The 72,089-nt window shown below is 41.7% G+C and overlaps 2 protein-coding genes across 4 annotated transcripts; both read right to left on the reverse strand.

The window, feature by feature from the left end:
• Positions 1-25,411: 25,411 nt before the first annotated feature.
• Positions 25,412-38,276, reverse strand: LOC111981437 (protein-lysine N-trimethyltransferase SMYD5). Of its 2 annotated transcripts, none has more exons than XM_024012705.2 (13): positions 38,144-38,276; positions 37,259-37,367; positions 36,896-37,035; positions 32,740-32,861; positions 32,376-32,445; positions 32,004-32,108; positions 31,643-31,705; positions 29,908-29,978; positions 29,692-29,798; positions 29,340-29,396; positions 29,102-29,196; positions 28,540-28,610; positions 25,412-26,446 (listed from the first exon to the last, which is right to left on the reverse strand). In XM_024012705.2, exons 1-13 carry the CDS (start codon positions 38,234-38,236, stop codon positions 26,428-26,430), a joined length of 1,122 nt encoding a protein of 373 aa, XP_023868473.1. In that variant the 5' UTR covers positions 38,237-38,276; the 3' UTR covers positions 25,412-26,427. The 2 variants fall into 2 exon arrangements, with proteins under 2 accessions (XP_023868473.1, XP_023868472.1); XM_024012704.2 differs by having other exon boundaries at positions 25,412-26,492.
• An 891-nt stretch (positions 38,277-39,167) lies between these two features.
• LOC111981706 (sideroflexin-5) lies at positions 39,168-59,199 on the reverse strand. Of its 2 annotated transcripts, XM_024013106.3 has the most exons (14): positions 59,017-59,199; positions 49,723-49,791; positions 49,261-49,338; positions 49,037-49,063; positions 47,318-47,372; positions 47,193-47,218; positions 46,912-46,965; positions 46,704-46,760; positions 46,082-46,147; positions 45,681-45,771; positions 44,688-44,803; positions 42,160-42,245; positions 41,740-41,857; positions 39,168-41,537 (listed from the first exon to the last, which is right to left on the reverse strand). In XM_024013106.3, the coding sequence occupies exons 1-14, from the start codon at positions 59,071-59,073 to the stop codon at positions 41,460-41,462; spliced, it is 978 nt and encodes a 325-aa protein (XP_023868874.1). In that variant the 5' UTR covers positions 59,074-59,199; the 3' UTR covers positions 39,168-41,459. The 2 variants fall into 2 exon arrangements, with proteins under 2 accessions (XP_023868874.1, XP_023868875.1); XM_024013107.3 differs by lacking the exon at positions 49,261-49,338 and having other exon boundaries at positions 59,017-59,179.
• Between the last annotated feature and the right edge of the window lie 12,890 nt (positions 59,200-72,089).

Here is a 72,089-nt window from a genome sequence, read left to right on the forward strand (position 1 = left end):
CTTACTTATGATTCAGTACAACACAAATTGGTTTAATTATTTATTTACAAGCTAGTTAAATGGGAACACAGGATAAACATACACACTTTGCACCGGTTATTGACTGGGGACTTAATACTCTGAAAACAGGTCCCTACCGGAATGACAACAACATGGCTGATTGTTAAAGAAGAGATGGAGAGGGAGAGAGAGAGAGAAACAGAGACACTTAACATTGGTTCATTCAGAAACTACTCTCACCTACAGTACCCATATACTTTGCACACGAAAAGCCACCCGCTTTGAGTAAGAAATCATTAATGTATTTACGTGAAATGCCTGAGTTCACTGGGGATCTCTCGGTGAACAGAGCAGCCTTGGAAAGGGAGTTGGGCCTTTTTGTGGCACACTTGTAAGGCTCTGATTGTCTGAAATGGTTCCGACAAGTCTTCTACTGTTGTCCTCCTCTGTAGTTGTCCGGTATCCGGTGACTTGTCATGTAGTCCTGAACAAAACTACAGAGTTGACTTTCCTTCCATTCACTCTTGAAGAGGCTTATTTGAAGATAGGCTAGCAGGCCATATCAATGGTCTGAGCAGAGTAACAGGATGGTCCTACTTAAATTCACTTTCGAAGATACTTTACTTAGGACAGCTAATCCGCCGTACCAGTGAGTGTCCGGGAGGGGAGTTTATCGTCTCCACCTCGTGTTGAGATTCAAAGTTCAAACCACTTTAAAACGTGCAGCTGCAGCTTCACGTCTTTCTGGTCTCCTGTGTTTTTTTCTTAACCCATCATTTATACAGTTTGCTCAACAGGGGCGGTTCCAGCAGGCTGGCACGCTCCCTGATCTCACTCCATGTGGTAACTACTCACTGTGCAAAGTTTATGGAAAACAATTATCTCTTATAGCTTCTCAAATCACATCCCTCTCTTCACAAAAATACTTTCATAATTGTTCATATTACATGCACAACGCATAGTATGGAAACTTCATATATGTAGTGGGTATACTTTCCAAGTTACAATGTTTCCTTTATAACATTTTTTATGACATCACAAAATAACAAACAAAATGACATTAGTGTTCTATAGATCGCCTCTGACCATTACTCACATTCTATGTTAGATATTGTGTTTCAGTATTCGCTTTTGAACGTGTTAGAGTTTCAGCGGGGAAAAGTCTGTTGAAACAAAGTACTTTCCTTTAGTGAATCTTGAGAGCGCAAGCCTGGATCTTCTCCCTTGATTTACCACAGGACGTGAGTTGTTAACCCCCACTAGTCATTCATTGCAAACCTGATCTGACCTATTTGGATTCTCGTGGACAGTCATGACACTATTGTACAGTTTAAACTACAGTTGAACTGTGCCAGCATAACATCAACATTAGGGTAGGCTAGTTGAACATGCATATATGTGCACAGGCATTGAGATTACATTTAGAATAATATCAAGCGTAATTTTGTGTCCCCCACCCCATCAAAGTTGCCAATCAAATCAAACTGTATTTGTCACATGCGCCGAATACAACAACTGTAGACCTTACCGTGAAATGTTTACTTACAAGCTCTTAACCAACAGTGCAGGTCAAGAAGAGTTAAGAAAATATTTACCAAAACAACTAAAGTAAAAAAGAATAAAAAGTAACACAATAACATAACAATAACGAGGCTATATACAGGGGGTACCGGTACCGAGTCAGTGTGCGGGGGTACAGGTTAGAGGTTATTTGTACATGTAGGTAGGGGTGAAGTGACTATGCATAGATAATAAACAGTGAGTAGCAGCAGTGTACAAAACAAATGGAGGGGGGAGGGGGCGGGGGTTCAATTTAATAGCCCGGTGGCCATTCTATTAATTGTTCAGCAGTCTTATGGCTTGGGGGTGGAAGCTGTTAATGAGCCTTTTGGTCCTATACTTGGTGCTCCAGTACCGCTTGCAGTGCGGAGGCAGAGAAAACAGTCTATGACTTGGGTGACTGGAGTCTCTGACAGTTTTATGGTCTTTCCCCTGACACCGCCTATTATATAGGTCCTGGATTGCAAGAAGCTTGGCCCCAGTGATGTACTGGGCCGTACGCACTACCCTCTAGCACCTTACGGTCAAATGCCGAGCAGTTGCCATACCAGGCGGTGATGCAACCGGTCAGGATGCTCTCAATGGTGCAGCTGTAGAACCTTTTGAGGATCTGGGGACCCATGCCAAATCTTTTCAGTCTCCTGAGGGGGAAAAGGTTTTGTCGTGTCCTCTTCATGTCTGTCTTGGTATGTTTGGACCATGATAGTTTGTTTTTGATGTGAACACCAAGGAACTTGAAACTCTCGACCCGCTCCACTACAGCCCCGTTGATGTGAATGGGGGCCTGTTCCTGTAGTCCACGATCAGCTCCTTTGTCTTAATCACATTGAGGGAGAGGTTGTTGTCCTGGCACCACACTGCCAGTTTTCTGACCTCATTCATATAGGCTGTCTCATCGTTGTCGGTGATCAGGCCTTCCACTGTTGTGTCGTCAGCAAACTTAATGACGGTGTTGGAGTCGTGTTTGGCCATGCAATCGTGGGTGAACAGGGAGTACAGGAGGGGACTAAGCACGCACCCCTGAGGGGCCCCAGTGTTGAGGATCAGCGTGGCAGACTTGTTGTTGCCTACTCTTACTACCTGGGGGCGGCTCATCATAAAGTCCAGGATCCAGTTGCAGAGGGAGGTGTTTAGTCCCAGGGTCCTTAGCCTAGTGATGAGCTTCGTGGGCACTATGGTGTTGAACGCTGAGCTGTAGTCAATGAACAGCATTCTCACATAGGTGTTCCTTTTTTCCAGGTGGGAAAGGGCAGTGTGGAGTGCGATTGAGATTGCGTCATCTGTGGATCTGTTGGGGCGGTATGCGAATTGGAGTGGGTCTAGGGTATCATGGAGGATGCTGTTGATATGAGCCATGACCAGCTTTTCAAAGCACTTCATGGCTACCGACTTGAGTGCTACGGGGCGGTAATCATTTAGGCAGGTTGCCTTCGCTGCCTTGGGCACAGGGACTATGTGGTCTGCTTGAAACATGTATGTATTACAGACTCAGTCAGGGAGAGGTTGAAAATGTCAGTGAACACACTTGCCAGTTGGTCCGCGCATGCTTTGAGTACACGTCCTGGTAATCTGTCCCGCCCCGCGGCTTTGTGAATGTTGACCTGTTTAAAGGTCTTGCTCACATCATCTACCGAGAGCGTTATCACACAGTCATCCAGAACAGCTGGTGCTCTTGTGCATGCTTCAGTGTTGCTTGCCTCGAAGCGAGCATAAAAGGCATTTACTTCGTCTGGTAGGCTTGCGTCACTGGGCAGCTCGCGTCTGGGTTATATAAAGGACATCCTCCTACCGAATAATCCAGATATCTCATGTCTATTTACTGTATGTACAGTATCACTCCTTTTTTTCTGCATAGTAATTATAAAGGAAATCAACTGAACCCACTGACCACTCCTAATGACTTCAGTTTATGCTGTATCAACTGCTTGTTTGTTTGTTGAAATCATCATGTTGCTTAGTACAGTCATTTCCTGAGTAAATTGTGACAATTCTATGAACTAAACTTCAGTTACTAAAAAGGACGTGCAGCTGAACGACATAACTGTATCAACAGATTATGCTCATCTTAATCAAACTGTGAATGTTTGCGGACCCACATTTTCCAAAAGGCCATGCGCCCTATGTGGTCCTGGATCAATGCAAAATGTGGGACCCACAAATAACTGCTCAAAGCACTGGTATTTCTAATGGTATGACACAGGCTTTTTCATTTGGGACAGGGAATTAATATTTACAGAAGGGATCGGTTTCTTTTGGATCCAAAAAACGGACGCCATACATCACGATAGGGTCAGTTCACAGTGGCACTGAAGCCTTTTTTAGCGCATTTCCATGAGAGATTGACAGTAACAAGAGGTTCCCATGAGTGGGAAAAGTGAGTGGGGGTACACACAACGAACAGAAGTTGAATTTACACCCCTACTATTAGAATCAACTCACGGCTATCGATCAGGGCCTTGCAGCATCTCAGAGTAGAAGTGCTGATTTAGGATCATGAATATAATAATATTCAGTACGATCTAAAACTGATCCTAGTTCAGCACCCCTAATCTGAGATGCGGGCCCAGATTTCAGAATATTCACATATAAAAAAAAAAAAAAGAATAAACCATATTCAACACAAGCGACATCGTACATGGTGTTTGAAGTGTAAAACACCAACTGCATACTGTATTTAATTTAACCAGTAAAGTCGGTTAAGAACAAATTCTTATTTACAATGACAGCCTACCCCAGCCAAACCCAGACGACGCTGGGCTAATTGTGCACTTCCCTATGGGACTCCTGATCGCAGCCAGATGTGATGCAGTGACATCTCTTGCGCTGAGATGCAGCATCTTAGACCCCTGCGCCACTCAGGAGCAGTGGTAGATAGAAACCTCCTCAATAGAAACCCCTTGAAATCAATAAGACTCCCAAACAGATAGTCAATTTCATGGCAAAAAGCTTGTGGCTTTCAGTGCCATGGAAACCTTTTTTTAAGAAATCTCTCAACCACTTTCATTAATGTTGCTCATCACCACCACCTCTCCACTTTAGCTCTTTGCTCTGAACTAATTTCACAGAACACAAAGCTATGCTAATTAAGCTGAAAGTTAGAACATTCAGTCAGTGTCATGTCTTTAGATCACTGAAGTGCAATTAAATCAGTGGCAAATCCAGAGAAAATGCAATGGAATCAAGTCTACTTTACTATAATGTTTGAAAGTGAGGCTTAAATTGAGTGGCTATTATTTTTCAGCCAGTCTTTCTCTAATGAGCTCATAAACGGGTATTGAAATTATACTTAGGCCCACATTGTTTGGGCCCAAGTATTCTGGTCCAGTGAGACCAGCTAATGAACATGTTTGATTTTCAAATTCACTTTCTTTATATTTCAGCCTCTCCTCTTGGTTTCAGTTCCAAGCCTCTGTGGTGAGGTTGTGACCCTAGGGGAGAGATGCACAGATCTTATCAAAAGCTACAAGATAAGATTTGGTTTTAAACTGGTTCTGGTTGTAGAGACTTCAGACTTTTTTAATGATGTCAAAAAGACGTAATGGAAAGGTTTCATATCTTAGTTGTTATCTTTCAGTAAACCAGCTAAAGCCATACTTTTCTGGTTGCAAAAAAGATGTGCTTTTACAACTTATCATGTTTCCCACAAAATAAATGAATTTCCCCGCGGGGAATTAAGTATCAATAAACTTTCAGACTATAAAAACATATTTTCAATCACCAACATTCCCAAATGTGTAACTGGCTCATCCTCTCTAATACCGTACTGTAATTTAAGGCAATCATATATCTCAATGGATACAATGGTGTTCATTTCAATCATAGATGATGACTCGGGTCTAGAAACCATGTGCTATTAAAATAACAGGATTGTCTTATAGAGCTGTCCAAGTCCCAAAAAATACTTCTGTTAGCCGCTGGATGTGAGGGTAGCTCTTGATATTGAAAAATGCATTATCTAGCAGAGCCATCTCGCTAGCCTGCTAAATATTCTGACTACTAGCATTAGCGTGACGTAATTGGCTTCATCCAGAAAGGATGTGTAGAATGTCCCACAGAAAAGGATCTGAAATCGAGAGTAGATTAACCTGAATAGCCAGAGTGTTTCAAAAGTCTATTTGAGTGTCAGACCACATTTTGGACTCCAGGCTTCGCTTCTTTCACATTTTGGACATTCAGGCTTCGCTTCTTTCACAAAAAAGTTGGACGGTTTTATTTTGATTGTCTACAACAAAAAATTGAAAAGGTTGGAGAAATTCTGAAAATGTAAAAAAGTTCAAAAGTTCCCAAAATAATGAGAACTTCAACTACCCGTGTTTATCACGTTTTAGGGAAGACCCAGATGCAGAGAGTGTCGAAGTAACAAAAGTTTATTACTAGAACAGAGGGCAGGCAAAACGACAAGTCAAGGGCAGGCAGAGGTCAGTAATCCAGATCAGAGTCCAAAAGGTACAGAACGGTAGGCAGTCTCAGGGTCAGGGCAGGCAGAGGTCAATAATCCAGTGTGGAGTAATAAAGTACAGAATGGCAGGCAGGCTCAGGGCAGGCAGAATGGTKAAAACCGGGAAAACAGGAACTAGAAAAAACTAGAAAACAGGAACTACAAACAGACAAGAGTGAGGGGAAAATGCTGGTAGGATTGATGAACAAAACGAACTGGCAACAGACAAACGGAGAACACAGATATAAATACACTAGGGATAATGGGGAAGATGGGCGACACCTGGAGGCAGTGTCGGATTTAGGCATAGGCGACATTGGCAGCCACCCAGGGCGGCATTTTGCCGGGGGTGGCATGGTGCGCCCAAAAAAAAATAAAATAAATAATAATACAAAATAAAGAAAAACTATTCCGAATGGTGACATTTGAGCGATTTTGCACCTCAATGATATCATATCATGTCACCGTGCGGGACTGTGGGTCAATTAACATTGTCGGAGTGGGCGCCCTGATTCTAGTTTGTGGTCTGTTTGTCTTGTCCCGTCCTGTCCCATGTATATATCTTTTTCTTCGTATATATTTCATATATTTTTTTTATATATATATTTTATCTCAATTTCCATCTACGGACTGAACATGGAACCCGCCTCACCCAATGTGGTACGGATCTGCTATTTTTTTAACTTTTGAACCGGAACCCTCATCAGCAGCTAGCCAACTAATTAGCTTCTAGCTAGTAGTCAATTAGCCACTGCTAGCGCTCATCGCCGTTAGCTCGGACATCAGCCAGCCTCAGCCCGCTCAATTCCAGTCTGCACAGCGCAATATCAACACAGAGCATATCGGACTGCTTTTTCTCTACCACATCTCCGGATTCCTACCGCAAGCTACCAACCTTTACACCAGATCATCGCAGCTAGCTAGTTGCTATCCGAGTGGCTACTCCTGGCTAACGTCTCTGTCACGAAGCAAGCACCAGTTAGCCTGGAGCTAGCCTCGAGCTAGGCCCATCTCCCGGCTAGCTGGGAGGTCCATCAGCCAATTCTTGGGCTACAATACATATTTAGCCAATTGTCCCGCCCATCCATCACGAATGGTCTGCCGACATAACCGTCCGAGGGGGTTTCAACAGGCTCTTCCGTTGCAATGTCCCCCGGAGGCCCTCTGCTAGCCTGCTATCCCCAGCCCGCTAGCTGTCTGAATCGCCGTGTCTCCAGCTCACCTAGCTACTCACTGGACCCTATGATCACTCGGCTACACATGCCTCTCCCTAATGTCAATATGCCTTGTCTTTTGCTGTTTTGGTTAGTGATTATTGTCTTATTTCACTGTAGAGCCTCCAGCCCTGCTCAATATGCCTTAGCTAGCCCTTTTGTTCCACCCCCCACACATGCGGTGACCTCACCTGGCTTAAATGGTGCCTCTAGAGACAAAACCTCTCTCATCGTCACTCAATGCCTAGGTTTACCTCCACTGTACATCCTACCATACCCTTGTCTGTACATTATGCCTTGATTCTATTTTTCCACGCACAGAAATCTGCTCCTTTTACTCTCTGTTCCGAACGCACTAGACGACCAGTTCTTATAGCCTTTAGCCGTACCCTTATCCTACTCCTCCTCTGTTCCTCTGGTGATGTAGAGGTTAACCTGTTGAGGATAGAAGGCGCTATTTTCACTTTGGGGAAAAATCGTGCCCAATTTAAACGGCCTCGTACTCTATTCTTGCTCGTACAATATGCATATTATTATTACTATTGGATAGAAAACACTCTCAAGTTTCTAAAACCGTTTGAATTATATCTGTGAGTAAAACAGAACTCATTTTGCAGCAAACTTCCTGTCAGAAAGTGAAAAATCTGAAATCGAGGCTCTGTTCCAGAGCCTCCCTATCAATTTGCTTGGAATTTATGACTATACATGCAGTTCATACGCCTTCCACTAGATGTCAATAGGCTGTGAGAGGTGAAATGGAGTGTATAGCTATATCTATGGTGAAAAGAGAGGTCTTGGAATGACAGGACCCCAATTTCCTTTGTTCAGGAAGGCGCAGGAAGTACATCAGCATTTGCTTCTGAAAAGCTTTTGTTATAGACGGCTAATATCTCCGGCTTTGATTTTATTTGATAAATGTGACAATATCATCGTAAAGTATGTTTTTTCAATATAGTATTATCAGATTATTGACATTTTTTTGGGAGTTTTGGCGTGTTCCGTTCTCTGCGTTTGTTCACGATGGACAGCTTCGCGCCACTTGGCTAGTTTTGATTGCTAATTCGAGAGGGAAAAAGGACATTCTAAAACCAAACAACGATTGTTCTGGAGAAAGGACCCCTTGTGCAAGATTCTGTTGGAAGCTCAACAAAAGTAGGACCCATTTATGATGTTATTTCATATTTCTGTCGAAAATGTTTACTATTAGTTTCCGCCCAGATTTTGGGCGCTCTCTCGCTATAACGTAAGCTGCATGTCGTACTAAAGTTATTTTTTAGAATTCTAACACGGCGATTGCATTAAGAACTAGTGTATCTATCATTTGCTGTACAACAAGTATTTTTTAGTAACGTTTATGATTAGTTATTTGGTCAGAATAGGTGAGTGTCAGAAATATATCCGGAGATTCTGGAAAATAGTTGCTAGGTTTTCACAATGTATAACCACGGATTTCAGCTCTTAATATGCACATTTTCGAATAAACCATATATGTATTGTGTAATATGATGTTATAGGACTGTCATCTGATGAAGTTTATGAAGGTTAGTGAAATAATTTATATCTTTTGCTGGTTTTGTCGCTATCGCTACTGTTGCCTTGAATCAATGCTGTTGTGTGGTTTGCTATTGTAGTAAGCTAATATAATGCTATATTGTGTTTTCGCTGTAAAACACTTAAAAAATCTGAAATATTGGCTGGATTCACCAGATGTTTGTCTTTCATTTGCTGTACACCATGTATTTTTCATAAATGTTTTATGATGAGTATTTAGGTATTTCACGTTGGTCTCTATAATTACTCTGGCTGCTTCAGTGCTATTTGGGATGGTAGCTGTGATGGTAGCTGCAATGTAAAACTATGATTTATACCTCAAATATGCACATTTTTCGAACAAAACATAGATTTATTGTATAACATGTTATAAGACTGTCATCTGATGAAGTTGTTTCTTGGTTAGTTTGGTTGGTTTTGTGCAAGCTACCTGTGCTGTGAAAGAAATGTCTGTGCTTTTTTGTATTTGTTGGTGAGCTAACATAAATATACGTGGTGTTTTCGATGTAAAACATTTTAAAAATCGGACATGTTGACTGGATTCACAAGATGTTTATCTTTCATTTGCTGTATTGGACTTGTTAATGTGTGAAAGTTAAATATTTCTCAAAAATATTTTTTGAATTTCGCGCTCTGCCTTTTCAGTGGAATGTGGGAGGAGTTCCGCTAGCGGAACCCCGGGGCTAGACAGGTTAACCCAGGCCCTGTAGCTCCCAATACACACCTATTCCCCAGGTGCTATAATTTGTTGACTTCTGTAACTGTAAAAGCCTTGGTTTCATGCATGTTAACATTAGAAGCCTCCTCCCTAAGTGTTCTTTTATTCACTGCTTTAGCAGACTCCGCCAACCCTGATGTCCTAGCCGGTTCTGAATCCTGGCTTAGGAAGGCCACCAAAAATTCTGAAATTTCCATCCCCAACTACAACATTTTCCGCCAAGATAGAACTGCCAAAGGGGTCGGAGTTGCAATCTACTGCAGAGATAGTCTGCAGAGTTCTGTCATGCTATCCAGTTCTGTGCCCAAACAGTTCAAGCTTCTACTTTTAAAAATCCACCTTTCCAGACATAAGTCTCTCACCGTTGTCGCATGTTATAGACCCCCCTCAACCCCCAGCTGTGTCCTGGACACCATATGTGAATTGATTGCCCTCCACTTATTTTTAGAGTTCGTACTGTTAGGTGATCTAAACTGGGACATGCTTAACACCCCGGCCGTCCTACAATCTAAGCTAGATGCCCTCAATCTCAAATTATCAAGGAACCTACTAGGTACAAACCTAAATCCGTAACCATGGGCACCCTCTTCGATATCAGCCTGACCAACTTGCCCTCTAAATACATCTCTGCTGTCTTCAACCAGGATCTTAGCGATCATTGCCTCATTGCCTGCGTGCGTAATGGGTCCATGGTAAAACGACCACCCCTCATCACTGTCAAACGCTCCCTAAAACACTTCAGCGAGCAGGCCTTTCTAATCGACCTGGCTCGGGTATCGTGGAAGGATATTGACCTCATCCCGTCAGTAGAGGACACCTGGTTGCTCTTTAAAAGGGCTTCCCTCACCATCTTAAATAAGCATGCCCCATTCCAAAAATGCAGAACTAAGAACAGATATAGGCCTTGGTTCACTCCAGACTTGACTGCCCTTGACCAGCACAAAAACATCCTGTGGCATTCTGCATTAGCATCGAATAGCGCCCGCGATATGCAACTTTTTAGGGAAGTCAGGAACCAATATACTCAGTCAGTTAGGAAAGCTAAGGCTAGCTTTTTCAAACAGAAATTTGCAACCTGTAGCACTAATTCCAAAAAGTTTTGGGACACTGTAAAGTCCCAAAAGAAGAAGAGCACCTCCTCCCAGCTGCCCACTGCACTGAGAAAAGGAAACATTGTCACCACCAATAAATCTACGATAATCGAGAATTTCAATAAGCATTTTTCTACGGCTGGCCATGCTTTCCACCTGGCTACCCCTACCCCGGCTAACATCTCAGCACCCTGCAGCAACTTGCCCAAGCCCCCCCCGCTTCTCCTTCACCTAAATCCAGACAGCTGATGTTCTGAAAGAGTTACAACATCTGGATCCCTACAAATCAGCTGGGCTAGACAATCTGGACCCTCTCTTTCTAAAATGAACCTCCGAAATTGTTGCAAACCCTATTACTAGCCTATTCAACCTCTCTTTCGTATGATCTGAGATCGCCAAAGGTTGGAAAGCTGCCTCGGTCATCCCCCTCTTCAAAGGGGGAGACACTCTCGACCCAAACTGTATCCATCCTGCCCTGCCATCCTGCCCTGCCTTTCTAAAATCTTCGAAAGCTAAGTTAACAAACAGATCACCGAACATTTCGAATCCCACCGTACCTTCTCCACTATGCAATCTGGTTTCAGAGCTGGTCATGGGTGCTCCTCAGCCACGCTCAGGGTCCTAAACGATATCATAACCGCCATCGATAAAAGACAGTACTGTGCAGCCGTCTTCATCGACCTGGCCAAAGCTTTCGACTCTGTCAACCACAGCATTCTTATCGGCAGATTCAATAGGTGTGGTTATTTCGACGTCTGGATGAGAAGCGTGCCCAAAGTAAACTGCCTGTTACTCAGGCCCAGAAGCTAGGATATGCATATAATAGGTTGATTTGGATAGGAAACACTCTAACGTTTCCAAAACCGTTAAAATAATGTCTGTGAGTATAACAAAACTCATATGGCAGGCGAAAACCTGAGGACAATCCATCCAGGAAGTGGGATTTTTTTGATGTGGGTATTTTTCAATTGAATGCCTATCGAGTATCTAATGGGTTAGGACCCAGATTGCAGTTCCTATGGCTTCCACTAGATGTCAACAGTCTTTAGACATTGTTTCAGGCTTGTTTTCTGAAAAATGAAGAAGAATGAGACCTTTCTGTCAGTGGACTGAGGAAGAATGCAGAGCTGGTTTGCACGCGTGACCGAGTGCGCGCCCTTTGTTGTTTTTCCTTTCTAATGAATACACTATTGTCCGGTTGAAATATTAACAATTATTTCGACAATTGACAACCTGATGATAAATTATAAACATCGTTTGACATGTTTTGACGAACTTTACAGGCACTATTAGGATGTATTCGTCTGCATGTTTTGACCGCCTTTGAGCCAGAGGAACTTTATCGAACAAAACAAACATTTATTGTGTAGCTGGGACTCTTGTGACTGCAAACCATATGAAGATCTTCAAAGATAAGTGATTAATTTTATTGCTATTTCTGACTTTTGTAATTCCTTTACTTGGTTGTAAAATGTTTGTATGCTTTTGTAAGCGGGGCGCTGTCCTCAGATAATCGCATGGTATGCTTTCGCCGTAAAGCCTTTTTGAAATCTGACAAAGCGGCTGGATTAACCTCTCGCACAGATCCCTTTAGCGGGATCATTTCCCTAAACAACCTCTGAATTGCAGGGCGCCAAATTCAAAAATATTACAAAAAATATTTATAATCATCCAATCACAAGTAAAATATACCAAAACACAGTTTAGCTTGTTGTTAATCCACCTATCGTGTCATATTTTGAAAATATGCTTTACAGAGAAAGATTTCCAAGCTTTTGTGAGTGTATCAATCAAGCTAGCCCCAAATTAGCATGGTCACGAAAGTCAGAAAAGCAATAAAATTAATCGCTTACCTTTGATAATCTTCGGATGTTTGCACTCACGAGACTCCCAGTTACACAATAAATGTTATTTTTGTTCGATAAATATTACTTTTATAACAAAAAAACGCCATTTGGGTTGCGCGTTATGTTCAGAAAACTACAGCCTCGTTCCGGTGCTGAAAGGCAGAAGAAAATTCCCAAACGTATCAGATACAAAAATATTACTAAAAATATTTATAATCATGCAATCACAAGTGAAATATACCAAAACACAGCTTAGCTTGTTGTTAATCCACCTATCGTGTCAGATTTAGAAAATATGCTTTGCAACGAAAGCAATCTAACCTTTTGTGAGTGTATCAATCAATGCTAGAACAGTTAGCCTTATATTAGCATGGTTAGCTTGGTCACGGAAGTCAGAAAAGCAATAAAATTAATCGCTTACCTTTGATAATCTTCGGATGTTTGCACTCACGAGACTCCCAGTTACACAACAAATGTTATTTTTGTTCGATAATATTACTTTTATAACAAAAAAACGCCATTTGGGTTGCGCGTTATGTTCAGAGAACTACACCCTCGTTCCGTTCGACAAAAATTCCCAAAAGTATCCGTAATGGTCGTAGAAACATGTCAAATGTTTTTTATAATCAATCCTCAGGTTGTTTTTAACAAGCATAATCGATAATATTTCAACCGGACCGTAACCTATTCAATAAGAGAGAAAAGGAACATGGAGAGCTCCCCTCTCGCGCGCAGGAACAATTCAGAGGACACCTGACTACTTTGGAAAAAATCTCTCCTTCCAGACTCACATTAAGCATCTCCAATCCAAAATTAAATCTAGAATCGGCTTCCTATTTCGCAACAAAGTCTCCTTCACTCATGCTGCCAAACATACCCTCGTAAAACTGACTATCCTAAATCAAATCACATTTTATTTGTCACATACACATGGTTAGCAGATGTTAATGCAAGTGTAGCGAAAGGCTTGTGCTTCTAGTTCCGACCATGCAGTAATATCTAATAAGTAATCTAACCTAACAATTTCATAACAACTACCTTATACACACAAGTGTAAAGGAATGAATAAGAATATGTACATAAACATATATGAATGAGCGATGGCCGAACGGCATAGGCAAGATGCAGTAGATGGTATAGAGTACAGTATGTACATATCAGATGAGTAATGGAGGGTATGTAAACATTATATAAAGTGGCATTGTTTAAAGTGACTAGTGATACATTTATTACATCCATTTTTCATTATTAAAGTGGCTAGAGATGAGTCAGTATGTTGGCAGCAGCCACTCAATGTTAGTGATGGCTGTTTAACAGCCTGATGGCCTTGAGATAGAAGCTGTTTTTCAGTCTCTCGGTCATCGCATTGATGCACCTGTACTGACCTCGCCTTCTGGATGATAGCGGGGTGAACAGGCAGTGGCTCGGGTGGTTGTTGTCCTTGATGATTTTTTTGGCCTTCCTGTGACATCGGGTGCTGTAGGTGTCCTGGAGGGCAGGTAGTTTGCCAACGGGGATGCGTTGTGCAGACCTCACTACCCTCTGGAGAGCCTACGGTTGTGGGCGGAGCAGTTGCCGTACCAGGCGGTGATACAGCCCGACAGGATGCTCTCGATTGTGCATCTGTAAAAGTTTGTGAGTGTTTTTGGTGACAAGCCAAATTTCTTCATCCTCCTGAGGTTGAAGAGGCGCTGCTGCGCCTTCTTCACCACGCTGTCTGTGTGGGTGGACCATTTCAGTTTGTCTGTGATGTGTACACCGAGGAACTTAAAACTTGCCACCTTCTCCACTACTGTACCGTCGATGTGGATAGGGGGCTGCTCCCTCTACTGTTTCCTGAAGTCCACGATCATCTCCTTTGTTTTGTTGACATGGACTGTGGTGTCAAGAAAATAACCTCACACTCAGAGGTCCCTCACCTACTTTCTGTGGGCCGTCTCCTCCCTGTCGGTGATCAAGCCTACCACTGTAGTGTCGTCTGCAAACTTGATGATTGAGTTGGAGGCGTGCATGGCCACGCAGTCATGGGTGAACAGGGAGTACAGGAGAGGGCTGAGAACGCACCCTTGTGGGGCCCCAGTGTTGAGGATCAGCGGGGTGGAGATGTTGTTACCTACCCTCACACGCTGTCTGTGTGGGTGGACCATTGCCTGGGGGCGGCCCGTCAGGAAGTCCAGGACCCAGTTGCAAAGAGCGGGGTCGAGACCCAGGGTCTCGAGCTTAATGACGAGTTTGGAGGGTACTATGGTGTTAAATGCTGAGCTGTAGTCGATGAACAGCATTCTTACATAGGTATTTCTCTTGTACAGATGGGTTAGGGCAGTGTGCAGTGTGATTGGGGCGGTAAGCAAATTGGAGTGGGTCTAGGGTGTCAGGTAGGGTGGTGATATGGTCCTTGACTAGTCTCTCAAAGCACTTCATGATGAAGGAAGTGAGTGCTGCAGGGCGATATCGATCCTTGACTTCGGCGATGTCATTTATTAAATAGCCTCCAACACTCTACTCAGCAAACTGGATGTAGTCTATCACAGTGCCATCCGTTTTGTCACCAAAGCCCCATATACTACCCACCACTGCGACCTGTATGCTCTCGTTGTCTCGTCCTCACTACATATTCGTCGCCAAACCCACTGGCTCCAGGTCATGTATAAGTCTTTGCTAGGTAAAGCCCCGCCTTATCTCAGCTCACTGGTCACCATAGCAACACCCACCCGTAGCGCGCGCTCCAGCGGCTATATTTCACTAGTCACCCCCAAAGCCAACACTTCCTTTGGCCACCTTTCCTTCCAGTTCTCTGCTGCCAATGACTGGAACGAATTGCAAAAATCACTGAAGCTGGAGTCTTATATCTCCCTCTCTAACTTTAAGCATCAGCTGTCAGAGCAGCTTACCGATCACTGTACCTGTACACAGCCTATCTGTAAATAGCACACCCGACTACCTCATCCCCATATTTTTACTTATCCTCTTGCTCTTTTGCACCCCAGTATCTCTACTTGCACATCTATTATTAAATTGTAATTGTTTCGCCTCCATGGCCTATTTATTGCCTTTACTTCCCTACTCTTCTACATTTGCACACTCAGTACATAGATTTTTCTATTGTGTTATTGACTGTACGTTTGTTTATGTGTAACTCTGTGTTGTTGTTTTTGTCGCACTGCTTTGCTTTATCTTGGCCAGGTGGCAGTTGTAAATGAGAACTTGTCCTCAACTGGCCTACCTGGTTAAATAAAGGTGAAGTAAAAATAAAATAAAAATGCCTGGGAAGGTCTCCCACTCAGAAGTACGAGATGGGGAGGTGGCGGGTGTAGGTTGACCTCAGGTCTCCCACTGGAAGCCCGAGGTAGGGGGAGCGGGGGAATCTATCAAATAGCGCACCTCTAACTTTGTACAGTACTAATGCAATTAGTAATGCAATTAGTTGTACAATTTAGTTTGTGTTTCTTGTTTGAAGTGCAATAGTGTAATAATCAGGTTCTCTTCTTTATAAGTGTGTTATTCAATATGTGTATTTGTGTGATATAGGATTTGTGCAATTTATTTGGGTGGAGACAAGCAAGACAGGTGAAACAGAATTAAAAACACTCAGCATCAAACCAGTTCCTAATACAAATAAACACCCGTCATTCATCAGCAACATCTAAGGCCTAATATTATTTCAGGTTAAAGTATGGCTTGTTTGTTGACAAACAAATGTTTGTTTTCCAGTTCTGCAGCCTGTACTCCATCTTCTGTAGAATCAACGATTAATACAGTAAATGGTCCTACTTGAATGGTCCTGTTCTCTTGTTCTGGGCTAGACCTGTACCTGACTTCTGATTAGCTGGTTTCCACCATGCTCAACACAGAATTGCCGCATGTGTGCACTCCCTCAAATCTTTTGGAGAAAATGTCCTTTCTATTTTATTCAGCTTTGTTCAATTGTATTCTTCATAACATAAAATAATGCCACAGAATTAACTCTTAGAAAATCTTGTCTGCTAAATGAACTAGTGTAGCCCACAGCCATTTGGCATAGCCAGATCAGGACCTAACATAAGGACAACTCAGAGTATGCGATTCTGTTCTTCTGAAATAGACTACATTTTCTTCATATCATGTTTCTTCAGACCTGTCTAAAATAAATAATGGATTTATTGTCAAGGTGTAGGCTATATTACATGGATTTATTAGACTTTTTAAAATCTAGATGTTCCAAAGGTCTGCATCAGTGGATGCCAGGATGTGTTAATGTTAATTAACGATCAATTACTGTGAGACCGACAGCTATTTGCTAGACAATCACCGGCTGATGAAATTCCGTGACCAACACAGCCCTAGCCACAGTCTTTCATTAATGTATTTTTTGTAAAAAAAAATCTAGGTTACTCATTTCAAACAGGTTTCAAAGCATACACAATAGTTTCAAAGTAACGCCACCACGTGATCAATGACGTCCGAAGCTTCGTTTGATCATATGGTTTTTCAAACAGTGTGTGGCAAAATGCGAGATCCCCACTGATTCAGCTGTGGTGCCGGTGCTTTCTTTAATGGGAAGAAGGCTTCTGAGGGGAGGACGGCTCATAATAATGGCTGGAACGACGCAAACGGAATTGCATCAAAGACATGGAAACCATGTGATTGATGTATTTGATAGCATTCCCCTGATTCCGCTCCAGCCATTATCACGAGCCCGTCCTACCCAATTAAGATGCCACCAACCTCCTGTGGTATCACTCTCTATTGACATGATTGGTTGACGGTAGGTGGGGATGGGAGATCCTGTATAAACACAGACTCACTTCCTTGACAGCGTACTACACAACAGCTCTGTGAAGCGCAAGAGGTATGAACGCTCTGACTTCAGCTGAGGCCAAATCACAGTAAAATGCTGAACGGCAACTGCAGACTCAGATTGACTATGCAGAGCCTTTTATGCTTGATCTGGCATTGCTGTCCTGGAGGCTCAGTATGGAGGGTGTGACTCAATTGTGGTGCTTCTGGAAGCTTGTGGAGGCCAAATCGAGATCCGCACCACATCGCCATGTGCCTCCCAAAGGGCTCTGTATAGCTCCGCATTGACATGATTAGTTGATGGTCGGTGGGGGTGGGAGGTCCTGTATAAACACAAACTCACTTCCTTGACAACTTACTTCACAACAGCTCTGATAAATTGCTCTGCGAAGCGTAAGAAGTATGAATGCCTTGACTTCTACAGAGGCCGTATCACTGTAAATGCTGTACGGCCAATGCAGATGACGGATTGACCTTTAACGCTCACACCTATCCGTTGCGCCATGATGTTTTGTTGGACACAATGCGAAAACTAGTCTATATCAGAACATCAAAGGTGCTAATATTTATTCCTGACCAGCAGGTGTCACTAATTTGCACTGTTAAAAGCTCTGAGGAATGAACAGTTTTTCAGCACAATTTGGTAAAAGCCCAGAAGGGGTTCAGAAAAGCCTCGGTTTCCCATCAAAACATGGAATAAACAGAAAATAAAGGACACTATTTCAGTGGCATAACTTCAAACTTTTGCATTTTTTCAAATGTTAATAAAAAAAAACACTGATGCAGATGAACACATATACCTTTTAAAGCCTTGTTTACACTGTGGGCATTAATGGTCAAATCAGCTTTGTTTTTTAAATCTGTTTTGGACTACTGACTGTCCAAACAGCAAGTTACAAATGACCAAATCGGATGTGTGTGTGTTCAGACAGCCGGCATTTGCTGACAAGGCTATGCTAGTTGTCATAGTAAGGACAGGTGTGTGGTGTAGCATAGGAGGCTGCTGAGGAGAGAACGGCTCATAATAATTTACGGAACGGAGCAGGTGGAATGGCATCAAACACCTGGAAACCATGTGTGTGATACCATTCCGCTCCAGTCATTAGCACAAGCCTGTTCTCCTCAATTAAGGTGCCACCAACCACCTGTGTGGTGAAGGCTGTTTGGTGGTGGTGCTTGTGCTTCCTATCACTCAGAAGTTATGTATCAAGCTAAGGTGACAATGCCTGCCATGGAAATTTCCAAGTTGCTTTGAATGATCAAAATAATAGAGTAAGAACACTTTTAAAGCCTCAAAGGATAACATGATCCAACTTTCAAAACTAGTCCTTTTTGGCTAGCACATTCACCAATTTTTTTTGCAAACAATTTACGAGCTAGTTATCTACCACATGTTCTTGTCAAATTGTCAGCAGAGTAGCTAGCAAGCAACAGGATACACTGAGTAAGTCTAAAAACCACTTAAGGGCAAATAAATCAGATTTGACAAGTCGCATGGCCAAGAATCAGATTTGATTCTACGAAGGTGGTTTGATATGTGGTTTGAAATATCTGATTCCATGTGCTTTTTGGCTGTTCAGACTGCAGGAAAAATAACAGATTCAAATCAGATACAGCATCAGTCAAAAGTTTGGACACACCTACTCATTCAAGGGTTTTTCTTTATTTGGACTATTTTCTACATTGTAGAATAACAGTGAAGACATCACAACTCTGAAATAACACATATGGAATCATGTAGTAACCAAAAAAGTGTTAAACAAATCAAAATGTTATAATTCAGGTTCTTCAAAGTAGCCACCCTTTGCATTGATGACAGCTTTGCACACTCTTGGCATTCTCTCAACCAGCTTCATGAGGAATGCTTTTCCAACAGTCTTGAAGGAGTTCACATATATGCTGGGCACTTGTTGGCTGCTTTTCCATCACTCTGCGGTTCAACTCATCCCAAACCATCACAATTGGGTTGAGGTTGGGTGATTGTGTAGGCCAGGTCATCTGATGCAGCACTCTCCTTCTTGGTCAAATAGCCCTTACAAAGCCTGGAGGTGTGTTTTAGGTCATTGTCCTGTTAAAAAACAAATGATAGTCCCACTAAACCATGCTGGTTAAGTGTGCCTTGAATTCTAAATGAATCAATGACAGTGCCACCAGCAAAGCACCCACACACCATCACACCTCCTCCTCCATGCTTCACGGTGGGAACCGCCCATGCAGAGATCATCCGTTCACCTACTCTGCGTCTCACAAAGACACGGTGGTTGGAACCAAAAATCTCAAATTTGGACTCATCAGACCAAAGGACAGATTTCCACCGGTCTAATTGCTCGTGTTTCTTGGCCCAAGCAAGTCTATTTTTCTTATTGGTGTCGTTTAGTGGTCGTTTCTTTGCAGCAATTCGACCATAAAGGCCTGATTCACGCAGTCTCCTCTGAACAGTTGATGTTGAGATGTGTCTGTTACTTGAACTCTGTGAAGCAATTATTTGGGCTGCAATCTGAGGTGCAGTTAACTCTAATGAACTTATCCTCTGCAGCAGAGGTAACTCTGGGTCTTCCTTTCCTATGGCGGTCCTCATGAGAGCCAGTTCCATCATAGCGCTTGATGGTTTTTGCGACTGCACTTGAAGAAACTTTCAAAATTCTTAAAATCTTCCGGATTGACTGACCTTCATGTCTTAAAGTAATGACGTTTCTCTTTGCTTATTTGAGCTGTTCGTGCCATAATATGAACTTGGTCTTTTACCAAATAGGGCTATCTTCTGTATACCCCCTACCTTGTCACAACACAACTGATTGGCTCAAACGCATTAAGAAGGTAAGAAATTCCACAAATTAACAGGCACACCTGTTAATTGAAATGCATTCCAGGTGACTACCTCATGAAGCTGGTTGAGAGAATGCCAAGAGTGTGCAAAGCTGTCATTAAGGCAAAGGTTGGCTACTTTGAAGAATCTCAAATATAAAGTATATTTTGATTTATTTAACACTTTTTTGGTTGCTACATGATTCCATATGTGTTATTTCATAGTGTTGATGTCTTCACTATTATTCGACATTGTAGAAAATAGTAAAAATAAAGAAAAACCCTTGAATGAGTAGGTGTGTCCAAACTTTGACTGGTACTGTATGCAAATAAATTGTATTTGAGTCACTTCAAACTGCCAATGTAAACAAGGCTTTAGAACACTCAATCACACCCCAAACATTTATTCAAAAAAGCATTGTTCCAAAATGTATGCTCTCACAGAAATAAACTTAGACAGCACATACTACACATGACTTTCAGGGACAAAATCTCTCACATGGACAAGTCTACTGGGTGGTTATATGTTATTTTAAACGTTCCCCAATATTTAGGGTCCCACAGGAAACATTAACCCTGTCACAATACTGAAGTAAAAATGTTTTTCTCAACTTCCAGCCCTTTGAAAACCATGTACCCATTGTGGCATATAAGCTATACTAGTGTAACATTTTCCATTTTCAAGCATCAATTTGAATGAATCACAACAATCCTTCCTATCCTCTTTCATTGGCTCAGAGTGCACAATAAGATTTCTATGATGCCATTGCAGTCCCAAATGTTTTCTCCAATGATAAATGAGAGGCCATTGAGCAGCCCACAATGTTTCCACAAGACAGTTATTCTGAATGACTTTACAGTCCTATATCGACATAACCTGAAAGGCCGCTCAGCAAGAAAGAAGCCACTGCTCCAAAACCGCCATAAAAAAGCCAGACTACGGTTTGCAACTGCACATGGAGACAAAGATCGTACTTTTTTGAGAAATGTCCTCTGGTCTGATTAAACAAAAATAGAACTGTTTGGCCATAATAACCATCGTTATGTTTGGAGGAAAAAGGGGGAAGCTTACAAGCCGAAGCAGCATCATGTTGTGGGGGTGCTTTGCTGCAGGAGGGACTGGTGCACTTCACAAAATAGATGGCATCATGAGGTAGGACAATTATGTGGATATACTGAAGCAACATCTCAAGACATCAGTCAGGAAGTTAAAGCTTGGTTGCAAATGGGTCTTCTAAATGGACAATGACCCCAAGCATACTTCCAAAGTTGTGGCAAAATGGCTTAAGGACAACAAAATCAAGGTATTGGAGTGGCCATCACAAAGCCCTGACCTCAATCCAATATAAAATTTGTGGGCAGAACTGAAAAAGCGTGTGCGAGCAAGGAGGCATACAAACCTGACTGTTACACCAGCTCTGTCAGGAGGAATGGGCCAAAATTCACCCAACTTATTGTGGGAAGCTTGTGGAAGGCTACCCGAAACGTTTGACCCAAGTTAAACAATTTAAAGGCAATGCTACCAAAAACTAATTGAGTGTATGTAAACTTCTGACTCACTGGGAATGTGATGAAATAAATAAAAGCTGAAGAATATCATTCTCTCTACTATTATTCTGAAATTTCACATTCTTAAAATAAAGTGGTGATCCTAACTGACCTAAAACAGGGAATATTTACTAGGATTTAATGTCAGGAATTGTGAAAAACTGAGTTTAAATGTATTTGCCTAAGGTGTATGTAAACTTCCGACTTCAACTGTATCCAAGGCATTAAATCTAAACCCTAAAAGTGTTATTTTACTACGGTACTGACAGTGATCATGATATTGCTCTCCATCATGTTTGTACTCATACATGGTGAGCTACGGTGCAACCGCCCTCCCTCAGGTTGGCTGGTCCCAGCTCGACTGGTCATCTATCACTCACCCTTGGAGTAGCCTTCCAAGGCAGTCATGGTATCCATTTCGGAAACCAATTTTTGGATGGGCCTAATGTGTATATATATTGTAGATTGTTTCCATACGGTACCCATTTCAAGCCCAGTGACTCGTTCTGGTCTCAAAACAGCTTCCATTTCAGCACTGACCCATCAATCATGGTGTGCCCACTTCAAACAAGTTTTGGTAGAAATGTATAGTATTGGCAATTATTAATAATATCACTGTCCACCTCGAGGAAAGGGACTGACAAAAGAGAAAATGTTGTCCAAAAATATAAGAAAAAGTAATCTGATGCCTAATCCAATGTGAACATAATCCAATATCTTCCAAGTAGGTGCAAATTCAGTCAAAAAAGACTGGGAGTCATAAAACCTACATCTAAGTGATGAATTTGAACGTTTGTGATTACTAGTGTGTGGGACTCCTGGTAATTGAAAATGTTAGTTATTTATATGTACCATTGATCTCCAAAGAGAAAACTAATTTCACTGTGACAATCAGCATAACGCCATGCTTTTCATATAAGTGATGCGTATTATGGAATTTGGCTACATGTTTCATAGTTACCTGTGAAAAGATGAGCCTCTAATGTATGAATATTTAATCAGATACTGAAGGGTTTATATTATTCATTATAATTTAAATGTCAAGCCTGCACATGTAAGTCTGACAAATTTATCTGATTTAACCATGTTTTAAATCATGAGATGTTAATTTTATAATTTCTCTCCATCTGCATGATTATGTGCCCACTTCTCTTCCTTTCCAATCTCTTTATTGAAATGTAGATTATTAGTGTTTTGGCCTTGGTTAGATAGAATAAAGGCCTCTTTCTCTGTGTACATAAAATTGGCTTTTATTTAGACACCACCACCCCCCTCAACCCACTTCCTGTCCCCTTCTATCTTCAAATGAAGATCTGGGTCAGCCCCTTTCTCCTGGGGCGTGCCCATTGAACCTCACACTTTCTCCATTTGTAGGGACAATGCTGTGTGTTGTGTATGTGTGTGGCTGCCTGCATTCAACCCCTACTGTGGACCAAATTGGACCGCCCCGTCAAAAGCCCACATTCCAAAATTGAAATGTGTGGCACTGCCTGCACTCAAACCCTACAGAGGTCCAAACAAAGTGACAGTGCTGTTGTGCATGTGTGTGGCTGCCACACCGATCACGAAAAACCTTATCCGGAGGGTTTTCAGTGGTTAGCTTTGCCCACGGTTGTCTGCATGTGAACAATCCCGATGCTGTGTTTTAACGTTTAGAAATGTAAATAATTATTGCTTGCAAAACGGTTTTTGAAACATATGCTGATATGTCCCTTATTTTTCATATCAGCGAGAAAGATACTTACTGGAGCAGTTTTGCACAGATCCATACGCTGTGTGTGCTTTCAGTTGATGAACTACACTTCCTCCCCAGTTATGCTTACACCACAGGATGCTGCTGAAGGGTGGACAGCTCATAATAATGGCTGGAAAGAAGTATATGGAATGGCATCAAACACATGGAAACCACTTGTTTGATACTATTCCATTTATTCCGTTCCAGCCATTACTATGAGCCCGTCCTCCCCAATTAATGTGCCGCCTGTTGTCTGTGGCTTACACACAGGTGTTCGGTGCCCTAATCTATGGACTTCACATGAATGGGCAGTTGTGCAGCATGAGTTTTTCCCCACAAAAGGACTTTATTACAGACAGAAAGAGCCCTCCCAGACGATCCCGCAGGTGAAGAAGCCTGATGTGGAGGTCCTGGGCTCGCGTGGTTACACGTGGTCTGCAGTTGTGAGGCCGGTCAGATGTACTGCCAAATTCGCTACAACAATGTTAGAGGTGGCTTATGGTAAAGAACTGAACATCCAATTTTCTGGCAACAGCTCTGTTGGACATTCCGCAGTCAGCATGCCAATTGCACGCTCCCTCAAAACGTAAGACATCTGTGGAGTTGTGTTGTGTGACAATTGCACATTTTAGAGTAGCCTTTTATTGTCTCCAGCACAAGGTGCATCTGTGTAATGATCATGCTATTTAATCAGCTTCTTGATATGCCAAACCTGTCAGGCAGATGGATTATCTTGGCAAAGAAGAAATGCTCAACATTTGAGAAAAATTAAACATGTGATCAACACTTTACATGTTGCGTTTATATTTTTGTTCAACATAATTAACAAAGGTGGCTGCCTATTGATTCCATCTAACTTCCTTAAACAAGCACTATAACATGGAGATATGGCCGTACGGGAACACTAACCCTATAAAGGTGTGAAGTAATTTAACCTTTTGTTTATTGAAAAGTATTTGTCGCTGATATGAAAACCTTACCGCAAACGATGAGTTTAACGTTCAGAACTAGCGTCGGGGCTCATAACAAACCTCCCCTGACCAGAATATACTATTATCAATAGGCGCTAAAGGTAGTAAGGGTCTATGAATAGGTTATTAACATGACCTCTATACAGTGGAACAAACTAAGCAATAGTGCTGTGTGTTGTGCATGTGTGTGACTGCCTGCCCTCGACCCCTTCAATGAACAGCTCTGCCAAAAGCCCGGCCACATTCCAGAGCTGAAGAGGTCCAGTGGGGATACTGGCATGAGCTCTGAGGATGACGACCAACGGGTGTTGGACTTGTTCAGAGGTCCAGCCTCCCACCATGCTTGGCTCCAGCTATGTGCATCCTCTCATGGAAGAAAAACATGCGTTCTCTTCCAATGGAAATTTGCATTTGACTCATCTAAACCATTCCCATAGGGAAGATAGGCTGACACTGATGAACATTTGTGTTTCTGAAAAATGGGAGCTTGAGTGAAATCACATGATAGGTCACTCAGAAAATGTGGCTATCAGCCACATTAATCTAGTATCAATAATTTGCCCGGCTACCCAAAAGCCTTGCTCCGGCCAAACACTACACCCACGGACGTTAGTTTCTTCTCCGAGTCTGGATCGGGTACCTCCCTGAAGATTTTTTATAATGGAAATCCATTATAATAGAAACGATGATGGGTTGGGCCAGAGCAAGAACACATGAAAATTAGTCATGGGCTCTGATACTCTGACTGGTTAAAGATGATCCACTTGCTGATTTCTTTGTTTTGTACAACACCCTTCATTTTGAGGTGACCACAAACAACTTCAATGATGGCAGTCTGACTAATGTATCAAACGATAGAGCAGCAGAATAATTCAGTTTATCGAGTCATCAGGCAAATAGATAGCCTATATAATAACAGGCACACATGAAACAGTCGTTAAAAGACCCACTAATGAAGTAGAAAATAACTAGAAAGGAATAGTTGTCAAATCGTCATGCTCTCAAAGATGTTGGCGGGATAGTTATCCACGGGATATCGGTGCTGCTTCAAACAGTGTTGACTTGTGGTTCATATTTGATGAAGACTGAGAAATTACCAGTTGGCTTAACTTCTGCATAAAACCAAATTGTACTAAGGAGAACACAAATAAAGCAAATAAGAGACGAGACATTTTAATCTCAATGGTTTATGCCAGAGCAGTAAAAATTACAATTTCAAGGATTCTCATACAATATTTACTGCTGCTCTTATATTGCAGCATTTCATTGTGTGACATCAAAAGCAATTTGTTCTCATGCACCACTGCTCTGAAATGCCAACTGAGATAATTGAAGTTAGTCATTCGATGTTAGCCATATTTGTTCGGTAACATTGAAAATGTTGGCACTGAAGATTACAGTCATTGCGGTTGTATTGATTCATGTGTGGGCAGTAGCAGCAATTTCATTGCAGTGAAAATCTGCTCTACTCAATAAAGGGCAAATAGTTAACTGACAAAAGCTTTCTACAGCTCAAGGTCTCAGAGTAATATCCTGGCTGATGGTTACCTCATAGCTTGCAATGACCGTTTCTAATCTCATATGAAAATATATGTACTTAATTAGGGTCAGTTACTTCTTCTACACTGTCCATACTGTAATGTTATCCCTACTAGGTTCGCCAAGTGAATTATCCTTCACAGAACAAGCACCATATATTCTGTCTGAATTAATCTACACCTAATGCACTCAACACGAGGAATAAATGACATCTTGCCAATTTAATGGTACTAAAAACTGTGATAAATGAAAAACATTAGTGAACTGGATGTCTTCCATGTAAACTTTTCCAATAAGCAGAAGATACACGAGAGGTGACAGCTAAAACATCTGCTACTGTACAGTAATGTGAGAAAACGCTTTTCAAGGGGGAGATCCAAAGCGTAGGGCCAGTGAGTGACTTATTTTCATTGACAAAAAGATTTAGTTACACAATGAATTTGATGTTTGGTGATATGCAAGGTCTTCTTTAAGGTTGGTTTTCACTGTGCAGTTAGCTAGCATGGCTGAGTGAGTGGATTAGGGAGGGGGTGAGTGGGAGCAGAGCGGGTCTTTTTACCCCCTCAGACGTCCGTCATCTCGTCCTCCATGTCATCTCCCTCCTCCTCCTCCTCCTCCTCCTCGTCGTCCGACGTCAGATCCAACTCATCCATCTGAGACACACATTTTGGACACGAGCAGATGAACAGGTAGTTATCCCTGGGAAGAGAACAACAAAGTTACATAAGTCACATGGCTGCCTGTCTCGTTCTGGACAAAGATTGTCTTAGCGAGAGAGCAAAAGGAAGAATAAGGAATATAATGCAGACTGATAAAATACATTTGCGTCAATCTGTGAGCTCCTCAAAAATAAATGCCATGATTCAACACTGTAAACATACTGCACAACACAATGTGGGTGTGAATACTCGCTGTTCTTTTCTGGTTCAATGAAAGTCAATGAACTAAGTAGAACAGACTCAGCTGCTATTGCATTGGTGTCCATGGGGGAGACAACCAGTTAAAGGTCTAATGCAGACATTTTAAACTCAATAGCAAATCATTTCTGGGTAACAACTAAGTACGTTACTGTGATTGTTATAAATTAAAACCGTTGAAAAGAAGCAAAAGAGCAATTTCTTAAGCAAGAATTTAGCTAGGACTGTCCGGGAGGGTCTGAGTTGGGAGGGGGAAACTGAAAACTAGCTCTTATTGGCAGAGGTTTAGAACTATTTGTTATTGGTCTACTAACTAACCAATGTCACCAGGCAGGCCAAAACGCCATCCCACAAAAACAGGCAGAAATTTCCAAACGGCTCTTATACCAAAGGGGCATTATCATAATTTTAACATTTCACAGTATTATTCCAACTTCAGTGTGGGAATATACACTGCTCAAAAAAATAAAGGGAACACTTAAACAACACAATGTAACTCCAAGTCAATCACACTTCTGTGAAATCAAACTGTCCACTTAGGAAGCAACACTGATTGACAATAAATTTCACATGCTGTTGTGCAAATGGAGGAGCAGGTGGAGCACTGCCAGAGCCCTGCAAAATGACCTCCAGCAGGCCACAAATGTGCATGTGTCTGCTCAAACGGTCAGAAACAGACTCCATGAGGGTGGTATGAGGGCCCGACGTCCACAGGTGGGGGTTGTGCTTACAGCCCAACACCGTGCAGTACGTTTGGCATTTGCCAGAGAACACCAAGATTGGCAAATTCGCCACTGGCGCCCTGTGCTCTTCACAGATGAAAGCAGGTTCACACTGAGCACATGAGCACGTGACAGACGTGACAGGACGCACGCCGTGGAGAACGTTCTGCTGCCTGCAACATCCTCCAGCATGACCGGTTTGGCGGTGGGTCAGTCATGGTGTGGGGTGGCATTTCTCCAGAGGCAGCTTGGAACTCAGTAGTGAGTGTTGCAACCGAGGACAGACGATTTTTACACGCAAAGCGCTTCAGCACTCGGTGGTCTCGTTCTGTGAGCTTGTGTGGCCTACCACTTTGCGGCTGTGCCGTTGTTGCTCCTCTACATTTCCACTTCAAAATAATAGCACTTACAGTTGACCGGGGCAGCTCTAGCAGTGCAGAAATTTGACGGACTGACTTGTTGGAAAGGTGGCATCCTATGACGGTACCACGTTGAAAGTCACTGAGCTCTTCAGTAAGGCCATTCTACTGCCAATGTTTGTCTATGGATATTGCATGGCTGTGTGCTCGGTTTTATACACCTGTCAAAATTGACGAATCCACTCATTTGAAGGGGTGTATACATACTTTTGTATCTGAAGTGTATATAAAGCACAGGAAATGTTTGACTGCACTGGGCCTTTAAGTAGACTGGAATGGACTTTTTTTTTCTTCTTCAACGGTAAACCGCCTGAGTGAACCATCTTAAATTATCCACCATCTTTGGTTCTCATTTTCTGAGAAAAGAGACAGAGACCAGTCTTTGTTCATGCTTCACTACCTTCAGTTTGTGGGAGTTGCAGATTTTCAAGGTGAAGTGCCTTTCAACAGGATACAGTGAATATGAATCCAAAATGGGTTCCCGCAGAGCAAACCAGCCCTGGTTTTAAGGGGGTAAAAATCAGTACCGGAGCGTAGGTAGGCACCGGAATAACCGCCAGACCCCCTTGGCTGTGCTGGCCCAGGACTGCCCCTTATTGCCTGGGAGGGTGGCCATTGATCTTGACTGAACTAGGAACAGTTTGAGTCTGTCAAAAGGATTGGTACACAGGGAATTTCAGTTGTTTACCTCAGGATTTTGTGTCTGCTATGACGGCTCCTGTCACGCTGACAGCAGTCCAAGTAACTGATACCGATCTCCTGGAGATGTGAGGAAACAGAGTTTAACATGTTAGCAGATGAGGACATTCACATCAAAAGACCTCCCATTACAGTTACTATATAGGGATTAATTTAATTTACACAACAATGAATGACAGTTAGCCACTTCAAACTCCTGGAGTTATCGTTCAAGTTTTGTTACTTTATCTGGTTGTTTCATGTTTATTCAGCAGCAGGCGCCAAATCTCGTCACTATCCTGCCATGGTCATAAGAACGAAACTAAAGCGCACACATTTTTTGCCAGAATTTAATTGGCTGGCAAAACATTTCTCTGGCCCCTTCTGACGCTTCTGTAACGGGCAGATGCAAGCCTTCTCAATCTCTCTGACAGCCTGACACAACCGCTCTAATCCTTAAAGTCTCAGACCCCTAATACCGGCTGACAACAGAGCAAGCCAGGATGTTCTGTCCCATCTATCCACGGCCAGAATTTATCGCCAGCCCCCCCTCCCCAGCATCCTCTTCTGACCTCTCCAGGGCTGATGTCACTTAGGGCACTGAGATGAAGCAAGAAGTTGTTGCTCGGGAAAGATGCCGCCGCATTCGGTATGCAGCTATGGTTACCTAGAGAGTAGACGAAATAATCAAACAATCAAACTTTTGACCAGTGAAATGTATTTGTAGTTCATTTAATTGATTCTGTATGTTGTGCGAGTTTGAGGATTCTGGGAGCTGGGGTTAGAAACCATCTGATAGTGACGACTCACATGCGCTTTGCAGTAGGAAGAGCCCGGAACCCTCGCAGTTCAGAAAGTCACCGGTCTCTGTGGAGACAAATCTAATTCAGCTCTGACCTCTATTGTCAGTAGAGGAGATTCATTCCATATTAGTAACGATTTAAAATATGCCTGAGTCAAGCCACCCCAATTCAGAGGCGCCAAGTATTATTTACGATCTATCATAAAATGTGAGCTGTACAAAGCCTCTGAAAAACTTTCTTGGTAATGTAGGTTTAGACTCAAATATATTTATCAGACAGTTTTCCGCAGTATTCCTCATAAACGGTACAGATGTCACAGGAAACAGCACTGTATTTGAGTGTAGGGAGGGAATTGTGACCTTTCTCGACATCCTTGTATAGTTGGTCAATGAAGGAATCCAATTGCTCCCTCTGCTGGCTAGTCAGCACCAAAGCATCACATGCATGAACCCATTGGCTGAGAGAACTAGATAACGAGACATAAGAAAACAATGTCAGCACTTTAAATTTAATGATATTCAGACTAATGGCACAGTGCATTATTTATGAGTTGGAGATTTAGAGATTAACCTTACCTGGTACCTATACCCTGTCCATTGGTCCCCACAAGGGAGAAGAGGGAACGAAATCCCTCAGGTGTAAACCACTGTAACATGCAAGGACACACACCTTATAGCATAAACTATCTGCATCATAATCACACACGTCCATAAGAAATTGTTCTATCAAAGACATTATTTTACAGTCTTGTCTACTGGGAGCGAAGAAGTAGCCAAGTATCAGCTCGAAAAAACGATGTACAGTCGTGGCCAAAAGTTTTGAGAATGACACAAATATACATTTTCCACAAAGTCTGCTGCCTCAGTTTGTATGATGGCAATTTGCATATACTCCAGAATGTTATGAAGAGTGATCAGATGAATTGCAATTAACTCCAAAGTCCCTCTTTGCCATGCAAATGAACTGAATCACCAGCTGACATGTCAGTGATTCTCTCGTTAACACAGGTGTGAGTGTTGACGAGGACAAGGCTGGAGATCACGCTGTCATTGTGATTGAGTTTGAATAACAGACTGGAAGCTTCAAAAGGAGGGTGGTGCTTGGAATTATTGTTCTTCCTCTGTCAGCCATGGTTACCTGCAAGGAAACATGTGCCGTAATCATTGCTTTGCACAAAAAGGGCTTCACAGGCAAGGATATTGCACATAAATCAACCATTTATCGGATCACCAAGAACTTCAAGGAGAGCGTTTCAATTGTTGTTAAGGCTTCAGGGCGTCCAAGAAAGTCCAGCAAGCACCAGGACCGTCTCCTAAAGTTGATTCAGCTGCGGGATCGGGGCACCACCAGTACAGAGCTTGCTCAGGAATGGCAGTAGGCAGGTGTGAGTGCATCTGCACGCATAGTGAGGCGAAGACTTTTGGAGGATGGCCTGGTGTCAAGAAGGGCAGCAAAGAAGCCACTTCTCTCCAGGAAAAACATCAGGGACAGACTGATATTCTGCAAAAGGTACAGGGATTGGACTGCTGAGGACTGCGGTAAAGTCATTTTCTCTGATGAATCCCCTTTCCGATTGTTTGGGGCATCTGGAAAAAAGCTTGTCCGGAGAAGACAAGGTGAGCGCTACCATCAGTCCTGTGTCATGCCAACAGTAAAGCCTCCTGAGACCATCCAAGAATACATCCAAGAATACAGCCATGAATAAAGAATGGTACCAACACATCCTCTGAGAGCAACTTCTCCCAACCATCCAGGAACAGTTTGGTGACAAACAATGCCTTTTCCAGCATGATGGAGCACCTTGCCATAAGGCAAAACTGATAACTAAGTGGCTCAGGGAACAAAACATCGATATTTTGGGTCCATGGCCAGGAAACTCCCCAGACCTTAATCCCATTGAGAACGTGTGGTCAATCCTCAAGAGGCAGGTGGACAAACAAAACCCCACAAATTCTGACAAACTCCAAGCATTGATTATGCAAGAATGGGCTGCCATCAGTCAGGATGTGGCCCAGAAGTTAATTGACAGCATGCCAGGGCAGATTGCAGAGGTCTTGAAAAAGAAGGGTCTACACTGCAAATATTGACTCTGCATCAACTTCATTTTATTGTCAATAAAAGCCTTTTGACACTTATGAAATGCTTGTAATTACACTTCAGTATTCAATAGTAACATCTGACAAAAATATCTAAAGACACTGAGGCAGCAGACTTTGAAAATGTATATTTGTGTCATTCTCAAAACTTTTGGCCACGACTTTGTGTCTATAAATAAATTGGTCGTGAAAGGGGAAATGGTGCCACACTCACCCGATTGAGATGATCGTCGTAAAGTGCCGTTGTAAACAGGGTTCGTAGTACGGTTAACTGCCCCTACAAACCCAATACAATATGTCAAAATGAAGGTAACAGTCTATAAGTAACCGTTTTGAAATCTATTCCAATGGTGACTCAAAGRTAATGCTGACCACATTTTTTTAAACCAAATTTGAAGCTCAAACCTGGTCTCCTCAATTCTTCTCAAAGCACATTGGAGGAGTGTTCCAAGGTCCTTTCCTCAGACCTCCTCCAATGAGCCTTAAGAGGAATTTAGGAAACAAGGATGGGGGAAGCAAGGATTTAACATCTTGTAGCTAACATTTTTAGACACAGCCATTATCTCCATGCTTACCTGGAACTTCTCTCCCAGCAGCTTATGTGCAATCTCCTCCTCCTCGTTGGCCGCACGGCTGCAGAATTGAGAGAACAACTTCTGCCAGTGCCCTTTGTCTTGGGCCTGCATGACACAAATGATTCAAACATTATTATTATGTTTGAGAAATACATATTATGCACAGGTATGCAAAGAATATAGGATTATTATAGCAAGCTGACAGGTGAAATGCTTCTCCAGGCATTGTGAAGATCTTTCAATCTCCAAAAACCTTAATCTCAAACTAACATTCACTACAAAGACAGAATGCAAATACAAAGTGCAACCCACTTTGGAATTGGAGAAGCTCAACAACAAAAAAGTCAGAGGCAGGAGGCAGAGGAGGCTCACCTGTTTGACAGTGGCCACCATCCTGGCCATGAGCATGATGCTGGAGGTCTCAGGAGGGTAGTGCATGCTCCTAGGGGACAGATAAGGGACAATGTCAGTTCATACTGCAGCAATCACAGACAAAATATTACTGGGGCTGGATCTGAAAACGTTACTGGCTGTCAAATCCTTGCTTTCTCGTCCTCGTTTACTCAAATCTAATTGAAAGCGGAGTTGCGAGGGAGGGTGCTTTGAGAGGGAGGTGAGGAATTAGAGGAAACGAGGAAGCAAGGATTTGACAGCTAGTAAAAATGTTAAATCCAGCCCAAGAAAAATATGGGCCCCATCTAGTAGTATTCAATTAAACAGAAAATCCATATCTCACCTCCAGGCATCCTTTAGTTTGCTGATGGGGTGGTTTGGGTCCTCTTGGGAGGAGCCTAGGCACAGGGCCCGATGGTACTGGTCTGCTGCAGCCTGCCGACACTCGTTGCTACAGTACATCACCTGCAGGGGGAAACAAAGTCTCACTGAAACCCAAAGCGAGACACTGGACTAGATTGGAGGAAGGAGCTACAGTACATCAACACATCTCCATGTGGTTGTCAGACAGGGATTGGGTAGGTGCATCTCATTTATCTTATTTAAGTGGCTTCTAATCCTTCATCTTTACTGATCTGAAAACACAGGCTAAGTAGGAATCTTCCATATTGCTTTCCACTACAATGTATTTATTTATTTGTATTTTTAAGGGGGTAGATCAGTTTGAATATTGAAGATTAATAGAACCCACAATCTATGTAATTGTCATCATAATTTCCAATCCCCCATATGTTTTATTATTTTCCCCTAACCCCACTCCCCTAATTGTAAACTACTGGACAACAATACTTAGGCCTCTACTTAAAGCTTAAGTAAAAAAGTAAAATAAAATATACAGTCACAGAATATTTGACATTAGTTATCTTTTTTTGTCCCAACTTCTGTTACCCTCAAATCCTCCCATCAATCTCATTCCAAAATATTTTTCAACTCTTCTGTAATGTTTCACAAAAGTTCTGAACCTTTCTATTCTGATAGTAAAAATTTGAATCTTTAATTTCTTTCTAAGAGTATTATTAGATTGATCGATTGACTATGGCTTTTCAAGTCACCCAGCAGTGCTATTTGCAGTGCAATCTCCAGGTAAATATTGTAAATCTTAAGGCATTTCTGAACCTGTGACCAAAAACAAGCTACATGTGGACAGTACCAAAACAAGTGATCTAATGATTCTGTATCTTCACAGCAAAATATACAGAGCTGGGATGGATGTTTCCCCCATATACATACAATTCTAATGGTTGCAAGAATTTAGCAAAATCATTTAAATGGGAAAGCTATACGTTTTTAATCCATCAGTTCATAAACCATGTACCATGGAATCGGCACATCGAAAATCTCTTCCCAACTATTTTTGCAAGCTGTTCATTTTTTGATCCTTAAATTAAACTGGTATATTTCTTTTTTCTTTAACCAATTTTGGTCTAATGTAGGGCCGACAGACAAGTTCCTTACTTTCTCCCCCTTCCTGCGGTAATGCTGCAATCAGTTGGCTGTAATTTTGAATAGAGCAGACATTTCCATTTATTTTTGTTTGCTGTATGTGTGACATAACTCCCTCAGCTGCATTTATGATATCATTAACAAAGATTATTAAACAATTTTTCCAAAAATATATATATTTTTTTGTATCAATTAGTATAGGAGTTTAACCATAATATTTGTTGTAATATTTGTTGTGTCTTTTATGGTGGATTAAACTGAAATTGCAACCAGCTTTCCATGGCTTGTTTAAAAAATAGGGATATTCTAGAGATTATTTAATTTTCAAATAACCGAAAGTGTTGTAAACTGAATAAAGGGAAAAAAGTTTTTTTACGAACACGGGATGAGCTATTCTTACTAATCTGCTGGAAAACCAGTTCGGATTGAAGTACAACTTTTGTATGACTGAAGCCTTTAGTGAAAGGTTCAATGCCTTAATATTTAAATTTCAGCCCTCTGAATTCATATTAATTATATAAATAGGCACGTTTCATTTTGTCTGGCTTGAAGTTCAAAATAAAGTAGAATATTCTTTGCTCATATCATTTAAAAAACAAGTTGTTCAGTGTAGCCAGGGCCATAAGTCTCTGCATGGCCGGTTCCCCTCTCTCCACTGGGATTCTCTGCCTCTAACCCTATTACAGGGGCTGAGTCACTGGCTTACTGGTGCTCTTTCATGCCGTCCCTAGGAGGGGTGCGTCACTTGAGTGGGTTGAGTTACTGACGTGATCTTCCTGTCTGGGTTGGCGCCCCCCCTTGGTTTGTGCTGTGGTGGAGATCTTTGTGGGCTATACTCGGCCTTTTCTCAGGATTGTAAGTTGGTGGTTGAAGATATCCCTCTAGTGGTGCGGGGGCTGTGCTTTGGCAAAGTGGGTGGGGTTATATCCTTCCTGTTTGGCCCTGTCCGGGGGTATCATCGGATGGGGCCACAGTGTCTCCTGACCCCTCCTGTCTCAGCCTCCAGTATTTATGCTGCAGTAGTTTATGTGTCGGGGGGCTAGGGTCAGTTGGTTATATCTGGAGTACTTCTCCTGTCTTATCCGGTGTCCTGTGTGAATTTAAGTATGCTCTCTCTAATTCTCTCCTTCTCTCTTTCTTTCTGTCTCTCGGAGGACCTGAGCCCTAGGACCATGCGTCAGGACTACCGGACATGATGACTCCTTGCTGTCCCTAGTCCACCTGGCCTTGCTGCTGTTCCAGTTTCAACTGTTCTGCCTGCGGCTATGGAACCCTGACCTGTCCACCGGACGTGCTACCTGTCCCAGACCTGCTGTTTTCAACTCTCTAGAGACCGCAGGAGCGGTAGAGATACTCTTAATGATCGGCTATGAAAAGCCAACTGACATTTACTCCTGAGGTGCTGACTTGCTACACCCTCGATAACTACTGTGATTATTATTATTTGACCATGCTGGTCATTTATGAACATTTTAACATCTTGGCCATGTTCTGTTATAATCTCCACCCGTCACAGCCAGAAGAGGACTGGCCACCCCTCATAGCCTGGTTCCTCTCTAGGTTTCTTCCTAGGTTTTGGCCTTTCTAGGGAGTTTTTCCTAGCCACCGTGCTTCTACACCTGCATTGCTTGCCGTTTGGGGTTTTAGGCTGGGTTTCTGTACAGCACTTCGAGATATTAACTGATGTATGAAGGGCTATATAAAATAAACTTGATTTGATTTGATAAGTAAATATGTAAACTGGGATATGACTAAATAATTAATCAGGGTGATTTTTCCACAAATACAGGTATTTACCTTTTCATGGAGCAATATATATAATTTTGCTAACTTTCTATTAAAATGTATTGTGGTGAGAGTTTCTCTCTTTAGGGATATAAATACTGATTATGTCCACTTCACCGCCAGGCCATTTTATTGGTAAACTCAACAGTAATGTAAAAGTTGTATTTTTTTGCGATCCAATATGTAATATAGTACACTTTTCAATATTTGGTTGCAATGCAGAGATTAGAAACATTTTTCTAGATCCTCTATGAGACTGTCCAGGGATCCAAATTGCGCATTTAAAAGAAAACACGAGTTGCCAGTACAATGACACCATTTCTTTTAAGCCCCGGATTTTTAGCCCCGTGATATTATTGTTGGATCAAATTTTAATAGCTAACATTTTGATGGCCATAATAAATAGATATGCTGATAGTGGACAACATTGTTTCACTCCTCTTGACAGTTTGATACTTTCTGAGAAATAGCCATTATTTACTCTTTTACAACTGGAGTTACTATACATAACTTTAATCCATTGTATAAGAGATCCTACAAAATTAAAATTGTCCATTTATATATAAATCCTAGTCGTACTTTTCAAAATGAACACTAGGCCCGGTTTCCCCGATTCTTCATAGTGTTCCATTGTTTCCAGTACTTCTCCTATATTATCTCCTATGTATCGTCCATGTAAAAAAACTTGTCTGACAATACTTTTTTAAATTCTATGCATTTTGCTAGAATTTTTGCATCACAACAGTGAAGTGTAAGGGGCCTCCAGTTTTTTAGGTGGGCTGGATTTACCACCTGGGTCCTGTTTCAGTAATAGTAAAATCAGACCTTCTTGCTGACTATTCAATAGTCTACCATTTTTATAGAAGTGATCAAAACATGCTAATAATGGAAAAAGGTTTGATGTACCTCAACTGGTATGCCATCCAGCCCTGGAGTTTTACTGGACTTAAAGGCTTTAAATGCATCAAGAAGTTCCTCCTCTGTAATTTGGCCTTCACATGAGTCTTTCTGTACACCTTAATTTTACGCTATTAATAGAAAAAACATCCTTACAATTAAACTTCAATTTGCGAAGATGCAGGAGACAAATGAAAATATATGCTAAAAGTACTTTGCTTCCACTTTCAAAAATTGGTTACAATGTGTTTTTAGATCAGTACTGTCCAGTCCTTAATTGGCAGTGCAGATGAGGACTTGTGAGAGGCACACACCTGGCATTGTGGGCAAGCTTGGTGCAGCTCTGGATGCACTTTGCACAGCTCGGGGTGGGGTAGACTGAGGTCAGGGATGCCACTGAGTCTACGGGCATTATCCTCGGCCGTCTCCAGAGCACGCAAGCAGAACTCACAGGCTGGAGAAGAGACAGGGATGGATGATAAATGAGAGAACTAAGGGTCATATCACTAAATATGAAAGACCATTCAAAAGACTCAAAATGTGAGGTTTTCCCCTTGGCATATGTTCATCTAAAAAGCAAAGCATGCTGGAACATTTTGACCCACAATTTTAGGAACATAAAACGAGGATGTGTTCAGTCTGTCAATCACCTAAATCTTGAACCTGTAACACCTCACCTTTGTACTTGTACAGGGAATTCCACAAGAACTGGGCAGAGACAAGAGGGCGCTCAATAAAAATGGTGTCTCCTTTCTTGATGGCCTTCTTGGAAAATAATCCCTTGCCCTAAAAATAAAACCAAATGTTTAGATACAAAAAGCAATGTCAATTTCAGTAATATGCACCTGCCCATACTTTATCCACACAAAGTGTATCCTATTGACTCAGAACAGGCTAGCCTTTGAACTTTATTAGCCCCCCAAAAGGTATCTCTGTGCATACCTAGATAACTAACGTGTCAAGATGCTAGTTGTTTAACTAGACAAAAAGCTTAGCTAGCTTTAAAAGGAATCAGATAGCAATCCATGTGGCATGAAGGTGGTGACTGTACTTGGTGGTGAATGTAATTTGCTAGCTAACTACAATAAGCCATTGTAACAGTATACCTTCCCGTCCCTCTCCTCGCCCCTACCTGCTCGTACCAGGGACCCTCTGTACACATCTACAACAGCCACCCTCGAAGCATCGTTACCCATCGCTCCACAAAAGCCGCGGCCCTTGCAGAGCAAGAGGAACAACTACTTCAGGGGCTCAGAGCGAGTGACGTCACCGATTGAAACGCTATTAGCGCGCACCCCGCTAACTAGCTAGCCATTTCACATCGGTTACACCATGATGAATCTAAAACATTAACACAGATAGCAAGTAACTACGTAGTTACAGACAGCCAGAAAACGTCAACAAAATGCCAAAAAATGCTGTCTCGCGAATAATTTTTTGATTTGCCCAGCTAGTCCACACAGACTGACAGCATGCGTGCCAATGAATTTGGCATCAAAACGGTGCTAGATCCGAGAAACTTGAAATTAGCCTTTTCAAAATAATCATTGTCAGCACATTACCTTAATCTTGTCAATAAATCGGACTTCCACACAACTGCTAACTTTAGTGGGGTCGACGCAGAGAGAAAACATGTCATCTTGGGGGGCAGCCATCTTCAAAACAACCTTCGCCCTTTCAACTCTGACGTTTTTAGAAGCGTCTACCCGTAGGCATTTAGTGGCCTCTAGCGATTGATTTAGGTAGTGTTTTTCTAGTAAACAGATTGACTAAGATTAGTGCCCTGCAAAATTCTGACATGATTTTATCTTCGATGAAATGTAATGAATTATATCATGAACGCCAAACTTTTTTCCAATATTTTACAGCACCCTCATTGTCACGCAAAGGTAGATGGCTCACTGTCACACATACATGCATTTGACAGAAGACAAATAAAAGTTCATATATTTTACCATATTACTAAACATTTTGACATGCCATTGAATCATAGATAACATTTAGTACATTTTGAGTAGCAGAAAATACATAGAATCCTTAATTGAAACAATAAAGCGGTCACCCTACCTCTGATTTGGTTAAAAGCTGAGTGATGATGGGTCTGGAAAAATGTCTCCACTTTCAAAATCATAGACAGAGCTATTGATGCAAGGACTGACCATCCATGATATAACAATTATAGTGTTAATCATGTTGAGGCTACACAGTATTTGTTTACATTTACATTGTTTACAAACATTGGAGTAAAACAATCTTATATTTTGGGTTCTGATGGGGTACAGTTGAACTAAACTAATGAGGCATTTATAAGTTATATTCTTCAAGAATTAATGGATATATATAATTAACTTAAGTCCAAAAATGGATGTAGCAACTAAGTATTCCAGTTTTAAATATGTACAGGAGGTAATGGATAGCACATTGGTTAGTACAATATATTCTGGTAATAATGTTATATACACACAAAAACATTTTACTGTGCAATATAACTGTGCACCAGTTATTTAACTTCTTCAAACAGTCAATACTGTATTGTACCCTTTCTCATTCAATTATCATCGGGAAAGGAATGTACAAAAATCTAAAAACGTAGAATAGAAAACTTTATTTTTTAGCAACCATGGTCCACAAACCGACTTCCTCTAGAATGTCCTAGAATGGCCCTAGTCAAGAAACATACCTAGGCTGCATCCCGATTCTCCACCCTTCTCCCCAAGTGTGCACTTGCACATTCCCCATCATAGTGGTGGAATCTTACTCCAGCCAACGCTTACACCAATCCAATGCTTTTAAATCCATGATCCACACCTCGGGAGGAGGGTGGAGAACTGGGATTCAACCATAGCCTGTGGTACAGGGTGTAGAGGCTAGGGGCCGTTGCTGGACAGGGCCCTCTTTGTACTCTTTACATCAGACTCAAGTAGCCTACAGAGTAGCCTAGCCTGCTCTTTCACATTACACAATGCTTTCATAAAGTATTCCCACCCCTAGACTATTTCCAACATTTTGTTATGTTACAGCCTGAATTTAAAATGGATTAAATTGAGATTATGTTTACAGACAATATATTTTGAATGAAATAGAACAGTAGAATGGAGATGATTACAGGATGGCCATCTTTTGATATACAGTGACTTCAGAAAGTATTCACACCCCTTGACTTTTTCCACATTTTGTGTCACTGGCCTACACACAATACCCCATAACGTCAATGTGGAATGTTTTTAGATTTTTAAAAGCAAATTCATTAAAAATGAAAAGCTGAAATGTCTTGAGTCAATAAGTATTCAACCCCTTTGTTATGGCAAGCCTAAATAAGTTCAGGAGAAAATATTTGCAAAACAAGTTACATAATAAAGTTGCATTGACTCACTCTGTGTGCAAGAATAGTGTTTAACATGATTTTTGAATGACTACCTCCTCTCTGTACCCCACACATACAGATAATTGTAAGGTCCCTCAGCCGAGCAGTGAATTTCAAATACAGATTCAAACACCAGGGAGGTTTTCCAATGCCTCAAAATAAGGGCACCTATTGGTAGATGGCAAAAAAAAAACAAAAAAAACAAACATTGAATATCCCTTTGAGCATGGTGAACTTAATAATTACACTTTGGATGGTGTATCAATACACCCAGTTACTACAAAGATACAGGCGTCCTTCCTAACTCAGTTGCCGGAGAGGAAGGAAATCGCTCAGGGATTACCCCATGAGGCCGGCCAATGGTGACTTGAAAACAGTTACAGAGTTTAATGGCTGTGATAGGAGAAAACGGAGGATGGATCAACAACCTTTTAGCAGGACAATAACCTAAAACACAAGGCCAAATATACACTGGAGTTGTTTACCAAGACAACATTGAATGTTCCTGAGTGGCCTACTTCCAGTTGACTTAATTAGGCTTGAAAATTTATGGCTAGACTTAAATGGATGTTTAGCAATGATCAACAACCAACTTGACAGAGCTTGAAGAATAAAAAAAAAGAATGTGTAAATATTGTACAATCCAGGTGTGCAAAGCTCTTAGAGACTTATAGCTGTAATCACTGCCAAAGGTGATTCTAACATGTGATTGACTCCGGGGTGTGAATACTTATGTAAATGAGATATTTCTGTATTTAATTCCCAATAAAGTTGCAAACATTTCTAAAAACATGTTTTCACTTTGTCATTATGGGGTATTGTGTGTAGATGGGTGAGAGAAAACAAATCTATCTAATCCATTTTGAATTCAGGGTGTAACAAGACAATGTGGAATAAGTCAAGGGGTATGTAACAGTCTATCTGGATCTATCACTCAACACTGATTGATGTGATTGTAAAACTATTTTAGATTTTATTTTTTACTTTAGAAAAAACAACTTTGGGTCAACAATAAAAACATCTCATAAAAATGTAAACAATTGGGTTGATCAGCATGACCAATTGCGAAATAGCTGGTATGGGCATAACATTATAAAGTTTCATCATAACATATTACTACAATATTGTTCCGTTAACCTCCCTCAATCCTTACTGATTTGCATAATTTTCACAATCCATGGAATGTGTTGTATTAAAACCATTGATTAAGACAGTACATTATCTATGCTACACTATTTTAATGCAGCAAAAAGTGCCTGGAGCTGTTACCATGTTAGGCTATGGGAGACAGAGATCCAGGGTGAAGTTTCTCCTAGGTTCAGATCTGGGATAAGCTTCCCTTCCCCAATCCATTAGTGGGAAAATACAAAACTGAGCCAAGATCAGCGTCTAGGGGCAACTTCACCCTACACCAGAGAGAGACCTGGAGTGTCCGTTACAGCCAGTCAAAAAGGAGGCTAATTTGCACCGCTGTTCAGTGCCCTGTCCTCTACTCTCTCCTCGGGGGCCAGTCATCACAGTCCCTTGTTGTAGGTCACCACCTTGCAATCGGTTGCCATTGCAATCTCCGGCTCAAGCTGAGACACCTCTATCTGTTGAAGTTGGCCAGAGAAAGATGTAAGCACACAATACACCTACCAACCGTCTGCAACACCTAATAGCCCGTCACAGTACCTCTAAACCCAGAACCTTTATCATTCGTTCTTAATTACAAGAGAGACAAGTGAAGTGTGTATGAGGTTAATTCCTCCCAGCTGTCCAGCCAGCCTTCAGGGATAGCAGCAGCAGTAGTACCTGAGACATCTGTGGGAATAGGCTGATGGCCAGGGGCAGGGAGAGGCTGAAGGTAGCCAGACACACCAGGCTGTGGATGGGCAGCAACAGCCTCCGATTTGTCTGCAGCAATGGAAGTCTAACAGACATGAAGGGAAGCACACATTTGATATTGGCATTTGTATTGAGTACAATCTCAACACTAATACAACATTTCTTACACATGATTACAATAGTAATTGTCAACACCTCCACCCTGCCAAAAAATGAAATGGCACAGAATGTTCATCTGTTGAAAACATTGTCCTATCCGGGACCCTATTTTTCAGGCTTTACGTATTGGGATGACCATAACTCAACTGACACTATTCTGACATTAATGCAGGGACTAGACAAGGCAGTACACTAAATATTTCTGACCCATCTAGAAGCATGACATACTTTTCTAGGTAGGACATAATGATGGGAGGAAGGACAAAGATTGGCATCGGGAGGACCACTCTGGTAAAGGCCGTCTCCATAATTGCCTGGGGGGAAAGAACAATATTGTGCACATGCTTCAATTCAAAACATTGCAATATGTTGGATTAAATTCCACATCCCATGAGGTTTGAAGGATGCAGCATATGGACATATGAGGAAAAACACAAATATGTTAGACTAATAATAAATTATAATTTACTTCCTTTATTGAACCTCATATGAAGAATCGTACTGACTTCAGTCACAGACAGACTATTCAGAAACTGATTCTCCACACATTAAAAATACACATTTTGCATCGAATATAAAATATCAACAGTTTGCAGACAAAATATTTTGCCAGGAACAGAGAACTAAATAGAACACTAGAATGGCCATGATTACAGGATGGCCATCTTGGTCAGGGTATCTTTCATTCTAAATACTGATTGAATATGCTAAAACAATGAATTTGATATACAGTGCTTTCAGAAAGTATTCAAGCACCTTGACTTTTCCACATTTTGTGTTACTGCCTGAATTTAAAATGGTCTGGCCTACACACAATACCCCATAATGTCAAAGTGGAATTATGTTTTCAGAATTTTTATAAATTAATTAAAAATGAAAAGCTGAAATGTTATGGCAAGCCTAAATAAGTTCATAAGTAAATATTTGCTTAACAAGTCACATAAGTTGCATGGATTCACTCTGTGTGCAATAATAGTGTTTAACATGATTTTTGAATGACTACCTCATCTGTGTACCCCACACATACAGACAATTGTAAAGGTCCCTCAGTCGAGCAGTGAATGTTAAACACAGATTCAACCACAAAGACCAGGGAGGTTTTCCAATGCCTCGCAAAGAAGGGCACATATTGGTAGTTGGGTAAAAATAAAAAAGCAGACATTGAATATCTCTTTGAGCACGGTGGTTATTAATTACACTTTGAATGGTATATTAATACACCCAGTCACTACAAAGATACAGGTGTCCTTCCTCACTCAGTTGCTGGAGAGGAAGGAAACCGCTCAGTGATTTCACAATGAGGCCAATGGTGACTTTAAAACGGCCATGGCTATCATCCTATCATGGCTTTAATGGCCATGATAGGAGAAAACAGGATGGATCAACAACATTGTAGTTACTCCACAATACTAACTTAAATGACAGAGTGAAAAGAAGGGAGCCTGTACAGAATACAAAATATTCAAAAAAACATGCATCCTGTTTGCAATAAGGCACTAAAGTAAAACTACAAAAAATGTGGCAAAGAAATTAACTTTATGTCCTGAATACAAAGTGTTATGTTTGGGACAAATCCAACACATCGCTGAGTACCACTCTTCACATTTTAAAGCATGTTGGTGTCTGCATCATGTTATGGGTATGCTTGTCATCAGTAAGGACTAGGGAGTTTTTTTTCAATAAAAATAAATGGAATAGAGCTAGGGGAAATCCTAGAGGAAAACCTGTTTCAGTCTGCTTTCCAACAAACACGGAGATACATTTACCTTTCAGCAGGACAATAACCTACAACACAAGGCCAAATATATACAATGGAGTTGGTTACCAAGACAATATGGAAAGTTCTTGAGATGCCTAGTTACAGTCTTGACTTAAATCGTCTTAAAAATCTATGGCAAGACTTGAAAATGGCTGTCTATCAATGATCAACAACCAACTTGACAGAGCTTAAAGATTAATAATACATGTAATAAATGTACAAATATTGTCATAGTAGGGGCACCCCCTGAAAAATCTCAATTCAAAAAATATATTAATAAAAATATACAGTACCAGTCAAAAGTTTGGACACACCTACTCATTCAAGGGTTTTTCTTTATTTGAACAATTTTCTACATTGTAGAATAACAGTGAAGACATCAAAACTATGAAATAACACATATGGAATCATGTAGTAAGCATAAAAAGTGTTAAACAAATCAAAATATATTTTATATTTGAGATTCTTCAAAATAGCCACCCTTTGCCTTGAAGACAGCTTTGAACACTCTTGGCATTCTCTCAACCAGCTTCATGAGGTAGTCACCTGAAATGCATTTCGATTAACAGGTGTGCCGCCTTAATGCGTTTCAGCCAATCAGTTGTGTTGTGACAAGGTAGGGTTGATATACAGAAGACAGCCCTATTTGGTAAAAGACCAAGTCCATATTATGAGCTGTTCTTGCCATAATTATTATTCTACAATGTAGAAAATAGTAAAAATAAAGAAAAACACTTGAATGAGTAGGTGTGTCCAAACTTTTGACTGATGCTGTATATTAGCGGACCGATTTAGCCGTCTTTTTTCTGGCTTTAACACAACAAAATGTGGAATAAGTCAAGAGGTATGCATACTTTCTGAAGGCACTGTATCTGCACAGTATGCTTGATAGCTAGCTAGTGGAATGACTCCATTCATTTTCTCTCTATGGCCAGGAAGGAAACAGTGTTCTTATAAAGGCTTGTGTGAGAGGTCTCACTGATGACAAGCCACTCACATGTTTGGCAGCAATCTTTGAGGAGCCCAATATGTTCCCATTTTCGTCCAGCACGTCGACGCCCTCCGACAGCTCATTGTGCCTCATGAGGCCCACGTTGCAAATGTTGGCACTGGCTGAGTAAGCAGAGAATACTGGTCGTGACAGTGGCAATGCCTGACATTCAGCTGAGATTGAGACCTACCCATTTGAATACTCTTAAAAACATATCTTTCCTTCCTCCCATTCTTGAAGTAAATCACTAATCTGACACTACGAGACAACTAGAATAGTCGGATAGGTGCAGTGAAATGTTCATTTTTTTACAGGGTCAGCCATAGTAGTACGGCGACCCAGGAGCAAATTAGGGTTGAGTGCCTTGCTCACGGGCACATCAGATCTTTCACCTTGTCAACTCCAGTTTTTGAACCAACGACGCTCTAACCGCTAGGCTCCCTGCCGCCGACTACTTAAGGGATGGCAGGAAGGAAGGATGCATTTTAAGAGTATTCCAACAGGGCCAATGTATCCATTTCATCTTGATTTGTTTGGCGTATTCCACTTCAGCACGTGAGGTCTATAGACAGGCTCTTAGTAAGCACATAGGTTTCACATTTACAACTGGGGAGAGCGTATAGTACAACCTTGACAATCTTGAACAGAGATCTATGTAGTAGGAGGATAGCTATTAGCTACACAATGCTAACCATACAAAGCATATGGAGAAGAAACCAGCAGCAAAACTCTGCCTCCTCTGACACCAATTTATTTGCGGCTCTTGTTAAAGGTGATTTATCCCTGTGATTGATGCATTTATAGCAAAGCTCTATTAATAAAAAGCAGACCTACATACAGGACAGACGGAGAATGATCCCAAAAGTAAACGCAGTGCAGCCTATTAATTTGCACCTGTAGCTCATATTACATTGTGATAAACTGATGTTAAATCAAGCCTAGATGTTCACATTAACACTATATTAATGTGTTTTTATTTAATTATTTACGAATACTTACCCACAGCTGGGAAAGGGATGAGTCTCTGTATTATCATCCGGGTTGCTGGACTCAACCTGTTGGCTTTCTGAATCAGTACATTCAGTCCTACCTAAACAACACAGCACAAACGTTAGGATACACTCGAAAACCACAGGAGGCTGCTGAGGGGAGGGCGGCTCATAATAATGGCTGGAATGGAATGGTATCAAACACATGGAAACCATGTATTTGATGTGTTTCATACTATTCCATTCATTCCGTTTCAGCCATCACTATGAGCCTGTCCTCCCCAATTAAGGTGCTATTGGCCGCCTGTGCTCTAAACCCATTTAACACGTTACATATAGCAGAAATAGGCAGGACAGAATCGCTGAAACGGAATATTCATTACCATAAATGTATAATAATCATCAACTGACCGCAAGGGAGACAGCACTGGTCACAGCTCCGAAGTAACCTTGAAGAAACGTGGATGACGGTGTAGGCTAATATGAACAACAACATGAATGACTTAGTATCTCACAGCCTCTTACGTAAGACTCACTAACACCAGCTAAAATCGCTCTCTTGAATACCAAAACCGTGAATGAAAAAATGTACACTTTGACGTCAGTCATATGTTCAAAACACTTTCTATACTGTACATCTGGGTGGTGTTAATTCGAGCAAACCATAGCTAAACGTTTTTGCAACGGAAAACAAACATGTATGTCTCTTATTGCACAAGTCCAGGTAGTCCCTCGCTGTTTCAGTCCATTTCCTTCTATTTGGTGCTTAATGGACATGAGCCATGGCTAAATTGAAGGAAATCTACAGTACCAGATGCAGGAGACGCAGTGCTAGTTTCTATGGAGCAGCACAGTATGTGGACCAAAAAACACTTACACAGAATTGTAATTCAATAGCTTTTCTGAGAATCAAGCCATAAATAATATAAATGGTCCTCTCATACACTACCTTGGTAGCATCATACACTACCTTGGTAGCATCATACACTACCTTGGTAGCATCATACACTACCTTGGTAGCATCATACACTACCTTAGTAGCATTGCGGTTTGAGTAGTTGACACAGGCATTGTGACTCTGGTTAAGCCACTGAAAGGAGAAAAATATATAAAAAAATATATATAAAAAAATCTGTGAAATTCAATTACATCACTTTACCTCACTGGAAAGGAGAGCGTATCCAATGTGGATATTAACATGGGACCGTTATTGTTGAAAAGGTTGCTTGTCGTGTCTTTACCTGCCAGAAAATGGTGGATACCACAGTCTGATTTGGAAGAAGAAGGCCCACAACCTAGATGAGGCCAGATAGAGAGACAATAGTGCAACTGCTCTAGTCCTGCAAGGTCTCCAGAATGACTGCTTCCCTCAACCCCAAAAAGTCAGTACAACCAACAGTTAAACAAATAACCATAACAGCTGTTACACGTATTTACATACAGTAATCAACTTCAGGACAAAGTTGAATATTGTATCCATAGACACATATGAAATACAGTAATAATTTCATATAAGACTTACAATTGGTGTTCCAAATGGGACATAACCTGTTTAGATGCAAAAATATATATAAAATCAGTGTCAAAATTACCATTAACAAAATAAAAGTCACTCTGGTGAAAATCTTCCTGACATTCGTTCCATACCTGACATTCGAAAAGGCATGAAAATCTTCTCTCCTGTGTCAGGATGAATAATGGCCTGCATTCAGATATGAGAAAGAGTGTGACATCATCATGCTTCAAAGAAGATAGGGAAAATGTATGTATGGCAATACATACAGTTGAAGTCAGAAGTTTACATACACTTAGGTTGGAGTAATTAAAACTCGTTTTTCAACCACTCCACAAATTTCTTGTTAACAAACTATAGCTTTGGTAAGTTGTTAGGACATCTACTTTGTGCTTGACACAAGTAATTTTTCCAACAATTGTTTACAGACAGATTATTTCACTGTATCACAATTCCAGTGGGTCAGAAGTTTACATACACTAAGTTGACTGTGCCTTTAAACAGCTTGGAAAATTCCAGAAAATGATGTCATGGCTTTAGAAGCTTCTGATAGGCTAATTGACATAATTTCAGTCAATTGGAGGTGTACTTGTGGATGTATTTCAAGGCCTACCTTCAAACTCAGTGCCTCTTTGCTTGACATCATGGGAAAATCAAAAGAAATCAGCCAAGACCTCAGAAAGAACATTGTAGACCTCCACAAGTCTGGTTCATCCTTGGGATCAATTTCCAAATGCCTGAAGGTACCACATTCATCTGTACAAACAATAGTACGCAAGTACAAGCACCGTGGGACCACGTCGCCGTCATACCACTCAGGAAATACAATTTGATTTGATTTGGAAGGAGACGCGTTCTGTCTCCTAGAGATGAACATACTTAGGTGCAAAAAGTGCAAATCAATCCCAGAACAACATCAAAAGACCTTGTGAAGATTCTGGAGGAAACAGGTACAAAAGTATCTATATGGGGACAAAGATCGTACTTTTTGGAGAAATGACCTCTGGTCTGATGAAACAAAAATAGAACTGTTTGGCCATAATGACCATCGTTATGTTTGGAGGAAAAAGGGGGAAGCCTGCAAGCTGAGGAACACCATCCCAACCGTGAAGCACATGGGTGGCAGCAGGGACTAGGGACTGGTGCAGGGACTGGTGCACTTCACAAAATAGATGGCATCATGAGAAAGGAAAATTATGTGGATATACTGAAGCAACATCTCAAGACATCTGTCAGGAAGTTAAAGCTTGGTCGCAAATAGGTCTTCCAAATGGACAATGACCCCAAGCATACTTCCAAAGTTGTGGCAAAATGGCTTAAGGACAACAAAGTCAAGGTATTGGAGTGGCCATCACAAAGCCCTGACCTCAATCCAATATAACATTTCTGGGCAGAACTGAAAAAGCGTGTGCGAGCAAGGATGCATACAATCCTGCCTCAGTTACACCAGCTCTGTCAGGAGGAATGGGCCAAAATTCTCCCAACTTATTGTGGGACGCTTGTGGAAGGCTACCCAAAGCGTTTGACCCAAGTTAAACAATTTAAAAGCAATGCTACCAAATACTAATTGAGTGTATGTAAACTTCTGACCCACTGGGAATGTGATGAAATAAATAAAAGCTGAAATAAATCATTCTCTCTACTATTATTCTGACATTTCACATTCTTAAAATAAAGTGGTGATCCTAACTAACCTAAGACAGGGAATTTTTACTGGGATTAAATGTCAGGAATTGTGAAAAACTGAGTTAAATGTATTTGGCTAAGGTGTATGTAAACGTCCGACTTCAACTGTACATGGGTCAAAATGTGGTCAGACTGCTTTATACGAACAGACGTGTGCCACAACTTACCTGCTTGACCTTTTGGGCTTCCCATAGCTAAATAGTAATAAAAAAAAACACAGCTGTTTCAGTGCAGAGCAGTGAGGGGAAATGTTGGGCAGCTGAATGTATGGAGTGTGTTACAGCTACATATTGCAAGTGTCATAAACATTATGCTTAACATCAAATTACATTTTGGAAAAGTATATATTCTGTAACACTGACAAAGGAATTTCTGATAACAAAAAGCTAACCTGTAGATCAGAAACTCCAGGTGGTAGTGTTCCATGTTTAAATTCATCCAGGAGCTTAATGCATTCTGTCAATCGTCTCTGGAGAGATAAGTGTCATTTGAGTCAACAAGATAATTAAAAATAGGTAGTTAGGTTTCGAGTTAATGTGTTATCTCATAGAAGGAAATAGGGCTTATTTTGCCCAGTGGGCCTGTCCCAAAATTATTTTTGAGCAGAATTAACAATGGGCTAACAATGGGGCCTTTGAGGGAAAAATGGGCTGGTGTATGAGAAATTTGTGGGCCAATTTTTGTTCCCAGTCCGACCCTGTGTTATCTGATTTGATTCCAGATCTAAAGTATTGGACGGTATTCTCCTGTTGCCACAGTTCCCAAGTCTCATATATAAATCTGGTCTTTTACAAAAACCAATTGCTGAAGTAGTAAAACAGTACGTGGATTGATGTTTTCAACTGTACCTTACCTCAGACACAAAGAGTGTGCTGGGGTCAATGATCTCTACAAAGTGTTTCAGCCGGCCAAGAAATGAACTCTGGAAAAGACAAAGCAAGTAGTTAATTCTTGATGAGCTAATGCAATACCAAATCTTAACACCCCATCTCTCTGTAAATAGGTAGCGCACTTGTACGTGAGGGGGACAGAATGAGGGGGAAATCAGGGGAAAGAGGGAGAAAACATCTTCAATGGCTACGTACATTATCAGTGGTGCACAGAGTGGGTGGGACCTCGCAGGACAAGACTCAAACCAACCAATTCATTCCTTTATTGAATACCATTAATGATAGTAACTAAATTGCTTGTGCACATCTTCAATAATCCAGTCCCACTCTAAACAAAATATAACTTTTAAGGCTCAAAGAAGCCTTCATAAACCCTTCATAAGGCAAATATGGATGCCTCAGAAATCCGCAAATCACATGTTATGTGAAGGGTGACAAAAAGGTTATGCAACATTTTCCAAAGCAGCAGACCTAAGGACAATTTATATCAACCTTTAAGTAGTATTATATTACTTACAAATGCTTTGTGAAGCTATGTAGGGCTTATGAATACTTTATGAATGCCTTAATACATTTGTTGTATAGTCATTAAGCAGATGATCTTTAATAACGTGTCATTTGTGGGTACCCAAATTCAACATTTAAATAATGAATCAACGTCTCAATTTCAAATGATGTGGATTGAAGAGAAGTGGTTAAGCTGCTAACTGTTGTTTAGAGTTAAATTACTAGAAAATATTTGAGGGATACAAAGTAAGACAGAACAGATGTGTGGGTTGACTCTTAAGACAGTGCACTTGAGCATGTTTTCGTCACCCCTCTATCGCAGAGTCCTTCTTACTTGGTTATATGTCTCTTGTGTCTCTTGGTATCGTTCCAATATATAACTCTTATTCAGAGGTGTAAAGTACTTAAGTAAAAATACTTTAAAATACTACTTAATTATTTTTTGGGGGTATCTGTACTTTACTTTTTATATTTGACAACTTTTACTTCACTACATTCCTAAAGAAAATAATGTACATTTTACTCCATACATTTTCCCTGAAATGTACTCGTTACATTTCGAATGGCTAGCAGGACAAATTCATGCACTTATCAAGAGAACATCCATGGTCATCCCTATTACCTCTGATCTGGCGGACTCAATAAACACAAATGCTTAGTTTTTTTGCAAATGATGTCTGAGTGTTGGAGTGTGAACCTGGCTATCCGTAAATAAATTAAAACAAGAAAATGGTGCAGTCTGGTTTGCTTAATATAGGGAATTTTAAATGATTTATACTTACTCTCAATACTTTAGTATATTTTAGCTATTACATTTAATTTTGATACTTAAGTATATTTAAAACCTTCAGACTTTTACTCAAGTAGTATTTTACTGGGTGACTTTCACTTTTACTTGAGTAATTCTCCATTAAGGCATCTTTACTTTTACTCAAGTATGACAGTTTGGGTACTTTTTTCACCACTGCTCTTATTTTATATTTATTTTTAGAATGAGATATACACTACCGTTCAAAAGTTTGAGGTCACTTAGAAATGTCCTTGTTTTTGAAAGAAAAGCACATTTTATGTCCATTAAAATAACATCAAATTGATCAGAAATACAGTGTAGACATTGTTAATGTTGTAAATGACTATTGTAGTTGGAAAAGGCAGATTTTTTATGGAATATCTATGTAGGTGTACAGAGGCCCATTATCAGCAACCATCTCTCCTGTGTTCCAGTGGCACGTTGTGTTAGCTAATCCAAGTTTATCGTTTTAAAAGGCTAATTGATCATTAGAAAACACTTTGGCAATTATGTTAGCACATCTGTTGTTCTGATTAAAGAAGCATTAAAACTGACCTTCTTTAGACTAATTGAGTATCTGGAGCATCAGCATTTGTGGGTTCGATTACAGGCTCAAAATGGCCAGAAACAAATAACTTTCTTCTGAAACTCGTCAGTCTATTCTTGTTCTGAGAAATGAAGGCTATTCCAAATGGCCAAGAAACTGAAGATCTCGTACCGGCAGAGTTCCTCTGTCCAGTGTGTGTTTTTTTCCCCCATCTTAATCTTTTCTTTTTATTGGCCAGTCTGAGATATGGCTTTTTCCTTTGCAACTCTGCCTAGAAGGCCAGCATCCCGGAGTCACCTCTTCACTGTTGATGTTGAGACTGGTGTTTTGCGGGTACTATTTAATGAAACTGCCAGTTGAGGACTTGTGAGGCGTCTGTTTCTCAAACCACTTCCACTTTCTATTCTGGTTAGAGCCAGTTTTCTCTGTTCTGTGAAGGGAGTAGTATACAGCGTTGTACGGATCTTCAGTTTCTTGGCAATTTCTCACATGGAATAGCCTTCATACACACACACACACACACACACACACAACAACACACACAACAACAACAACCACAACACACACACACACACACACACAGTGGCAAGAAAAAGTATGTGAACCCTTTGGAATTATCTGGACAGTTTTGTAGGGGTTGATACATTTTTCGTAAGGTAAAATCAAGTCTGAAATTTCTAAGTGTAAATTACTAACTTCCAGAAGCCTTTTTCATCCTCAAATACACTACAAGTTATCCAGCAACAGGGTGATCAAATTAAGATCCTGCCTCTGTAAACATGGACTGTGAAGACATTTATATATGGGCTGTGAAGACATTTATATATGGGCTGTGAGGACACGGAATAACAAAAGGATACACAGATTATGCAGAAGTCCAGGTAATTCCAAAGAGTTCACATACTTTTTCTTGCCACTGTATATATAAAAACCCTTGTCTAACTATTCTGAACTTTAATGTATTTGTACGTTTATGTGGGCCCCAGGAAGAGTAGCTGCTGCATGTGCAGTAGCTAATGGGGATCCTAATGAACTAAACTAAACTTGGTGGTGAAATATTTTGTTTTTCCCTTCCCCTTACTAGATGGGCCCGGCCGTACATTGTGAGCCAACAGTTTGAAAAGGCCTGATGGCAGTGCATGCCAAGATTCAATTTGTCAAACCAGATGGACTGAAACATGGCAGCTTCAATCAGATGCCTTCAAGCCATGCATCACTTATGAAAGGCAGGAGACGAAAGGCAAAAGACAGGAGAGTTCGTACCTCCATCTTCATTATCTTTCCTACATTCCGTTTTAATTGAAAACACACTCCTCCACCTCTAATGACATGTAATTGTGAAGAATGCAGTAGCTACCGTTCTGTAAATCTGTGTATCCTTGTTATTCAGTGTCCTCACAGCCCATATATAAATGTCTTCACAGCCCATGTATACAGATAGTTGTAGTGTATTTGAAGATGAAAAAGGCTTCTGAAGTTAACAATTTACACTTTGAAATTTCAGACTTGATTTTACCTTATGAAAAATGTATCAATCCCTACAAAACTGTCCATTAATTATAACCCACAATATAATTCAAATTTCCTGTTGATGCAGGATTGTTTTTCTGCTGTAGCCAACTGGCTCAAATTAAGTTCCTACATCTGCAGCGCTGCTGTAGCTCCAGTTTTGTCTGGGAGAAGAGCACAGGCTCCATGTGAGAAGACTGCTTTAATTATGCATGTGCTACAGTTCTCCAGAGAATACACAACACACAGCTAGCAGAGATGTATCACGGGCAGCAGCAAAAGGAGTCAGTGAGATTCAAGACCTGGCCTAATTTTAACTGGTATAATGCAACGAACTGAAAATGTTACTGCATATGCCTTTTTTACTGTAAGCCAACCTGTGCTGAAGATTTTTGGGCCACAACATATGGACGGATGCTCTATTCGTGAAACAATGAAACCTTCCATCACCCATTGATAAATGCAGCGTTTGACATCAAATGACTGGATGCTTGTAATGATAAAATCTAAATTGTTATTGCAGGATGATTCAATGTTTCACATGAACACAATTATTTTGGTTTTGCAATTGCATCAGAGGTTGCGAAATGGAGGTCTAAATAGACTTAAGCCTCTTGGAGCTGTGAGAAGAGACTACTTGGAGCCATGCAATAGCCCGTGTAAATGACTATCTTTCAAGTATCAAGTTCATTAGTCTTATGTACGGGATACACATGGTATACATCGTCCTACGGAATTCTTACTTGCAGGTTCCTTCCCGACAATGCAACAATAAGAAATAAGAACACAAAGTAATGGCTCAGTAGAATAAACATTTTAGCATCAGTATAATACAGGAAGGCACAATTTTGTCCAATATTTACACATGTTTTGGGGAAGGGGGCATTGTGTGTGTGTGTCAAAGTGCTGAGCGAATGGTGTTTTTTGAGGTCGATTCTGTGTCGGTTGGTTTTCGATTACGCTACTTTTTTTTCAACATTAAATGCACTATGCACTAATATAAGTCCCATGATGGTAGTGACTGCCCATTACTGCTTATCACTTATTAACTCCAGTCTAATTTATTCACATTACTTTAAAATATTTAAATTGTGTATACTACATTTGTTTAATTTGATGACTTCCAAGTCATCATCTCTATAGAGCTGCGAGCTATGCTGTCTGACAAAAATCACTATTTTAGTAGTTCTTCAATGTAAATAAGGCATACTTTTATGACTGCTGAATACTATTTATTAATCGCTTAGTTAATGTATTTTCAGGTAAAGATACTTCATGAAGCAAATACTCTCTACCCCCTTATTATACCTCGGTGTCTATCCCTCTCGATCACACATTCTGTCTCTTTTACGTAGCAGGCGTAAAAGAAACACAGAACGGACAAGTAGGCGTGCAATGGATTATGGTCATTGTAATTAATTACCACGTTTTCTGTGCAAAACTATGTAGAATATAGGCCTATTGGAATCTACAACTCCCTACTACATCACATAGTTCTGGTTTGATCTGATATATCTCTAGAAAAGCTGTCCATTGACCTCAGAAAAAAAGGAATTGACATTTTGGTTAATCGCACTAGTGTTGCATGAATGAGTGTGTGTGTGTGTGTGTGTGTGTGTGTGCTAAGCAGGGTGGGTAGGTTACTTTCTAAATGTAATCTTCTACAGTTATGAATTACCTGTCCAAAACTGTAATCAGTAATAACTTTAGGATTACCCAAACTCAGTATTGTAATCGGATTACTTTCAGGTACTTTTTGATCACTTTCCCCTTAAGAGGCTCAGGTTAGTAGCTGGCACAGCCACAAAGTCATACAATTTGATTTTAAACCTAACCTTAACCACACTGCTAACCCTAATGCCTAACTATAACCTTAAATTAATACCAAAAATACTTTTACAATATAGCTTATTTTGACTTTGCAGCTAACAGAAATCGCTCAGTTCTGCCTTTATTATGGAGGACTGATTGGGCTCATTGCTTTGAGTTGAAAAATAAATGCTGCTCTCAGAATGGCATGCTTGAACACTACCGGAAAAGTGCTATTTGCGCGTGAAAAACAAGATGGTCATTTTCCATGAAGAAAATAAAAGCCCCACTACTGGTCTTCTTAAATTAAACGTGTTTTTGACAGTATGGAACTCAAACTTTCATTCCATAGCCTGGGATCCGGACTATGCAGCTGTTGCAACAGCGTATTTTTCACTGGCTGTCCACCGGAGGCATATTCATTACTCTGATTCTGATGCAAAACGTTTCTTAAACAGAAGCAAACGGAATGAAACAGGGAGGGACCTACCTGAATTTGTTCAATAGAAACTCTTGTTTTGCTCTTCTTGCTTCCGTGTGATTCTTAAACTGTAAACGGTTTCTCTAATAAATATACCCATGGTCGCAAAAACAATGATTGATAGGCAGCTTAAACTTCTTCAATTCAACCATTATTGGGTTAAAATACACATACATTTGTGAACAGCAATCCACAACAACCACAATCCGTAAGGCGCAAATAAATGAGAGCAGCAGTGTGATTCACATCAATATGCTATGTAGTCTAGATATCAATAATAACAGATATCAGTATCGTCCGTCCGTTGGTTACGTACCAAGGCTCTAGTCCTTATCTCCAAACGTTTATTCAAGTAGGATTATCTTTGGATGCCGACAGCAGTCGCACCATTGGAATACAAAGCTTGGACTGTAGCCTACAAAAGCCTATTCCTTCTCTTTTCCCGTGATCCATCAAATGCATTTGGTGTGTCGTCATAGTGGTCTCTGATTTGTGGTCAGACTCGCTCAGGCAGAACAAACTTAAAACATGCGCCTTTAAAAAAAATACTGATTGGAATGTCATTGAGAAAACAGAAAGGTGTCCCCAAAATAATTCTGAATTTAAAAGTTATCCTAGAAGTAATATTCTAGTTTTTCAAAAATATCTGTAATCTGATTACAATATTTTAGCTGGTAATGAATTGCAGTTAGTTTTTTTTGTAATCCGATACACCCCAACCCTGGTGCTGAGGTGCGGAGAGTCAGTGCAAGTGGTCATTCTAGTGGCTTGTAGATGGAAACTGTCCCTGAGCATGTTGGCATCAGACCTCATGAGCCGATACAGTCTGCCCAATGGTAAGGGAGTGAATAGCTCATGGCTGGGGTGTGTGGGTCCTTGATGCTGCAGGCCTTTCTCAGGCACCATTTTGAGTAGATGTCCTGGATGGGTGGGAGCATGGTCCCAGTGATGTACACAGATGTCTTCACCACCCACTGGAGGGCCATGTGGTTGTGGATGGAGCAATTCCCGTATCAGGCCGTGATGCAACTGGTCAGGACCCTCTATATTTTGAAGAGGTAGTATTTGGAGAGGACTGGGTGGCATGCCGATTTTCTTCAGCTGTGTGTAGAGACGCAGTTGCACCCTCTTGACAAGAGTGGTGGTGTTGTGGTCCATGTCAAGTCCTCGTGAGGTGGACGCCAAGAAACTTAAAACTGCTGACTCTCTCTACTGCAGTCCCGTTGATGTGGATCGGGGCATGTTACCTCCTCTGCTTCCTGAAGTCAACAATCAACTCCTTGGTTTTGCTGAAGTTGAGGGAGAGGTTGTTGTCCTGGCACCACAATGCCAGTTCACATACCTCCCCTTATAGGCTGACTCGTCGTTGTTGGTTATCAGGCCTACAACCATGGTGTCGTCAGCAAACTTGATGGAGTTCTGTCATTCAAAACCACTCAGTTGTGGGTGAACAAAGGGTACATCTTGGAGATAACAATAGTGTTGAATGCTGAACTGTAGTCAATAAACAGCATTCTCACATACAGTGCATTCGGAAAGTATTCAGACTAGGGATGCACAATATATCGGGTGAGCATATCGGAATCGGCCAATATTAGTGGTACGCACAACGTGCTAACGTCCAACCTCGAAATATAAAATCAGTCAATGGAAATAAATCAGTCAATTGAAATAAATTCATTAGGGCCTAATCTATGGATTTCATTTTTAAATGGCGCTTTACATGACTGGGCAGGGGCACAGCCATGGGTGGTCCAGGGAAGGGCATAGTCTGTCTAAGGGTAGACAGACCATTAATCTTGCAATGTGTGCAACAGGATGACCCAGATTCTTAGGAGATGAACTATCTGATGTTTGCCTGGCTATCCAAACTCCTTGCTCCAGCCGAACACTATGCCACACCCATGGAGGATAGTTTCTTCTTCGCAATGAGTCTGGATAGTCCCAGTCGGTATTAGATAGAACGACGAGGTCCCGCCGCCTATGGGGAAAACAACCTGGGGTTAACCCCATTGGCTACATGTAGCCTAATTGGGCACCGGGTCCCCACATTTCCCATGCAGAATAGCCTGAGACCATTGCCTACCATTGCCTAATTGCCTACCCCCTGAGACGAGACCATTAAATATATTTAAGACAATGGTATAAGAGAGTGTAGTTCTGTTCAGTTTGGACTTCAGTTTATAGCTAACCTTATCACAGGGACTTTGAAGCACTAAAGCTGCATGCTGATCTTGGAATAAATTGACGATAGCAAAGATTCCATCTTTGACGACGCCACATTAATGGAATAGGTACTAGCTAGCTTGCTAGTTAATGTTTGCTTTAGTTTGCGCGCTAGCTCTGCAAATTCAGCTAGTGTGTGAACCCTGCCAACATAAAAATGTAAACATTGCTATGGCGCGATTGACTGGATTAACCTCACGTCAGTTACGTACATGTGCTCGCGACAGTAGATACGAACCCTCTATTACCTTGCCAGCTAAAGAACTGGCAGTGGATCAAACCATTGTGAGGCAAAGGCGGGGTTGGCTCGCAATCTTTTGAAACTTAAAAAGGCGCTATTAAGTGTCTATAATCAGCACAACTGCTTTCATTGCGTATTATTAATATTATTGAAATTACATAGTTATGTTTACAGTGATAGATTGGGGGGGACAAATCATATTTTTCCCAGGATGGGGGGGTCGTGTCCCCCCCGTCCCCCCTGGGATTTCCGCCTATGGGCTGGGCCAATTGTGCGCCGCCCTATGGGACTCCCAATCACGGCCGGATGTGATACAGCTTGGATTCGAACCAAGGACTGTAGTGACGCCTCTTGCACTGAGATGCAGTGCCTTAGACCTCTGCGTCCGTGTGTGTTAACTATTTAAACTGTACTAGAATGCTTAAAAAGCCACTAAAATTTTAAATATCAGTTAGCTTTATCGGTATCGTTTTTTTGGCAAGGAAAATAAGTATTGAACAAAAATGTCATATCGGTGCATCACTAGCTGGAAGGAACACTTTTTTTTTTAAACAAAATGATGAGGCCTACATAAATTCTTACTTGTCACTTTTTTATCCCTCATGAATGTTTCAGATTATGCCCGAGAGATAAAAAGGCGCAAAAATAATCCGGATGTCACATAAAAAGTAATAATAAAGCTATTCAATTATATTTAGGCTGTTCTATATGCCTATTTAGTGCAGTCTACTCAAGTGTAATAAAGAACCTGAAAAAAATCTAGAACATTTTAGCAATTTTTCTTTAAGTAAGAATAATGCTGATTTACAGGTCAGGCACGCAAAAAAATTGGATCCATTATTAGGACCATAGGATGGGGCGGCCAACCCTGCTATCATCTCCGAAACACATCCCCACCCCTCGTTTTCGCTACTTGTTAATTTCAAGAAAGTAGGATACTTTCTTGCATTTGCACAGCACATAAACAGGATTGCGCTACAAAGATTTTACAAACATGTATCGAGCGGACATCAGAGGCAACTTTCGCAAGCAGCGAGCATAATGATGTTATCGCAGGCAGAGGTCGGATCTATAGTGTTTTTTTGCATTCTTAGAGACACCAAACAATGGGATTAATGATACAAAAAAGTCAAAAAATATGCTTTACCTGATCATATCGAGGTCTTCCAAGTTGGAATGCAGGACAGGCTGCAGATTCCGCCATGAGAACGGATAAGTATTTGGTTATAAATAAAGTCAATCATGAAACGGGATTTTTAAGTAGTGAACTGGCTATACTCCAGTGAAACTAGAAAAGCAATTAATCGCAATGTTACTTGGGAGGTGTAGTTTCTGCCATCTCCAGTTACACAGCGAAAGTTATACAAGATGACTACACATCCCAAATAATTGATCATTTGAAAATAGGTTGCATAACTGTTTTTGTGGTTTGGCAGAGAGGAAGAGGCGAAGCGAGAGGTTTTACTTCGCCCAAAATCTGTCCATGAAAATAAGGGACACACTCTTTTCACTGCACTGCTCGGCGTGCGTCCACGTTGCGTCCACGTTCAACCGAGAACCCTCGATGTGTCATTACACTAGCAAACCAAAAAGACCAATTCCGCTATCAAGCCAATATACTAGTTTACCTGAATGAAATAGGCCGAAATTAAACGGATTAAACTAGAAATCTCATTTAACATGCAATAAAACCTATAGGCTACTTACTGTCAATCACTGACTGAGATTAATTAATTACACTAAAAGTATGTGGACACCTGCTCGTCGAATATCTCATTCCAAAATCATGGGCATTAATATAGAGTTGGTCCTCCCTTTGCTGCTATAACAGCCTCCACTCTTCTGTGAAGGCTTTCCACTAGATGTTGGAACATTGCTGTGAGGACTCGCTTCCATTCAGCCACGAGCATTAGTGAGATTGGGCACTGATGTTGGGCGATTAGGCCTGGCTTGCAGTCTGTGTTCCAATTCATCCCAAATGTGTTTAATGGGGTTGAGGTCAGGGCTCTGTACAGGCCAGTCAAGTTCTTACACACCGATCTCGACAAACCATTTCTGTATGGACCTAACTTTGTGCACGGGGGCGTTGTCATGCTGAAACAGGGAAGGGCCTTCCCCAAACTTTTGCCACAAAGTTGGAAGCACAGAATCGTCTAGAATGTCATTGTATGCTGTATCTTTAAGAACTTCACTGGAACTAAGGGGCCTAGTCCGAACCATGAAAAACAGCCCCAGACCATTATTCTTCCTCCATCAAACTTTACATTTGGCACTATGCATTCTGGCAGGTAGCGTTCTCCTGGCATACGGCAAACCCAGATTCATCCGTCGGACTGCCAGATGGTGAAGCGTGATTCATCACTCCAGAGAAGTGTTTCCACTGCTCCAGAGTCCAATGGCGGCAAGCTTTACAGCACTCCAGTCTACGCTTGGCATGGAAACCTATTTCATGAAGCTCCCGACGAACAGTTTCCATTCTTGTGCTGACGTTGCCTCTGTGCTGACGTGGCTTCCAGAGACAGTTTGGAACTTGGTAGTGAGTGTTGCAACTGAGGACAGACGATTTTTACACGCTACGGGCTTCAGCACTTGGTGGTCGCGTTCTGTGAGCTTGTGTGGACTACCACTTCGAGCCATTGTTGCTCCTAGATCTTTCCACTTCATAATAACGGCGCTTACAGTTGACCGAGGCAGCTCTATTTTTTTATTTTTTTTATTTCACCTTTATTTAACCAGGTAGGCTAGTTGAGAACAAGTTCTCATTTGCAACTGTGACCTGGCCAAGATAAAGCATAGCAGTGTGAACAGACAACAACACAGAGTTACACATGGAGTAAACAATAAACAAGTCAATAACATGGTAGAAAAAAGAAAATATATACAATGTGTGCAAAAGGCATGAGGAGGTAGGCAATAAATCGAATAATTACAATTTAGCAGATTAACACTGGAGTGATAAATCATCAGATGATCATGTGCAAGTAGAGATACTGGTGTGCAAAAGAGCAGAAAAGTAAATAAATAAAAGCAGTATGGGGGTGATTTCAGCCACACCCGTGGGGGTGAGGTAGGTAAATTGGGTTATAAGGGCAGAAATTTGAATAACTGACTTGTTGGAAAGGTGGCATCCTATGACAGTGCCACATTGAAAGTCACTGAGCTCTTCAGTAAGGTCATTTTTATTGTATTTTTATTTAACTAGGCAAGTCAGTTAAGAACAAATTCATATTAATAATGACAGCCTACCAGGGAACAGTGCCTTGTTCAGGGGAAGAATGACAGATTTTTACCTTGTCATCTCGGGGATTAACTGCCTTGTTCAGGGGAAGAATGACAGATTTTTACCTTGTCATCTCGGGGATTCGAGCCAGCAACCTTTCGGTTACTGGCCCAACGCTCTAACCACAAGGCTATCTGCCATTCTTCTGCCAATGTTTGTCTATGGAGATTGCAAGGCTGAGTGCTCCATTTTATACACCTGTCAGCAACGGGTGTGGCTGAAATAGCCAAATCCACTAATTTGACGGGGTGTCCACATACTTTTCTATATATAGTGTATTTGTGTTTAGATGAACAAGATCAGAGCTACCCTTTCCCGCTAACTTTTGAGTGACTGTGATGTACCCTAAACTACAAAAAATGCTAACCAATCCTTCAGGTCAGTATGATCAATGATTATGCCTAAATATAATTTTGTGATTATTGTTTTTGGTAAAAGAAAGACTGTAAAATCACCAGAAATTCAGCTAAAAACTAGTTTAATTTAGGAAATCTGTTCCCAAGTATTTCCATGAATAAAAAAAGAGAGATATGTGATTGTGCCTCAACGTAATCAAGGTAAGAAAATTATTGTTATTTTCAAATGCAATTTCTTTTTGGGCTTGTGGTCAGTTCCTAGTGTACAAATTATTATAATCATGTTCTGGCCCGCTGACCATCGGCTCGGCCACAAAGTGTCAGCAGCAGAATCTAATTGCCTACCCCTGTTCTACACTGCACCAACGCCTCCATCTTGGCACTCCCCCACGTTGTAAAAAATATTTTGGAAGCTATAGAAATGCATTCATAAATATCTACCTTTGTTTTGTCACGTTTATTCTATTACAGACACTTAATGCATACTTTTTTATTATATTGTGTGAGCTAAACATAAACATTTCAAATAAAAAAATATATTAAAAAAAATCCTTAAAGTAGCAAGTACTAATGTTACTGTCCTCACTATAACAACCAAAATATTTAAATACATGTACTGTTGTCCTTGAAACATTTAAATGAAATGCTGTAGAATTCCATTCATTTCTATGGAGGACTACTTTTCTGAGCAGTACCAATAAGGCTTCAAAGCCTCTCATTGCGTGCTAAAATCTACTCCCACGTGAAGGATTCGACTTCCGCTTTACTTCCCTACTGCAGCGCGCTGGTCGGAAACATGCCAGAGTCAATTATTTGAAAGAGTCAATTTATAGAGACAGGGGTGGGTCGGGGGACACTGTGGCTCTGTTCGACGATACCCCCGGACAGGGCCAACAAGGCACGATATAACCCCACCCATTTTTCCTAAGCACAGTGGTGTGGGGGCTGTGCTTTGGCGATGTGTGTATGTGGCACCGTGAGAGGCATGGGCATAGGTGTGGCTGAAGGACTCCCAGTGCAGTGTCATGGACAGAGCCACCCAAGTCAGCACAGGAAACAGGTGTGCTCACTTCAGCACCACAGACAGCAGCACTCAGTTCAACACTGTAGAAGGCTGCACTACTTTCAGCACCAGGCCAGCTGAAGACAGTGCCACAGCCCTGCTCACCCAACACACCTGTGCAGGATTGCTAATCAGCACACCTGCAAGGCATTCCTTAATCAACTGACTAGCACAGAGTGCTGGCTGGAGCACATTCAAGTGGAGCAGTTAGGAAGACACAGCGTGCCTAGTCTCCCACAGACTCCCCAGAAGGAGAGTTATGGACACGCCGAAGCAAGAGACTACAGGTGGCTGTCATCTTTAACCACTCTCTTTCCTGAATGGCTTGTGGACTAGAACGCCAGAGACACTAAAAGTAAAAGCATCTGAAACTTGACCTTTTTTTGTTGTAGTTTGGCACACACCGCTCTTCCTGCCAGTGAATAAATGAAATTATGTTTGCAAGCTTACAACAAAATTTACTAAACCTGCGACGGGTGAATCAAAACTACATTCGCAGATGTCGAATCTGTGCGCTCAGTTTTGGCAAAAAATTTGGTGACTTACCTCGGCCAAAAGTTTTGTAGTTAAAAAAATAAAAAAAAGTTACACAAGCTCTGGTGGAGAGGGTCTTTTTCTTCTGACAAATTCGGAGAGGTGTTGTTATTCTAGCACGCTTTCCACTGTACTAAATATGGATCACGTTTGTAAAGATTACTAGCAAGCTAAATGATATTAACAGAATTTGGAAGCTACAACAAAGTGTTGGTGAGGAAGATGAAGGGAATTGTTTCCACATAACTGCTACAAATCTGACGCTAGCTAGCCTCTTCTATTGACATTACATGGCTGGTTAGCTAGCTAGCTAACAGAACATTCTGGCTAGCCTGTATCTAGCGGTTCTTGCCTTGTGTAACAGTGCAATAGGTCTAGATATGTACTTGTCATTTGGTTGAGACTAACATCATTAGTTTTAGAAAATAATTGTTTACTCTATATACTGGGTGTGTAATTGGTTGGCTTTGCTAGTTAGCAAGCTGAGATCTCTGCTCAAGTTGGCCAACATGATCTAGCTTGCTAATGTTTTTACGCATACAGGCTAGCTCCCTGTAGAATCAAGAGGGGATGGGGAAGGAAATTAGATGTGCAGTTGCTTCATCTGACTGATGCAGTGCCCAGACAAGATGAGTGCTAACTGCTACATAGATTAAAAAGGTGAGATATCTCAGGTTGTCTTGATGAGCTAGATGTCAATGTCGAACCAATACAATGGTACTACTTTTATTGGCTTGCTATATGAGCTGCTTTTCCTGAAAATTATCTATCTGATATAGCTAGTTGTTATAGTGTCTGTTAAATGTTGGGACCACAACATCATGTAGTCATGCATCTGCAGACCAGCGAGGAAGAGAAAAGCCTGTGTTGGGTGAGCTAGCTAGAACAACATCAACTAGTTTGCTATAATATCAGAAGAAATAAAAGGAAAAACCTGGATAGAGCTTAGCTACCTGCAGTAATTGTATTATTTTAAAACACCTCATGCACATCTGTATCTGTGTTACGTTCCATATTGTTTTAAAATACTTGTACTGTATAGCTGTGTCTCATTTTGTACAAATCATCAGCATGCAGAATACTGAATTCTTTTTGAATTGTCAAGTTGACTGAATTCTCATTCAAATGATGTTGTGCCCCTTTCATACCTGCTAAGCACGCCTCTGCTAGCCACACAACCACGGCCTCATATTAGTTGGGTAAACTTGTCTTGTCTGGACCTGTATTCACAAAGAGTGCTGCTCTAGGACTACTTTTAGATCACAATGAATACAATTGTATTGACTGATAAGACCTGGCCCTAGATCTGGACTCCTACTCTTGTGAAGCATTTCCATACAGGATTTACCTCAGCATGTTACCCAAAAGGCTCAGACTTTTCTGTTTCCATCTACGTGTCTGCCTCTGCATCGCTTGCTTCAAGTTTTAATGTCACATGCACAAGTACAGAGGAATGCCTTTATTGCAGACTCACAACCCAACAATGTAATAATGTATTACTAGAAATATAACACACAAGGAATAAGAATGATGAAATACCCAACTAAGTAAGCATACTATATGCAGGAAATATTTAAAAAGTAAATTCTAATAACATACATGTGCAGGGATACTGGAGTGATGGAGGTAGATATGTATAGGGGTAATGGGACAAGACAACAGGACATAAGATAAACAGAGTAGCAGCAGTTTGTGTGTGTGTGTGTGTGTGTGTGTGTGTGGAGTCAGCATAAATGTATATGCATATTATGTGTGAGTGAGTGTCTATGGGCCCTGTGAGTGTGCATAGTGAAATATTGAAATAAAAGGTCAATAAATATACAAGGTAAACTTGTTAGCTATTTATCAGTCGTATTGCTTGGGGAGATAAGCTGTTCATGAGCCTGTTGGTGTCAGACTTGACGCACAGGTACCTCTTGCTGTGCGGCAGCAGAGAAAATAATCAGTGGATTGAGTGGTTGGGGTCTTTGAGGATTTTCCGGGCCTTCTTTTCACACTACCTAATATAGAGGTCCTGGATTGCAGGGAGCTCGGCCCCAGTGATGTACTGGGCTGTCTGCACAACCCTCTGTATCGGCATGCAATTGAGGGCGGTGTTATTGCCATACCAAGCAGTGATGAAACCAGTAAATATGCTCTCAATGGTACAGCATGCCAAACTTGTTCAACCTCCTGAGAGGGAATAGGCACTGTTGCGCCTTCACGACTGTAGGTGTGTATGGACCATTTTAAATCGAGTGATTTGGACACCAAGAACTTCAAGCTGGCTACCTGCTCCACTGCCGCCCCGTCGATGTGGATGGAGGGGATAATGGTGTTGAACGCTGAGCTGTAGTCAATGAACAGCATTCTCACATAGGTATTCCTCCTATCTAGGTGGGTGAGGGCAGTGTGGAGAGCAATTGAAATTGCTTCATCTATGGCTCTGTTGGGGCGGTATGCAAATTGGAGTGGGTCTAGAGCCAGAGTTCTTATGAATAGGGATGATTGTGGTTATTTTAAAACAGACTGGGACAAAGAGAGGTTGAAAATTACTGTGATTATGCCGGACCAGCTGTTCTGTTCATGCTCTGAGAACGTGCCCGGGAATACCGTCGGGCCCCATGACCTGATTAAAGATCGTTCTCACGTCAGCCTTGGAGAGCGAGCTCACCCAGTCCTCTAGGACGGTGAGGATCCTCACACCTGGTTCGATGTTGTTGATGTCAAGGTGTGCATAAAATGCATCTGTTAGAGAGGCATCGTTAGGCAGATCACAGTTGGGTCTTCCTTTGTAATCAGTAATGGACTTTAGCACCTGCCAGATGCGGCGGGCGTCGGAGCATGTGTAATAAACTCAGCAAAAAAAGAAACGTCCCTTTTTCAGGACCCTGTCTTTCAAAGCTAATTTGTAAAAATCCAAATAACTTCACAGATCTTCACTGTAAAGGGTTTAAACACTGTTTCCCATGGTTGTTCAATGAACCATAAACAATTAATGAACATGCAGCTGTGGAACGGTCGTTAAGACGCTAACAGCTTACAGACGGTAGGCAATTAAGGTCACAGTTATGAAAACTTAGGACACTAAAGAGGCCTTTCTACAGACTCTGAAAAACACCAAAAGAAAAATGCCTAGGGTCCCTGCTCATCTGGGTGAACGTGCCTTAGGCATGCTGCAAAGAGACATGAGGACTGCAGATGTGGCCAGGGCAATAAATTGCAATGTCCGTACTGTGAGACGCCTAAGACAGAGCTACAGGGAGACAGAACGGACAGCTGATCGTCCTCGCAGTGGCAGACCATGTGTAACAACACCTGCACAGGATCGGTACATCTGAACATCACACCTGCGGGACAGGTACAGGATGGCAACAACAACTGCCCGAGTTACACCAGGAACACACAATCCCTCCATCAGTGCTCAGACTCTCTGCAATAGGCTGAGAGAGGCTGGACTGAGGGCTTGTAGGTCTGTTGTAAAGGCAGGTCCTCACCAGATACCACCGGCAACAACTATGGGCACAAACCCATCGTTGCTGGACCAGACAGGACTGGCAAAAAGTGGTCTTCACTGATGAGTCACACTTTTGTCTCACCAGGGGTGATGGTTGGATTCGCGTTTATCGTCGAAGGAATGAGCGTTACACCGAGGCCTGTACTCTGGAGCGGGATCGATTTGGAGGTGGAGGGTCCGTCATAGTCTGGGGCGGTGTGTCACAGCATCATTGGACTGAGCTTGTCATTGCAGGCACTCTCAACGCTGTGCGTTACAGGGAAGACATCCTCCTCCCTCATGTGGTACCCATCCTTCAGGCTCATCCTGACATGACCCTCCAGCATGACAATGCCACCAGCCATACTGCTCGTTCTGCGTGTGATTTCCTGCAAGGCAGGAATGTTAGTCTTCTGCCATGGCCAGAGAAGAGCCCGGATCTCAATCCCATTGAGCCCGTCTGAGACCTGTTGGATCGGAGAGTGAGGGCTAGGGCCATTCCCCCAGAAATGTCCGGGAACTTGCAGGTGCCTTGGTGGAAGAGTGGGGTAACATCTCACAGCAAGAACTGGCAAATCTGGTGCAGTTCATGAGGAGGAGATGCACTGCAGTATTTAATGCAGCTGGTGGCCACACCGGATACTGATTGTTACTTTTGATTTTGACCCCCCCTTTGTTCGGGGACACATTATTCCATTTCTGTTAGTCACATGTCTGTGGAACTTGTTCAGTTTATGTTTCAGTTGTTGAATCTTGTTATATTCATACAAATATTTACACGTGCTAAGTTTGCCGAAAATAAACGCAGTTGACAGTGAAGAGGACGTTTCTTTTTTTGCTGAGTTCATGATTCCACCTCATTCCCATAGTGTCCTTTTGCTCATTTGATTACTCTGAAGAGGTTATAGCGGGCCTTGTACTTATTCCTGTCTTCGGCCATAGCACCAGAGTTGTCTTCTGTAACTGTGCGTGTTAACCCTGCTCTTTAGTTTAGCACCAACCTCAGTGTTATTCCGGGGCTTTTGACTTGGGAAGCGGCGAACCCTCACCGTGGGTACAATGTTCTAATGAAGCCGGTGACAGAGGTGGTTAGCTCGTTGACATTATCGGCGGAGTCTCAAAACAATATTCCAATCAGCGCTAGCAAAGCAGCCCTGTAGCATACCCTCTGATTCCAGTGACCATTTCTCAACGGAGCGAATCACGGGTACATATTGTTTCAGCTTCTGCTTGTAAACAGGAAACAATAGTACGGAGGCATGATCTGATTTGCCGAATGGCGGACGAGGGAGGGCCTTGTATGCTTGCTTATATGTAGAATAGCAGTGGTCTAGAACTTTATTACACCTCGTGGCGTTGGAGACATGTTGATGGAAGTTGGGAATCATGTGTCTCAGTGACGTGACATTAAAATCGTCGCAACCATTAAGGCAGCATCTGGGTATAGGGGTTCCTGCTTGTTTATAGCCTGGTACAGTTTGTTAAGCGGCAGCTTATTTTTATCATCCTGAGGTGGAATGTATACAGCAGACACAATAACAGCTGAAAACTTCCTCAGGAGGTAGAAGGGTCCTCATTTGACCATCAGATATTCCAAGACAGGTGAACAGTGGGTCGACACTTCCACCGCCCTGAAATTAGCACACCAGTTGGAGTTAATGAAGAGGTAAACCCCTGTCTCGCCAGGAGGGCCATACGTCAATGCATCATCAGCGTCAATATGTCATCAGAGCGCGCAAAAGGACATTGTACTATCTACTCTCGGTTTGTTGTTTATATTAAAACATTTTCATTAAATCGATTTTAATCCGAACTAAAGTTTTGTTCCACGACGCGGTTAGCCTTTACAGCAGAGACTGCAAGTTTGTGTTCCTTTTTTTGCTTGGATTCTGTGAGTGCTTAGCTGGCTGTATTACAGACACCTGTCATCATCGTGGGAAAGACTCATTGTTATCTTTTCGTAAAACAACTGGTTGCAGTAAAGAGCCAATCTGGATACTAAGGAGATCCTGAGGGAAATCGACGAGTACCAACAGCTTTATGCTATGGAGGAACAACATACTCCTTCATGGAAAGATCCGACCACCTCACAAAATAACTTTAACCCCCCCCCCCAAAAAGATGAATCTACAGACACGGACGATTTACTTACCGTTGAGGTAGAGGCTAGTGCTCTGGATGGAATCCATGCAACACTGGAAAGGTTGTGTGAGGAGGTAGCAGGGCTGAGAGGGAGTTTGGAGTTCAGCCAGAGTGAAATTCTCACGCTCCAAAGAGAAAACAAAACACTCACAGCCAAGGTAAGAATTCACGATTCCATCATGGATTGTCTACTCAGGGATAACAGGGTGATGAAGGAGTCGCTACTAGACATACAAAGTCGTAGCTTGTGTGAAAATCTATTTTTTTCGGGGATTCCTGAGGACGCATCCAATAATCCAGAGGGCGCGATCAGAGAATTCATGCAATTCGCATTGAAACTTCCAATAGAGACTGTAAACAAGGTGGCTTTCCACCAACTACACAGACTTGGAGCTCAGAGCGACAAGACCAAGGGTCCCCGACCGATCATCAGGACTTCAGGTTACGAAAAAAAGAAGGTATGGGAACTGTAAAATTATCTGAACATTATGAAGTGGATATGAAAACACACATACTCAATTACATGCTTGCTTACACATACAGACTTATACATACACACACACACACACCTGATCTCGCTCTCCCTCTCTTTCTCTCTTCTCTTCTCTCCTTCTCTATTGTCGAGAACTGTTTTATAATTTAATGTGTTTATTGTTTGTCTATCTTTTTTATGTATTTGTCTACAAGTTTATATATGTTTACAACAAGCAAAGGGAAGATATCAGAATAGGGGCATTGGGGAATAATAACACATTGTATGGAATACATTTGTACTGTATTGAAGCCGTCTCTAGAGTAATGCAAGGTCTCTTTCATGATCATGTGAAACGTCAATTGCTATGGAAATGCTGGGATGTGTTTTTCAATTATGTTTAAGGTAATCATGATGGAACTATGATGGTGATACGATATGGATTACAATTATCATCATGAATATCAAGGCTAGACTTCCGGCGCCGACCGAGATGGCCGCCTCGCTTCGCGTTCCTAGGAAACTATGCAGTATATTGTTGTTTTATATGTTATTCCTTACATTGGTACCCCAGGTAATCTTAGGTTTCATTACATACAGTCGGGAGGAACTACTGAATATAAGAGCAACGTCAACTCACCATCGTTACAACCAGGAATATGACTCTCCCGAAGCGGATCTGGTGTTTTGCCTTCCACCCAATACAATGGATCTGATCCCAGCCGGTGACCCTAAACAACGACGCCGAAAAAGGGGCAAACGAGGACGAGGCGGTCTCCTGGTCAGGCTTCGGAGACGGGCACATCGCGCTCCACTCCCTAGCATACTACTCGCCAATGTCCAGTCTCTTGACAATAAGGTTGATGAAATCCGAGCACGGGTAACATTCCAGAGAGACATCAGGGATTGTAATGTTCTTTGCTTCACGGAAACATGGCTCACTCGAGAGACGCTAACGGAGTCGGTGCAGCCAGCTGGTTTCTTCACGCATCGCGCGCGCCAGAAACAAACATCTTTCTGGTAAGAAGAGGGGCGGGGGTGTATGCCTTATGATCAACAGGACGTGGTGTGATCATAACAACATACAGGAACTCAAGTCATTCTGTTCACCAGATTTAGAATTCCTCACAATCAAATGTCGACCCGCATTATCTACCAAGGGAATTCTCTTCGATTATAATCACAGCCGTATATATTCCCCCCCAAGCAGACACATCGATGGCCCTGAACGAACTTTATCTGACTCTTTGTAAACTGGAAACCACACACCCTGAGGCTGCATTCATCGTAGCTGGGGATTTTAACAAGGCTAATCTGAAAACAAAACTCCCTAAATTCTATCAGCATATCGATTGTGCTACCAGGGCTGGTAAAACCTTGGATCATTGTTATACTAACTTCCGCGACGCATATAAGGCCCTCGCCCGCCCTCCTTTCGGAAAAGCTGACCACGACTCCATTTTGTTGCTTCCAGCCTACAAAACAGAAACTAAAACAGCAAGCTCCCGCGCTCAGGTCTGTTCAACGCTGGTCGACCAATCTGATTCCACGCTTCAAGACTGCTTCGATCTTGTGGATTGGGATATGTTCCGCATTGCGTCCAACAACAACATTGACGAATATGCTGATTCGGTGAGCGAGTTCATTAGAAAGTGCATTGACGATGTCGTACCCACAGCAACGATTAAAACATTCCCAAACCAGAAACCGTGGATTGATGGCAGCATTCGCGTGAAACTGAAAGCGCGACCACTGCTTTAACGCAGGGCAAGGTGACTGGAAACATGATCAAATACAAACAGTGTAGCTATTCCCTCCGCAAGGCAATCAAACAAGCTAAGTCCCAGTTATAGAGACAAAGTAGAGTCGCAATTCAACAGCTCAGACACAAGAGGTATGTGGCAGGTCTACAGTCAATCACGGATTACAAAAAGAAAACCAGCCCCGTCGGCGGACCAGGATGTCTTGCTCCCAGACAGACTAAATAACTTTTTTGCTCGCTTTGAGGACAATTACAGTGCCACTGACACGGCCCGCTACCAAAACCTGCGGGCTCTCCTTCACTGCAGCCGAGGTGAGTAAAACATTTAAACGTGTTAACCCTCGCAAGGTGCAGGCCAGACGGCATTCCCAGCCGCGTCCTCAGAGCATGCGCAGACCAGCTGGCTGGTGTGTTTACGGACATATTCAATCAATCCTTATCCCAGTCTGCTGTTCCACATGCTTCAAGAGGGCCACCATTGTTCCTGTTCCCAAGAAAGCTAAGGTAACTGAGCTAAACGACTACCGCCCCGTAGCACTCACTTCCTCATCATGAAGTGCTTTGAGAGACTAGTCAAGGACCATATCACCTCCACCCTACCTGACACCCTAGACCCACTCCAATTGCTTACCGACCCAACAGGTCCACAGACGACGCAATCGCAACCACACTGCACACTGCCCTAACCCATCTGGACAAGAGGAATACCTATGTGAGAATGCTGTTCATCGACTACAGCTCAGCATTTAACCCAATTGTACCCTCCAAACTCGTCATCAAGCTCGAGACCCTGGGTCTCGACCCCGCCCTGTGCAACTGGGTCCTGGACTTCCTAACGGGCCGCCCCCAGGTGGTGAGGGTAGTAACAACATCTCCACCCCTCTGATCCTCAACACTGGGGCCCCACAAGGGTGCGTTCTGAGCCCTCTCCTGTACTCCCTGTTCACCCACGACTGCGTGGCCATGCACGCCTCCAACTCAATCATCAAGTTTGCGGACGACACTACAGTGTTACGCTTGATCACCAACACGACGAGACGGCCTACAGGGAGGAGGTGAGGGCCCTCGGAGTGTGGTGTGGTGGAAAAATAACCTCACACTCAACGTCAAACAAAACAAAGGAGATGATTGTGGAC

This window comes from Salvelinus sp. IW2-2015, linkage group LG20 (assembly GCF_002910315.2).
Source record: "Salvelinus sp. IW2-2015 linkage group LG20, ASM291031v2, whole genome shotgun sequence".
In the NCBI taxonomy this organism is placed as follows: Eukaryota; Metazoa; Chordata; class Actinopteri; order Salmoniformes; family Salmonidae; genus Salvelinus; species Salvelinus sp. IW2-2015.

Coding starts and splice junctions, on each gene's coding strand:
- LOC111981437 (XM_024012704.2), bottom strand. CDS start 38,236: ATGGCTGCCCCCCAAGATGACATGTTTTCTCTCTGCGTCGACCCCACT. Junction 37,368..38,143: donor GATTTATTGACAAGATTAAG/GTAATGTGCTGA, acceptor TTTTATTTTTAG/GGCAAGGGATTATTTTCCAA. Junction 32,446..32,739: donor AAACTAAAGGATGCCTGGAG/GTGAGATATGGA, acceptor TCTGTCCCCTAG/GAGCATGCACTACCCTCCTG.
- LOC111981706 (XM_024013106.3), bottom strand. CDS start 59,073: ATGGCGGAATCTGCAGCCTGTCCTGCATTCCAACTTGGAAGACCTCGA. Junction 47,373..49,036: donor AAGCCCAAAAGGTCAAGCAG/GTAAGTTGTGGC, acceptor ATCTGAATGCAG/GCCATTATTCATCCTGACAC. Junction 41,858..42,159: donor ATTATGTCCTACCTAGAAAA/GTATGTCATGCT, acceptor CATGTCTGTTAG/ACTTCCATTGCTGCAGACAA.